The 72,089-nt window shown below is 33.2% G+C and overlaps 7 protein-coding genes across 9 annotated transcripts in view; 6 read left to right on the top strand and 1 right to left on the bottom strand.

Moving 5' to 3' along the window:
* The window catches only part of LOC125862735 (BEACH domain-containing protein C2), a 41,917-nt gene extending 41,329 nt beyond the window's left edge, over positions 1 to 588 (bottom strand). For both annotated transcript variants that reach the window (XM_049542881.1, XM_049542873.1), the window contains exon 1: positions 1 to 588. This exon is cut by the window's left edge and continues 1,641 nt beyond it. In XM_049542881.1, coding sequence (XP_049398838.1) covers positions 1 to 307 — 307 coding nt within the window. In that variant the 5' untranslated portion in view covers positions 308 to 588.
* A 9,776-nt stretch (positions 589 to 10,364) lies between these two features.
* On the top strand, positions 10,365 to 13,022 carry LOC125862895 (cucumber peeling cupredoxin-like). The gene is made up of 2 exons (XM_049543020.1): positions 10,365 to 10,650; positions 12,367 to 13,022. Exons 1-2 carry the CDS (start codon positions 10,440 to 10,442, stop codon positions 12,801 to 12,803), a joined length of 648 nt encoding a protein of 215 aa, XP_049398977.1. The 5' UTR covers positions 10,365 to 10,439; the 3' UTR covers positions 12,804 to 13,022.
* Positions 13,023 to 13,374: 352 nt separating this feature from the next.
* Positions 13,375 to 28,156, top strand: LOC125862828 (calcium-dependent lipid-binding protein-like). Of its 2 annotated transcripts, none has more exons than XM_049542956.1 (13): positions 13,375 to 13,509; positions 13,612 to 13,747; positions 13,900 to 14,035; positions 14,867 to 14,968; positions 15,734 to 15,784; positions 21,646 to 21,766; positions 22,956 to 23,077; positions 23,185 to 23,283; positions 25,918 to 25,998; positions 26,088 to 26,173; positions 26,779 to 27,004; positions 27,129 to 27,296; positions 27,616 to 28,156. In XM_049542956.1, exons 3-13 carry the CDS (start codon positions 13,931 to 13,933, stop codon positions 27,976 to 27,978), a joined length of 1,524 nt encoding a protein of 507 aa, XP_049398913.1. In that variant the 5' UTR covers positions 13,375 to 13,509; positions 13,612 to 13,747; positions 13,900 to 13,930; the 3' UTR covers positions 27,979 to 28,156. The 2 variants fall into 2 exon arrangements, with proteins under 2 accessions (XP_049398913.1, XP_049398903.1); XM_049542946.1 differs by having other exon boundaries at positions 13,454 to 13,513.
* Positions 28,157 to 39,244: 11,088 nt separating this feature from the next.
* On the top strand, positions 39,245 to 41,984 carry LOC125862806 (receptor-like serine/threonine-protein kinase At2g45590). Its single transcript, XM_049542929.1, has one exon. The coding sequence runs from the start codon at positions 39,826 to 39,828 to the stop codon at positions 41,881 to 41,883; it is 2,058 nt and encodes a 685-aa protein (XP_049398886.1). The 5' UTR covers positions 39,245 to 39,825; the 3' UTR covers positions 41,884 to 41,984.
* Positions 41,985 to 46,660: 4,676 nt separating this feature from the next.
* Positions 46,661 to 48,693, top strand: LOC125862860 (probable carboxylesterase 8). The gene is made up of 2 exons (XM_049542988.1): positions 46,661 to 47,239; positions 48,208 to 48,693. Exons 1-2 carry the CDS (start codon positions 46,693 to 46,695, stop codon positions 48,678 to 48,680), a joined length of 1,020 nt encoding a protein of 339 aa, XP_049398945.1. The 5' UTR covers positions 46,661 to 46,692; the 3' UTR covers positions 48,681 to 48,693.
* Positions 48,694 to 50,297: 1,604 nt separating this feature from the next.
* Positions 50,298 to 60,259, top strand: LOC125862763 (UTP:RNA uridylyltransferase 1). The gene is made up of 6 exons (XM_049542898.1): positions 50,298 to 51,724; positions 55,224 to 55,592; positions 57,249 to 57,472; positions 57,639 to 57,702; positions 59,529 to 59,725; positions 59,819 to 60,259. Exons 1-6 carry the CDS (start codon positions 50,447 to 50,449, stop codon positions 60,027 to 60,029), a joined length of 2,343 nt encoding a protein of 780 aa, XP_049398855.1. The 5' UTR covers positions 50,298 to 50,446; the 3' UTR covers positions 60,030 to 60,259.
* A 6,629-nt stretch (positions 60,260 to 66,888) lies between these two features.
* Positions 66,889 to 68,666, top strand: LOC125862867 (glyoxylate/hydroxypyruvate reductase HPR3). Its single transcript, XM_049542993.1, is given in 3 exon segments — positions 66,889 to 67,328; positions 67,330 to 67,410; positions 68,027 to 68,666. Coding segments are annotated over 3 exon segments (978 nt in total). The 5' UTR covers positions 66,889 to 66,950; the 3' UTR covers positions 68,546 to 68,666.
* The last annotated feature ends 3,423 nt before the right edge of the window (positions 68,667 to 72,089 follow it).

Genomic DNA, 72,089 nt, shown 5'->3' on the forward strand with positions numbered 1-72,089 from the left:
AAATTTCGCTTTCATGGTGCACCTCAATGTCTACATAATCATCCCCAGATGGGATTTTCCCTAAGGAAAATTCAAACTTGTCCTCAATCCCACCTGAAGACCCTCTTAAATTATCAGATCCCGGAGGTAGATTTAAGCCCCCAATAATCTTATCTTGATCTTTCAATGAAACAATGTCAAATAGCTCAGCATCTACCATAGGAGCTGAAGAAGAATCAACCCCTTTCGAGTCTACATTACTATGTACATTATCTACATTATCACCACCCAGTTCAGTCTGGGTATTTTTGGGTTTCTCCTCTTCCATTCTGCAAACCCAAATGCTTAAAAATACAATCTTGGAAATGGAATCATAACTACAACGATTGAATAACTTGAAACATGCACATTTTTTCCCAAAAAAGGCAAAAGATCAAACAAAATGGTAATCGAGATTTTACCTTTTGAGATTGATCCAATATCTGGGATTGAAAGATCAAGAAAATGAAGAATCAAGCGATGGGTGGTGGAATGGAAGCGAAATAGGAGGAAAGTTGAGCCAGCCAAGGTTTCGATTAGTCAAATAAAGAGCCCATTTGCTTTCAACAGCCCATTTGTCTAATTTTCAATATTTTCTTTCTTTTTCCTTTTTTCTATTTTTGGGTTTGGTTACCTAATTACACATTATTTATTTCTTCAATCTTCTTTTTAATGGTCAAAATTTTATTAGCTCATTGAATTTTTCTCATGTACATTTTATATATCAAGTAAATTGAATTAATGACTTAAATCTTTACTAATCAGATTTTTTATTAAATTTAATTAATGTTATTATCTGATAAAAGTAAAAGTAGATAGAAATAATATATATGGACGTGTGATATTTACTAAAACATAATAATTCTTCTTTTTCACAAGGTAAAATATTTTTGTTATTTGTAAGAGTAATTAATTATTATGTTGAATTTCATAGGTTAGATATTTATTATTTATTTTATCTTATCTACGTACCCTTTATTGTGGTTATAATCATGGCAGTATGTACTAACCTATTGATTAAATTAAAATATACAATTTATATAGTTCAAAACTTGATCCACTTATTTGATAGGTGATGCTGTCGTTGTCAAATTATTTAAATACTATTTGTAAGACTATAACTACAGTTGAATGGTAGGTTAACTTGAAAAAGTTAAAATGTAATTATGTTGAAGTCATAAGTTTTAAAAATATACATTCAGATTAATTATCTTGAATATCTATCGTTTTTGTTATTTTGATGAATTGTTAATAGGGGATTTAATATACACATTTTATTACATTTGAGTGCGTAAAGTATAAATTTTAATCTAAATATCTACATAAAAAAATATATTTTAATATTAAGAAAGTGAAATTTTTGTATTTGTATATTAATATGGAGTTAATTTATGTTTTGAAGTATAATAATAAACACGAAAATAAATATTTAATAAAGAGTAAGTATGAAAAAATATGCATATTTGTATTTAAGATATTTGATTTGTATAAGATAGATTAATTATTTTTTTATGTTTTTAGAGTCGAGTCTTCTCTTTGTATTGGGTAAGGAAATAATTATTTTTTATTTGTTTTATAAGTAAAAATTTTATTACTATCAAATGTGATAATTATTACTTACCGAGAAAAAAAAACCGTGGGCAATGGACACGGGAGGACCTTGGTGTATGGGTAAGGGTGCCATGGCATTCACTGACCTCGGTTAAAATTTTATATATATATGTGTATAAGTATAATATATTGAATATATACTTCACTTGTCACCCTATGAACATTATGTTAAATGGTGCATCTGGTAAAGGGCATAGCTCTAAATGTGAGGACGAGAGGAGTTGCTCGAATGGTAAGCATCCCTCACTTTCTACCTGAAGGTTGTGAGTTCGACTCACCAAGGAAGCAAAAGGCGTGAGAGCAAGTCAAGTAACTTTTGGAGTTGGTTTTAAGGCAAGTGGCTTCCAAACTTTGTAAAACTCTTAGACTACGCATGACTACTTTCCTAATTGTGTTGGGGAGTAATGGGGATTGAGGATGGGTTTTATTTGTTGATTGAAATTGTTGTAAATGAAATATGGGGAATAAAACGAGTTAAATGTGTTATATGTGACTTGAATTTGTTGAATAAGTCATGTGATAACTGATATTGAGGGGATAGAAAAACATGAGTAGGCTGTGATTGATACAGACATTGATGTTGAGACAGATGATGTGTAATATTATGATGTAGTCGTGATATGGTTGTGATTGAGACATGTGATGTGTAATACTATGATGTGGCCGTAATATGGTTGTGATTGAGACATGTGATGTGTAATACTATGATGTGGCCGTAATATGATTGTGATTGAGACAGGTGATGTGTAATACTATGATGTGGTCGTGATATGGTTGTGATTGAGACAGATGATGTGTAATATTATGATGTGATCGTGATATGATTGTGATTGATGACATGTGCATATTCATTATTCATCTCGTGTGTGAACTATCTGTTGCATGAGTTCTGAGATATGGTTGTGATTGAGACAGATGATGTGTAATACTATGATGTGATCGTGATATGATTGTGATGACATGTGTATATTCATTATTCATCCCATGTGTGAACTATCTGTTGCATGAGTTCTGAGACACTGATATGAGGATGGATGGATATGAGACACAGTTGAGACTAGCTCCGGCTAGAGATATATGAGATGGACTAGCTCCTTACACATCACATGTCTCAATCACAACCATATCACGACCACATCATAGTATTACACATCACATGTCTCAATCACAACCATATCATGACCACATCATAATATTACACATCAACTGTCTCAACATCAATGTCTGTATCAATCATAGCCTACTCATGTTTTTCTATCCCCTCAATATCAGTTATCACATGACTTATTCAACAAATTCAAGTCACATATAACACATTTAGCTCGTTTTATTCCCCATCTTTCATTTACAACAATTTCAATCAACAAATAAAACCCATCCTCAATCCCCATTACTCCCCAACACAATTAGGAAAGTAGTCATGCGTAGTCTAAGAGTTTTACAAAGTTTGGAAGCCACTTGCCTTAAAATGAACTCCAAAAGTTACTTGACTTGAGCCTTTCCTTTCCGAGTATAATCCGAATAACGATAATCTATTCAAACAATTATTCACAATCAAAATTCGAGTCCAATGACACCAAAATCAAGAAATTTAGGGAAAAAGGGCAAAACGGTCCAAAAGTCTCATACCGGAAAACGATACCCAAATCTGGAAATTTTTGATGTAAAATGATCCTTAAAGTATTTGGAAGCTAATGGTGAAAACCAATTTGAAAACGGAGTTGAAATCAATTCACAAACTCAATTTGAAGGAAAATCCACGTTCTTGAAGAAGCCTAAAATATTCGGATCCGAAACCCCGACTCGAAAATGAAATATCTCTTGAAAAACATCTTACCCATGCTTAGATAAGTTCAAATATGAAATTTCATCAAAAACGGAGTTAAGATCGACCTTGAAATTCTCAATTTATCAAACTTTAACTTTACCGGGAAAGTCCAAATTGTACGCGGTTAATATGATGAAAATAATCGATGAATCAATAATTTTATGTTAAAATCAGTTTACCCATAACATAAGGATCGTAAATATACCTTTTTCATCAAAAAGGGAGTCCAAATCGATAAAACCCCAATTTTTCCCAAGAGATTTACGGATAGGAAAAAAAACCAGATAAAGAAATTATGAGAAAATGTCGAATTGAAGATTGAATACTAACCCTCATATTAATTCAAGAAGAAACCCGTAAGAATCACTCCATTCCGATCTCTAGAACTCCCGATATGCTCAAAATACCAAATGAACACAGTCTGAGATTTTTATAACAGTACATGGCTGTTATGCACCAGAAAAACAGCAGTTAATCTTTCACTAAAAAGGCCGTAATTTCCTCATACGATAGTGAAATGACCCGATTCTTTTTTGTAAATGTCTTAAATAATGATACGGACCTGCTCGTTCAATCGGAGCTCAATTTCATGCTCGTTTGCCCAGTCAAATATCATTTCTACTCGGTAAACAATTATTTCTTATTTGCGATAAAAGTCCAATCTCGGGTTAGCGAAAATGCACCAAAATTTGCAGATAAGTCCTATAATTCATGCTCAAAATTTCAGAACCTTCGGAATAATTTTTCGACCTTTAAAACTAATAATGAACCCTTTAGTTGCCACAATTTGCTGAAATAGTGTCAAAGCATCCAAGAAGCTTAAAAGCTCACCCAAAACTCATTTGGCACTTCCCGAACACAAACCAAATATGCTACTAGCTTGAAAATGACATTTCGGACTCAATGAAATCGTCGGAATTTGAATTCGAGGTCTCCTTGACCCGGTATCCGATAAGGCGTCAAGAAACTAACTTTAGGCTCAAAAACTCGAAACGCACTCGGGGCCTCTAAAAATTCAACCAAGACTCATTCTAGACTTAGAATCACCCCCTGAATCCAACGGTGCCCTCGGAATTCCATTTCGAGCACCGGAACCTCGTTTGTTGACCAAAGTCAACTCTTGATCAAAATTTCACAATTTTTGCAACTTAGGACCTCAAATCTTCGTTTTAACTCCAAATTCGACTCCGTAAATTCTCATAGACCCGTTTCGACATTCTAAAACTGCTGGAATCGACGGAAATCCGATTCGAGTCTCGAAACTCCAAATGACTCGAAATAGCACTTTTAACCAAACTTTAACTCTTAAAAACTCAACTTTCCAAAAACTCAACTTTTCATCAATTTTCCTTCAAACCAACTTCGAAAATACAACAATTAGGACTCGGGGCAACTATCGGGAGGGGTAAAACGGTCATTTTATGAAAATTTCCAAAAATGACCTTTAGGGTCATTACATTATTCACCACTAAAAATCATGTTCGTCCTCGAACATAAAGTAGAAGAAGGCAAAAATACTCGACGCTATCAACCCCGAGGTGAAATTTCCGAACTCAATAATTACTACTCCAAACGAACCCATTCTTAAACCTTATCCCAAAAATCCATAAAAAGGATTCCCAAATCAATCTTGACAACTTAACCCTCAAAGGGTTATTTCAAACCACCGACTAACTCAAAGACTGAATCTGAATCTAAGATCTCAAAACCACAACATATTTACCATGACAAACCCCTAATCATGTAACCACGAGAGAAATTTCGGAATCAATAACCACAGAAAAATCAAGGATGAACCTAAATCAGTCACCAAGCTCTCACAACACACGAACCATCACCGACTCTAGAAAAAATCCCATTCTCATTACCACATTTCCACAAGTCTGAGTCATACTAATCTGATGCATATCCATCGAGCACCCATCTTGGAATAATCACGCTTATCTAACCCACAGATAGAAATGATCAAGTATCCAACTGATGATCGACCCATCCAAGCATATAAAACCTCTAAGGATGCCACCAAAACACTGAAGTAGGATCCGTAATTGTAGACAACTCCAGCAACGGAAGAACTAGGCCCACGGGCCACCTAAGCATCGAACCACACCTAGCTGAACCATGCATACAGGGGCAAGATAAATACCAAAATAGCCAAAAACTGTAGCCACATACGGTAGCCTCTCTATACCTTTCCAAAAGCAAGATGACACTTGTAGAACTTCCGAAAACCTTCCACCACCCCAATACCACATCGAACCCACTATCTCTGAATCGGCCCACCCACACAAGTATTCTATTCTGCCAAGAGAGCATGAATCGGTCCATCCGATTCACCACTAGGCATCCACCCACAAAAGTAAAAACACGTCTGAACATAGACAGAGAATCATAATCCAAAACCATGTCTGAAATGAGGTAGGTGGTCACATAAGAATATACAAAACCGAAATTGAACAACCCAAGATATCCCTTCCACGATGTCCATAACACACCTTCCCATTCGTCTGACTTCACAATCAGCCAGTCCGGCCTCATAACAATCATAGACATACTCAATTTATCCATTTTCTCATACTCTTTACAATAATCCATTAAAGCCAACAATATCAATACTACCAGAACATCATAGTCACACCGGCCAGTTACTTTACCCTCAGATGGCTACTAGTATCCAGTCATTCTTAGAAACACATCGTTGCTTTCAAAATTTTGAATTATAGTCCTTCCTCCTTCCATTGAAGCATTCTATGATCGATATGGGTCTCACCCAATCGTTAATAATCCAAGTTCTAAATGTCATGGTACCTTTTCATTGAGATAGAACTATTGAATCACGACCAATATCGATTACACGCGATCCTTTACTTACCCAGCTTCAACTATTATTCAAACCATCATATATCTCATGCCGAAACTTGAAGCAGTTATTGGTCACTCCAATAATTCCGTATACTATGAACACACAACCTCTATTTGCCATCAAGGATCTATGTAACGCGTTACAACAGTCTGGATAATTCCATAAATAGAGTTATCAACCCAGTTCAAAATCCTCAATAACCATGTAGAGCTATAAGTCCTTCCGGTTGGACACTCGTAAGCCACCCACCATAAGCTGAACAATTCAAAAACTGCAAAATTCCTCATACATCAACGTTTACCACCAACACCAATATCAAGTGTTCAGAAAGTAGCTGATAACACATCATACATTTGTGCTGAACCAGTCCACCTTGCATTGTCATATCTAACATAAAAGCATAAATTTACACAATCCTCAACTTCACCAAGGGAGCAAAAGGCGTGAGAGCTCTAGGGATGGTGAAAAAATTTTTTGGCAACACTATTTTTTTTTATCCTTTGCTTGTGTGAAGGGCTTTCAGCTCTTCCTCTTTTTTTATCTCTTTTTTTTTTGTCTTTGCTTCAGTTTCTCGCCCCCTCAATTAGTTCCTTTATTTGTTACTCCTTATTTAATTGATACGAATGTTGCGTGATATTCTATATTAATTACAGATCAATTTTAAATTTTGAACGTCACATAAATATTAATAAAAGTATGTTTAAATATTTTTTAATTTTTTTTTTAAAAAAAAGTTCTTAAAATGATGAATATTATTACGTTAAAGCTTTTGAATTTAAAGGTTCTTTCAATATTTAACGTCACGCTAAGTGGATATAACTGGATTGAAGCTATAATTTTATTTTTATTTTCTCAACTATGTGGTATTAGATGATGATATAAAGTTGAATTTTTAAGGTGAAAATCTCTTGTTTTCTCAAGGTTATAGAGAATAACGTCTCTTATTCCTTAAAAAAAATATCAAAAAATAAATTATTTAGGTGTATATCTTTAATATTAGAATATTTAAAAGAAAAAAAAATACTAAATACGTATATTTGATCAATTTATTTATTGAAATAAAAAAACTAAATAAACCAAATCATAACCTAAAATTGAAGAAACTGATCCATTTACCTATTTAGATGATATGGCACCCCTAACCTTCGAATTTTGGATCCGTCTCTAAATGGACAACTTCATGCTTGCATGCACCAGGACTATATTTGCTATTTTATACAATTATTACTATGTCAAGTCTAATAAGAACCAGTCATGTGTTGTAACTTAAGCTCTCTAAATTTCCTTTTAATTTATTGTGTACTACGTCTTTGATATGTACTTCTTGAACCATTTTTCTCAATAAAGTATTGACCTCAATTTTTTTATAGATTCTAATATTCTTTTCATGTCACGAAGCAAAGATCTACAATTGCACATATATATTAGCCTAAATAAGTTCTTATATTCATCTTATAGCTCTTCTTCTGATCCCTAGTTGTATTAGTAGTTTTTCCATACAAGTTTAGCATACAAGCACATAGCAAGAAAAAGATAATTGATTGATTGACCCTCATTGCAACAAAAGGCATTTTTTGTTTGCTAATATCATCCACTTGATCATATTTTTTTTTAAATATGTGTATGTTTAATAGCCTAATACAAAATGAAACATCATTTAAAAGCTCACAATGGTTCCACATGATCTTTTATACTTTTTTTAATAGAGAAGCACTCTATTTGCAACATTACATCCTCATAATATCCAAATCATTCAAAATTTGTACATCTCAAAATCTCTCTGAGTTATAAAATAGTTAGGCATGCATTATACACATAATTTATCATTTATGTTACATATATCTCACCATACTTTGACAATAATAGTCTTGTTTTAGATAGAAATATATTGAATAATCATTCCCTTAGTAGCCTTTTGTCACGTCCTTAGTCTTTTACTAAGCGTACGTGCGACACCTGACAATTTGTTCACGTTTTTGTACCATTTGCTCACGATCTTGTACCATTTGCTCACAATCTTGCTATGCTAATTCAGCCTAAAACTCTAAAAATCGCTAAGAGAATAGAAGAAAGACCACGAGAGGATTCTTAGGAAGAATTATGTAGAGAACTTGTATTAATTTTTGCTTGGTGAATTTACTAACGGATGCCCCTTTATTTATACTACTAACTTAGGGGTTAAAGTGTAAATAATAATTGTTACATAAGTCCATAGATATTTGCAAAATAGTCTTCTCTCTAAAATCTTCTACAATGTTAGAAAATTTCAAGGACCTTCCATGCAAATCCTAAAACTCTAGGAACTTCTATGGACAAGCCTTTCTCATATGTAAGTCATTCACATGGACAGCTTTGTGACATGTGGCGCTTATATGGCATGATAACATGGCGGGTCATCACACTTTGATAAACAAAATTCATCCTAGAATGTTTTTGGTATTTATCGTAGCTTTCCCTTAATTTGTTCCTTTTCTGAGCTAAACTCCTCTATCATGTTTCTATATGCCATTAAGAGAAATCACTTTGCACAATTCACAATCATAAAATCGATTCTGCAAAAATATATATATCTATATTCACTTTTATTCAGCACAAACAGTAACTGAGTTACCGTGAGAGCCGATGCACTATTGGTCCATAGACACCTTCCGTACAAAAACACAATTTATTGGACCACTTTCTCGAATAAAATAAAGATTTGAGGCCAACGAATTTGGACAAATAATAGAACATACGAATTCAATTGAATTTTTTTGGCATTAAAAAAAGGAAAGATTACATAAATGCACAACTTAAGATATCATAATCTCTAAAATTCCTTATCATTTTAAAAAAAATACAAAAATTCCCTCTCGAATACATTTTTTTTTTTTTTGATAACCGAGAAATCCGTCTGTGACCCGCCCTTTGGACCAATCACAGCCTTCTAAACTCGGTGGATAATGGGCTCGCCCCTCTACCCTTCTCCACTTAAATACCGGGCTTCGCTTTGCATGGTGTGGGGCTTGAACCTGCGACCTAACCTATCAGATACATCTATATCCCCTCTCGGATACATTTCTCCCATTAAGTAATGTATTAGACAACCAATAAATATATCCCTAAGCAATGAAAGATTCAGAATTTTCGTAATTGGAAAAACTTTCGGGATAAGATGTAATTAACCCCCAAATGTATGGAATTTGTGTAAGTTTCTCTTATAAAAAACTTTGTTTTCCAAGAAACAATTTGTGCTAACATATATGACGAAAAACAAAATAATATGTCATGAGATCAATGGTGTGCATCGGTTGATCGGTTCGATTCAATTTTATGTATTATCGGTTCGATTTATTGATTTTCGATTTTTAATTACATCAAATCATTAATTTTTTTTATTGATTTATTAGTTTTTGGTCGTTAACGGTTCGATTTTTGATTTACCCAATAAAAAAATGTTCATAAAATAAATATATGACTTCTCACTTCTCTAACAATTTAACGCGATACAATGAGACAAGAAAATCGGCTGTAAATGCTTTGATATAGTGAAACAAGAAAAAAAAAATGAAAAATTGCATAAAAAATATCAGATGTAGTAGGAAGACTACAATTACATGTTACAACCAAAAGTCTGAAATAGAAGTATATGAAGTATAAAGTGTGTAGATAGTAATGTAAAGTATGGATACAATGTTAAGTCATGTTAAATTAGAAGTAATATTTAATATTTATGAAGGGTACAATAGTAAATCACTATCGTCTTAATAGGTTATCAGCTTACTCAATAGTAAAAACCAAACTCAATATTTTATTTTATTTTACAAAATCATTAAAAGTTCGTCAACCTAATAACACTTTTTTTCAATTTAATTTATTAATCGATTTGATGTTTGCATAAAGTGTCAAAGAAAAGAAGAGAGTAGCATCACTTAGCATTTCCCTTTTGAGCACCACACTAGCTGTGGTCCAGTACCAGTACCATGTGGTCGCATAATAATAATAATAAAAGAATTACGTGTCTGACCGTCTCATCATGTTATTCTCTATACCTTACCTATGTCACGATTACAAACAACTTCACATTTATTTTTCAGATCGTCAAACGTTAGTAGTAACAACTCTGCCCATTGTTCCCACATGACCATGGCGGTGGTTGACTCCATGGTCTTTCTATTCCTGTTACCGGTGGCTCTGTTCTTTAACTCGGTAGCTTCACAGTCAACCGGATATACAAACCATACTGTTGGTGGTTCAGCTGGTTGGTTCTTTGACATCAACACTCAAAAGGCTTCTGCTGATTACTCTGCTTGGGCTGCTAAACAGACCTTTAATCTTGGTGACACTTTGGGTGAGTTCTTTTTTTGATATTTTTGAGCACCCTTTTGGGTGTTTCTTGATCGATGGGTTTAGTCATATCTAGAGTTGATTTCTCCATTAATAGTTATTATCTCATAAAGTCACTATCTTTGTTGAAGAAAACTGAAATCAAGAAACTCTAATTAACTGAGTTTTTGAGCAATTTTAGGGAGAAAAAGGGTGATTTTTGTTTTTTATTTTGGATAAAGATTTCTCCTTTTTGGATTGTTGAATCTGCTTGTGCATTTTGGGGGAGATAGACTTGTTTAACGAACTTATAATGACAGCTATTAGTAAAACAGTGACTGATCTGTATTAATGTCAAAGAATGTACATATTTATGTTCCGTTTGTATCATTGTCCAGTGGTACATTGCATTCGATGTCTCAAGTTCTTGGATCCATCTTTGTATCTAAGGCAAGTTGTATAGATCTTAGTGAAGACTGAAGAGTCTTGAGAGATTAGAAGTTTCTTAATTTGTGTGGTTCGTGCCAATTAATTTGAGGTGTTTGATAAGTTCTTGTAGTTTTTTATTAGGTCTTACGTTCCGTGATCCTGAAATCCTAATGGCTTCTAAGCTGAAGAATGCTAAGCATATCTGCTGCTACATCTCTTCACATATCTCATGTTATAGGCTTCTCTGTTTGGTAGAGTAGAGTAGATCAGTGGTACACAATCTTTGTTGTTGATAGATCTTGTACTTTATTCCTTGCATTTTTTGATCTCTCAGATCTTGAAAATTAGTACATAAATTTAAGACCACTGGCCTGGGAAGTTACAAGGCATAATACATAAACATGATCCTTAACTTGATGTCAGTTGGCAACTATGACCTTTAACTTTAGCTATGCATAAGTAGACACTTAAACTTGTATAAGTTGAACAAATAGACACATTCGTCCTACATGGCACCCTACATATGCCATGTAAGACATGTGTGTCTACTTGTTCAATTTTATACAAGTTTAAGGGCCTACTTGTGCATGCTCAAAGTTGAAGGGCATAGTTGTCCGTTGAAGCCAAGTTAATAGTCATGTTTATGTATTATGCCAAGTTACAATCTGCGTTGGATCATAGGTTCTGATGGAAGGAGGATGCAGATTTAAGTCGGAGAAAGATATCTTTGTGGAGTAAAATGATGGTTGAGATGTTTTGCTAGATTGCTCTTTCTTTCTGCATGTGGTAATAACATAAACAGATTTGGGTATTGTAGAGACTATAGAGAGTTCAATGTTCCCTTGACCACAAATTGTTGCATTGCCCAATTCTACTGATGGGTATAGTTAAATGAACAAGAATTTTCAGAATATCACATTGAACTAACTGATATTCTTAACTAGCAAAATGAAACTAACTAAATTTTATTAGTATCCCGCCAACGTTCTGCCACCATAATCCCTCAAACAAATGCTGATTAAAGAAAGTTCGAAGATTATATGCAACTTGAGAAAAATGGACTCCCGGCTTGCTTTTGTTGCTAGAATCTTCATTTGATATTTTAAGATGAAGTTAATTGTAATGGGGTGATTTCTTATTTCAGTCACGTCATCTGATTCACTATCTCCAAATATGCTGTGAAAGATTAGATTCAAAGTGAGATGAAATATAAGACGTAGTAGTGAGTTGAAATGAAATGGAGTTTGGTACATAGTTAATGATTTGCTCACAGTTACTGCTATTCTGATTTGTTTTGTATTTATGTGTTCAGTGTTTAATACAAACACCAACCAGACAGTTATTCAAACATACAATGCAACCACATATAGGAACTGCACCGCAGATTATGCTTCAGATGATGACACATTTCAGTATCAAGGAGGCAGCAATGAATTTGGTAAAGCGATGACAATCACTGTTTCATTGACCCTCGAGGGCCAACAATACTATTTCTCTGATGCTGATGATGGGAGTCAGTGCCTGAATGGCATGGCATTCGATATCAAAGTGAGGCATGGTACAGGACTTCCTCCGAGCCTCAACCAACCACCTCCTCCACCCTATGTGGAACCACCATCCACAGTCGAAGATGCTGAGTCACCGCCTATCACCGTGGTAACCAGCAGCCCTAACGGTGGTGTGAGGAGCAGTGCTAGACTCTTCTTGGCGGTTTTTGTACTTGTGATGTTGGTGTTGCATTTGGTCTAAGGTGGAAAACTATACTTCCTAGTTCCAAGACAGATTTGAAAGTTGGAGCTATCCATATATTTATTGCTTAGAAATGAGAGAAAGAAAGGAGTTAATTCAAATTATTACAGGTTTTTGTATTGTAGTAACATATTTATCTATCACATTTTTCATTCAATTGTCCTGTATTTACCACAGGCTGTTACATGGAGAAATCTATTGAGATAATTTTTTATCCAATTTTTGATTGATTGAGAGATGCTTGTTAGCCCCAAACAAGGATCCAAAATTCCAAGTGGTAGGGATATCATACATACCACTAGTAGGCACTAAAGTTTCAAAAGACAATTGAATCTTTCAATCATTGAGGAACATCACCTATGATAAGTATCAAGCATTCAATTTGGTGACCCCAAAATATAGGGGGTATGCCTACAAAACCCAAAAGTTTTATTCTCTTAATATTCAAAAATTAAGATAGAATTAATTTAATTTCTTTTATAAATATCGTAAAGTTTTAAAATAAAAATCTTCATTATAATTGATAGATAAAATATATTTTAATATTTTTGTGAGGCACGTAAAAGAGAAAGTGAATATAAATAAAATTGATGGAGAAAGTAAAACGGACAAAGAAGAAGAAAATGAGAAGTCAAGACAAATCTAAAAATTGATTGCAGAGAGAGACAAAGCAAAGAAAGAGGAAAGAATGCCCTGAGGAATACGGGTAGGTAGTAAATGTAGTGCTTAAAACGTTAAATCTTCATTTTCATTAAAGTACACAATGAATTGAGTTTGATACTAATCTTTTTCTTCTTTAAACTGAAAGATTTTGTGGAGGAAAGGGATGCCAAGCAACACCATTTTAGTGGAGACCCACTTCTGAGTGAAACAAACAGTGATCGTTTTCTTGTCGGAGAAGCAAAAAGTTTCAGTTTTGGTGCATACCAAGATATTTTCTTGGGGTGGGGTTTGCTTGCTTTGGAATAACTTTTTGATTCTTGAAAACTTTGTTATTAACTTTATCTTCTTTCTTTGGGGTTTCTGTTAGTTTTTCTGTTTGGGGAGTTGGGATTTTTTTTCTTTCTTCTGATAACTGCGGTGTCAATGTTATTAGGGAAATTGGGTTGAAGTTATCTGAAGTAAAAATGGGGTTGATTACTGGGATTCTGATGGGGATGATCTGCGGGATAGGGTTAATGGCAGTTTGGAAGCATATGACGAGGTACAGGAGCAACAAAAGAATTGCTAAGGTATTCTCACCATTCTCCAGATTTAAATGTTTTTCAAGTTTGTCATAACTACAATTATCCGTCAATCCTAACATTTTAACAAACTAGTTTGGGTTGGCTATTTGAATCCTCAGTATCTACTCTACTCTGGCTGGATCCATTTCATTCCAATACTCAATAGTTTGTCTTTTAAGTCAATTTTTTAGGGTTCTGTAACTCTAAATTTTCTGGCAAATAATGGACTTATGGTAAGTATCAACTCGAGAATGGAAATTTTTCCTTTGAGGTTCTCTTTGACAATTTACTTATTATTATTATCAAGATGAAGGTTTTTGTTTTCAGGTTGTTTCTCTTTGCCCTGTAGTGTACTTCATTGCGATAAACGAGTGAGGTAGTTAGTATTAGTTACAACTCTTAGTTTTTACCAGAAGAGCAATTTTGGAAAGCACACTGAAAATGGTGATAATTTTGTGTCTGTTAGGCGACTAAGTTGTAGTTTCTACTAATGATATGTTTGTTAGTGTGTTACTTTAGAAGATGTATAGCTATATGCTTAATAGTGGAATGTTTGTTAGTTTCTGCTATTGATGTGGATAAGGTGTTTCATGGTTGCTTCCTAAGCGGTAGTATTTGGCTGCTTGATGCTCGACTTTGCTCAGATGAGGTAGTAGCTGATATTGCTCCCTGTGGTACTGCTATAAGTAGTATAAAAACTGGGCAATGTTGTTGCTAGTGCCAAGATTTACATCCTCATCATCATGCTTGCAAACAACATTCAAATTTCTGATATGCATTTGTACTTTCTGAAGGACTGGTATTCATTTCCTTGTTATATTTTACATCTTTTTACAGGCAGTAGATGTGAAAGTAATGGGCTGCCTCTGCAGGGATGATCTAAAGAAAGTTTGTGGCGATAACTTTCCTGAATGGATATCATTCCCGGTTTATGAACAGGTTGAATGGCTTTACTTGTTTCAGTTTCGCCCTTTATTTCATTGAATCTTGTTCTTATGACACTTAGTTCATTATTTTTCCCTTTTATTGCATTGACTCTTGTACTTGTGTCACTTAGCTCATTTACTCAAGCTGAATTGTTCACTGAATTGTGAATAATCTTCTTAACATCTCCGGAAGAAAAGCTCAAAGAATTAATGCCCTCATATATATATTTTCAAACAGAAAAATCTTCCTGTCTTTGAAGAGATGCATATTGTTCAACTGGCCTTGTTAGCTTATCGTTATGATAGGAACAAACATTCACTTAATTCCTTCTTCTTAAAGCTAAAAGGCAACTTTCTTCACTGTGATCTAGTTACAACTAATGTTTTTTTCTCAAGGAATGAAGACACTGAAGATCAGTTTTACTTACAACAACAACATACCCAATTTAATCCTACAAGTGGAGTGTATGACTCATATAGGAGATGTGTTATATTTAGACTGTTTTTTAAAGTATATTACCCTCAAATATGGAGTAACAATACAATCTAACAAAGAAATGGGTAATTTACAGAAACAATTATGACTATATTTACAAGAAAGGGATAAAAAATGTGTTGATAAACAGTAATCTCCATATCTTATCAATGTCAGTTGTGAATCTTAGTGGTTATGCATTTCTGGTGTTTTCGCAAACTTTTTCTCCACGCAATTGAAAGAAATAAACTGATACAGTAATCACGTCGTTGATAATTTGTCTCATTTTATATGTCATGGCAGGTCAAATGGTTGAACAAACAGTTGAGCAAATTGTGGCCATTCATTGCCGAAGTAAGCTTTTTACCCGTCTTTAGCTATCCTGAGCAATTTTCTGCTTTGTAAACTAGTTTTGGTGTAACTTAGTATAATTGAACTTTGTTTTTTTGTTTTGGTAACTGATAAATCCCTGAGGGTTGGTGGTGTACGGTTCGAAACTTGGTGGAAAATGGAACCAATCCCCTCTACCATTCTCTACTTAAATACCAGATTTCTTTTGGTGGCAGAGTTCGAACTCGTGACGTGCACCTAACCCATATATCACTTGCTAGGGTCTTGCTACTAGACCAAAGCCCTCGGGGTTTTATAATCAATCTTTGCTTTCTGAGTGTGTTTAAAATCTTGCGGATATTTGGTTCACAACCAATTACACAAGAGATTATAATACATGAATAATTATCACTGTATCACGAAATTTGTATATATGTTGTGGAATTAAAAACATGGATTTGAACTAGATTATTTTGTCAATACTGCTTAATTTAAGCATCATTCGTTAGTCACTTTGAAAAATTATGCTCGGATAGTAATCTTACTCAATAAAGGATATCGGAGTAAATAACATTGCAATTTTTATGTGGCAAATGTAACTAAATTATGTGATTTAGTTTTCTTTTTAATATATCAAAACTTAAATTGTGTAACACCAAAACCAAGAATTAGCTCTCATACTCAGTACTAGGGGTGTTCATGGTTTGGATAAAAACCGATCCAAACCGAAAAACCAAACCAAACCGATTAAATGAACATATTTAATTTGGGTTTTGGTTTGGTTTGGTTTTAGATTGTTAAGAACCGATAGTATTTGGTTTGGTTATGGTTTTGTTCGAAAAAAATCGAAGAAATAACCGAACCGAACCAACAAGTTATATACATAAATTTTATTATTATACATACATAATATATTATATTCATAAACAATTTTAAAGATTTTCTATATGTTTCATCAAAAATTATTTATAATTTACTTATGAAAGAGCAAATGTCCAAGGTGAGAACATTTTTCTTATTGGTTCCATGTATATGAGTGTCTATGAAAATTCATTGTGAGACTGAAAATGTCATTGTCTCTTCCTTCTATGCCAAAATAGTGAATTTTGAAGTTTTATTCAGTAAATTCAATGATCCAAAGTTTTGTAATGCTAGTCATTCTAACTATTTTTTCGTTTGAATGGATTGTTGTCACTTTTTTCACGTTTTGAATGAATTGTTTCTTTTATTTTTATGTATGGTTAATAACCGAATAACCGAACCAAAACCGAAAGCAACCAAATCGATAAATGTATATTATATTTGGTTTGGTTTGGTTTGGTTTTGATAATTTTAAAATCGATTAAATTGGTTTGGTTTTGATTTTAACCAATAACCGACTCAAACCAACCCGTGAACACCCCTAATCAGTACCAATGTAGAAATATTAATATTTAAACTCAAAATTATTAGAAGTTCTTACTTTACAATTTGATCATGAGTTTTATTCCTACTATGAAAAGCTGAAAAGTAAACCCAAGAAAAATATGTTGACTCTATAAAATAAGGGTGCTTTACTTTAAGAGTAATTTTGTCATTTTAGGTGGTCTTATCGGTTTTTGCTATTAATACATTCTTCTACCCATATAAAATATTAAATAACTTAATAAATTATGTATGCATTAATTTGTGCAAGAAATGCAAATGGTAATGTTGTATCAGAAAAGTAGAATTTTACGGCAAAATAATTTTCTCCTATACGAGAAACCAAAACCCCGAAATTTCTTTTTTCTTTCTAATAAATATTATTCAATGTTCTAAAAGGTTGGACACGATATGTGGGGCCTAAGATCCTAGATTTTTAAAATTTTCTATTTTATATATAATAAAAGATAATAAAACAATGGATTATGAAAATACATTAGAAGTTTTAGGAATCTAAATTGATTTAAATGTTTTTGGAAATTTTAACATAAGTATCTAAGCATACTACTAAAAGTAAAAGAAAATATTTTTTATTACTGAGAAATCCTTGAGAGCCTGTACATGGTTTGAAACTCAGTGTACCTCTGCCTATCTCCACTTAAATATTCCCTCCATACTATTTTATATAATAGTGTGTTTGATTGAACACAAAAGTAAGAGTTTTGAGACTTGTAGTTTAAAACAAACTATAAAAACATTTTTGTGGATAGAAATCATTCCATTTAAGTGTAAAACAAGAAGTTTAAAGTTAAATTGTTTCTAAATATAAAATTCTGTCTGTTTTTCTGGCAAACTAAAAAGGAAGTACGTCACATTAAATGAGATAAAAGGAGTACCAAGCTTCTAGTTCGTCAGAGGGTTGAACTCGTGACATGCGCCTGACACACATATCACGTGTTGCACTCTTGCCATTGAGATGAAGCCCCAGGGCATACAAAAGTATAAAATATCACAGATACAAATTAAGTACAATGTCTTACCAACCTGAACATCATACTGGAAAATCATCGCAATTTACGAAAGAGATGTTATCAAGCTATACATGTACCTCCTAGTAAATAAATCATGAAAGTTCTTTGATACTACTTTTCAAAGATTATTCCTTTTAAAGTTAAATTTTAGCTTAAGGTGCTCAAATATCATATAAATTAAAAAATGACTGAAGTACAATTGGCATTCTGCTGTTCCAACAAGTAATTGCATCAAGAAACAATTATTAGTACTACGGGAAGTTAATGCAAGTTGATAGGTCCTTCAATCATCGAGTACACAAGAGTAATGCTTGAAGAGTACTAGTCAGATATATTTACTCGTCAACACTTGGTAGTTGGTAGTCAAACAAACAGGTTCCATCACCTGTCAACACAAAAGGATAACATTGTCATCAGACGGAAGAGAACTTTTTTGATATTTGGTGAGAAAAAAAGATAGGGTGGGGTGATCTTGCCTTTGAACGTCAATTACTATAATTAGAGTCATTACTAATGCATATGATATTTTACCTATCTTATAGTGTATTATCATGAGCTTCTACTTACAGATTTGTCCCCACCAATTAAAGATAACTTATAATATGATATTTGGAATGCTCAAAGAGTAACATTTTTTCCTGATTAAGGAATAAGTTAGATAATCAGGAAAAAACATAGAAGGCAGAACTCTGAACTAAGCCCAAAGGCTAGGTTCCTTCCCAGTCCAATATTCGAAGCATGTTAGCATTTAATTTTAACTGGAAAGAGAAAACCCAGTTTAAAGAAAGAGACTTGCTTCTCGAGACCAAGAACAAGTGATGACGTGAATACCAACTATCTATTGTGATTTGTGATAAAAGATACCGATGAGGTTTACCGGTAATAGGTTCTCAATCAGAGAATATACGAAATCTGGACTCCAATTTAGGACCCGTTTGGCCTTAGATTTCCCAAATAAAATTTGGGATTTTTTTTGACAAATAGTGTTTGACCATACAATTTGCTAATATTTGGCAATTTTTTTTGGCAAATAACCCAAATGCCCAAATACTAGAAAAAACTAGTATTTGGGACAGATCTCATTATTTGGGAGCTTTTAAAAATTGAAATTCTGCACTAAATTTTTATCTTTTACATAAACACCCTCTATAGTAGTTGCTTGCGCTGTATTCCATAATTTTTTACGTGAACACCAAATGAGTGATGGAATATTCAGTGAATATGAAAGTGATGATATGGCGTTGTTGCGGCTCAGGGTAACAAAGTCATGTGCTTTGTCTACTTAATGATGCATGTTGCACTCACTCCAAACTACCACATTGCTCCAGTGTCATGGACACTACTTGTTATTTGTTGCAACGACAATCCAACTTACTTGTTGTAAAGTCATGAATCTTGCTATGTCGACGTTTCTATCTTGCTATGTAATACAAACTTATGATTAATTTTGATAGTTTTTAAAACTTATGGGTATAGATTATATTTCTTAAAAAAGTAAAATATGTTTCTCAAATACTATAGCCAAACACATGGTGTTTCACCTAAATCTTCACCCAAATAATATTTACCAAAAATGTTTGGGAATCTATGACCAAATGCTAGTTTAGGGCCCGTTTGGCCATGCGATATGAAATCATGAGATGAAATTGAAATTTTGCTTGGACAAGCGATATGAAATTTTTGTGTTTTATATTTTCTCATAAACATAAGAATCCAATAAGTTGTAAAACTATTAAAATAGCCCCAATTGTTTATTCATTCTTACCAAATAAACAAAAAATTATAAAATTGCATAATAAATTGTTACAAAGCTATTGGTTCTCTACTTAAGTAACTGTTTCATCCAACTTTAATTCAATTAAAAAAATTGAACATGAATTGTAGTGTACTAGTTTTTAATATATTCCCCTACATAGTACAAACAATCTCTTCAAGTTGAACTTGCATTTCTCGATCATATGACCGAGAAGACGAACCAACATTGTTACTTTGAGTCATTTGTTGGTCAATATCATTCACAACTATATTTTCATGCTCATAGACCATAAATATTTCATCACTTCTTTGGTATTCTCGCAAATAATTATGCAACACTGCACAAGTTATGACAATTTTCACTTGTGTGTCAATATCAATGGTTCATAGCTTGTTTCACTTGTGTGCAATTACACATTTTTAGTGCATTAATATCGTACTAAAATCAAACATATTGGAAGTAGTGATTATCAAACATACATCACCAATTTTGTCCTTTTTCATATTAAATTGCTTTAAACATTTTCATATGTAGCCGAAAGAGAAGGTTTTTTTATTATGAAAAAACAAAAAAAGTATTACTCCCTCCATTCTTATTTATATTCACCAAATCAATTCCTACTTTATCATTTATATTCATCAAATTTAAAGTAATAATAAATTTCATGTTGCTGAGAATAATAAATTTTAAAAAGTAATGATGTGATTATATATTTTATATATATATGAAATAAATGGTTAGTAAATATAAATGTGGGTTGTTTTAACAAAATATAAACTTATGGATCAATTTTTGTATTTAAAAATCCCAAATCATGATATGGAATTCTCATATCATGATTTTTGGAGAATATGGGATTCCATCTCATGATATGGAATCAACATGAAATCGCATGTCCAAATGTTGATTCCATATCGTGATATGGTATCGCATGGCCAAACGCCTACTTAGAGTTGCAAATGCTCAAATTTCATATTTAAGATTGAAAAAGAGTAAACAAGGAGTCAAATATTAGCTTAGGAATTTTGATGGTGAAGGCTTATTAAGAAATCATTTTGAGCAGTTTTGTTACTCCCTTTATTTCGCTTTATGTCTTATTTTGACGAGGCACGAAATTTAAGAACACAAAAAAGTTGTTTGAATCTTGTAATCTTAAACTAAAGAGGTGTATAACATACCAAAATTACCTTTTGAATCTTCTAGTCTTAAACATGCCACCAAAATTCGTTCTGCCTAATTCATAACGAATTAAGGGTTCTTGCATGTACATGGACTTCTTACCAACATATAAATGCCTTTGAAGATTCTCCAATGCTCGGAAGCTTCTTTCTGAGTAACGATTCTGCCTTGAAGTTAAAATTCATTAGGAAGATAGATTTAGATCACAATGGAGACTGATGATCTCCTCCCCCCCTCGAAATTTGATATGGCAGAACTTTTGCTTTCTATATAGCTCTTAACCCCACTGCTCTGTGCAATGGAATTTAGTTTATACTGTTATATATCTCATCTTGCATGACAGTTATTTCGCACGGAGAATAGTACGATAATGGTCATACTTTTTTAATGGTTACACTTGCATATCAAAAGGAAAAATATCTCTTATCTCATTTGTTGTGTGTGAACCATGTTTCTTTTCCAACTTCTGTATTGTGTTAGCCAAGACCCGATCTCTTGAATATGTCACTATGCAGGCAGGAGAGGCTATTATAAAAGAATCTGTTGAACCTCTTTTAGAAGATTATCGACCTCCTGGAATTACTTCATTGAAGTTCAGCAAATTATCATTGGGAACTGTGGCACCTAAAATAGAAGGTAGCAACATCTAAATATCATCCATGTTAAAGTAATTTATAATTCATTCCAATCAAGTCAATTATTTTAAGTTGTATAACTGTTGATCAGCAAAAAGAGTACTGAATTAGAACTCATGCTATCCAGCTTTCTTTTAATCAAGCTGCCTTTGGAAAGAAAAGGCAGTCTGCTTAGTAGGAGTTTCCACACTGCTTCTGGTTCTCCTCATTGTGCTAATTTTCTACTCTTGAGATTCTTCTGAATCTTCATATCTATCAACTTGAATTAAGTTATGGTTTTGAATCTTCTGTAGTTCATCAATGATTCAATATTCATGCCAAAAGGTTTTTGTTGAATTAAGCCATATGGGATTGAGATTTCATGTGATAGTCACCATGGTCATTTGAGCTTTCTTGCTGGTGTCAGTTTTGTGGTTGTTTAAAAAGTCAAAAATGCAGTATGCACTCGTGTTCCGTTCGTTGTCTGAAAAGTCAGTGGAATAGTGATTTCTTATTAGTCCTACAATATTGTGAATGCCTATTTATCAAAAGAAATACTCTGAATGCCTGAAAGGATAAAAACAATCCACTGGGTGCACTGAAGATATAGTTAGTTGCATTTTTCCTAATATTGGTGCTATTGGGTTAACGTCTTCGCAAAGTTTGATCTGTTTTTAGGGTATGCTGCTCTGTTTATATTGAAAACTGAAGTGAAAAGAAGTGGGACCAATTTCCCCCTTTTTTTTTTTGTAACTCAACTTCTATATCAAATGGCTAAGAAAATCTTCCTTCGGGGTGGCCTAGTGGTTTGAGCTTGGGACTTCTATATTGGAGGTCTCAAGTTCGAAAACCCTTGCCAACGAAAGCAAAGGGTTTCCCTTCTGGGTCGAGCTCGTCACACCAGGCTTGCCTAGTGTGGGTTACCTCTCCTATGTGGTTTGCGAGCTATTGCATAGGAGCGGGGGTTTTACCCTGTGCGCACCCAAAGGGTAGCGGCTGCGGGTTTCCCTTGTTATCAAAAAAAAAAAAAATCTTCCTGGTACTACTTGCTTCATGTTGCAATTGATGGCAACAAAAAATCTGCCAAGAGCTTATCTTGTCATGGTTATTGTCACCTTCCTAGCAAGATTGCCGTGGTCGTTATATGTCTGATATTCTTTAAGAGAGTGTCCATGGTGTCACACAGCATGTTTGTTACTTAATCAATGCAGGTATTCGTGTACAGAGCCTTAAAAAAGGTCAAATCACTATGGATATAGACCTCCGATGGGGTGGTGATCCCAATATTGTCCTAGGTGTGGAAGCTGCAATGGTTGCTTCTATACCCATTCAGGTGTGTGCTAAATACTTTCACTAGTCTATTTTGCTTGGACAATTCAATGTTGACTACCTGGTTATATAGAAAGAGAGTTGCACTGACCATTGTCAAATTGGTTGCAGTTGAAAAATCTTCAAGTTTTCACTGTTATTCGTGTTATCTTCCAACTAACTGAGGAAATCCCTTGCATCTCCGCTGTTGTTGTAGCATTACTCTCTGAGGTATAGCTGAGTTCTATATGTCAATTTGCTTTCCTTTATTCTTTTGTTTCATTTCTCCTTTATGTTGTGGCCTTCTCCAATATTTTAGCTACTTTTGCTTCTTGTTATTCGTGTTATCTTCTAACTAACCGAGGAATTCCCTTGCATCCCGGCTGTTATTGTAGTGTTACTTTCTGAAGTATGGCTAAGTTCTATATGTCAGTTTGCTTTCCTATATTCTTTTGTTTCATTTCTCCTTTGTGTTGTGGCCTTCTCCAATATTTTAGCTTCCTTGGCCTCTTGTTTACTCTAGGCGGGTGGATCCTGGCATGACCCAGGAAATGCCAAACCATCTAAAGATATCCTCCCATAATCTTGTGGCTAATTTGCAATGTATCAAAATAAGGTCCATGTTTTCATCTCGCCTCCTGACAAAGGAAATATCAACTCAAGCAAACAATATTTCGTATCCTAAGATTCTTCATCGTAAAAATTACCCTTCTAGTAGCTAACCACGCGAAGAAGCACACCTTCCTCTGCACCTTAGGAATCCATGCCGAATCATGTGACAAACCATCCTTTTTCCTTACCAGAAGTTTCTCATAGAAGGACTATAATCTTAACTGATAACTAATTGTTATTCCCCAACTCCCAACTCAAAACATCGGGTTTAGTTCACATTACTTTTGAAGTAAACCTAGCAATCTTTAAAGCTCGGACATCTCCCAATCCTGGAAGTTCCTCCTAAACCTCAAATACCAAGAAGTCCCATCCCCTTGTATCCCTCTAACTTGCTGAATAGATACTTTCCTTTGGCAAGAAACTCAGTACANGTGTAAACAGGAATGTATAGAGGAGGTAGAGCAACTAGTAGATATGTTAGGATCTTTGTAATTAGCCTTCCTAGCCCCTCTATGTACGAATTTTTGGAGGTCACCAGCATAGCCTTAATGCTGAGGAATACAACATTACTAATTTCAAAAAAAAAAAAAAAGTTTCTCATAGAAGGACTAATCTTTACTGATAACTAATTGTTATTCCCCAACTCCCAACTCAAAACATCGGGTTTGGTTCACATTACTTTTGAAGTAAACCTAGCAATCTTTAAAGCTCGGACATCTCCCAATCCTGGAAGTTCCTCCTAAACCTCAAATACCAAGAAGTCCCATCCCCTTGTATCCCTCTAACTTGCTGAATAGATACTTTCCTTTGGCAAGAAACTCAGTACAAACCGGGAATTCATCCTTAAGCACGGAACTTTGCACCACTTTTGCCCCCCAAAACTAACTCTACTTTCATGCCCAACCTGGAAAGCAATGTTATCTTAAAAACATTCCACCCCTTCATTGTGTTCCTCCATACACCACACCGAAAGGCATAGTGATCAACTTTATTCTCCACCCCCTTCCATTTCATTATATTTATCCACAATCACCCCTCTCCAAAAAGCTTCTCCTCATTAAAAGCTTCCATTTCACGATATTCATATATATATGGAACAATGTGTATTTGTTGATTGAGACAAATGATATGGAGTAAGAGTTGTGATATTTGTCATGGAAAATTGTTTTTCGTTCACTAGGAGAGAAGTAATTTTTCTCTTTTTGATGGAAAAAATCAACACACACGACATACCCAGTGTGACTGAAACTGAATACTGGAAATGAGGAAATCATTTTCTGAAGAAAAAAAATGTCTTCTATCACCTATCTATTTCGTGCTACTGAAGCACCCAACTCCTTGGAATGACTACCATGTTCTCACGGTCACTTTTAAATTTCCATGCCCAAAGTGCTCAATTCAAACTATTTGGTAAAAATAATATAGGGCTAACGTTACTGGTCCTTCCACTCTAGGTAAATATAGTACTCTTACGTTTTGCGCATAATCTCCTTTAAAATTTAGTTCTCAAGTGAACTCTTAAAAGCATTATTTTTCTTTAGAATTTGATTATTTATATTTAAATTGAAATATAAGGAAATATTTTTGCAAATATGCTCTCATGAGTTGGCCTCCATTTCTAAGTACTCCCCCCGTCCCAATTTATGTGGTACTTTTCGGATTTCAAGATTCAAAAAAATCAATTTTTGACTGTAAATTTTTTATATATGTTTTAATTATTTTGAATTGCCAATTATTATGACTTGTAGTACTTTTTACGTAGTTTACACATATATAAATTTTATTTCAATAAATTTGAAGATTCCATGCGCAAATTTCCTGTCAAACTTGAACTGTTTGACTCTCGAAAAACGAAAAGTGCCACATGAATTGGGACAAAGGGAGTATTGAACTGGATGCTAAATACTTGGCGTCTAAAGTTTAGACATGGACTGTGAGAAGAGAATGTCTTGCTTCCAGGGTCACATGAACATGCAAAAACTTCAGTGGTATCAGCATTTAAGTAGTCATGCATGATAAATCATCTGGGCGCTGACTTATCTTGGTTTACTTCTATATTCTTGTTCAGTATAGTTTAAATCCCCCCTTTTATTTATTTTTTATGTTACTCCCATCATATCTGATCATAGAATGGTTTTCTTTTGTTCATCGTTATCTGACGATGCCTATTCTGCCCTAAATTAGATTATTGATCTGAAGATGCTTATGTCCTGATAGATGTTAGAATGAATGATTCCGTTTTTGTTCGATCAGCCAAAACCTAGAATTGACTATGTCTTGAAGGCGGTCGGTGGAAGTTTAACAGCTCTTCCTGGACTTTCAGATATGATTGATGTGAGTGTCAACATCTTCTCTAACAGTACTCTTTCTTGTTTCTAGTGTTCCCATTTTTGAATGACAATGCTGTTTTTTCTCATTGGAAGGACACTGTAAACACAATAGTGACGGATATGCTAGAATGGCCGCACAGAATTGTTGTTCCGATTGGAGGCATACCTGTGGATACTAGGTATCTTCATTTCTACGAATATTCTAGTGACCAAGCACTTCACTTATCAGTTCCTTATCTTCTTAATCCTTGTAATGTGCTAATGGGAAAAGTAGATTTTGGGTTGCTTCAGTTTGCTACTTATATACTTGCGAAAAAAACAGAAAACAAGATTGTGCATCTACTAAAGGAATGACCTGCTTGAAATCAATTCATACTGCTGTTCCTTTCCTGTCTCAATGTGAATTCAGGTGTTTCAGTTCAGAGTTCAGATACGTGTGAGGAAACAAAGATCAAGTGGCTTTTGGTAATTGAACACCAAAGTACTGTGGTTTGTGATCCAGTAAAACATGCATAGCTTAAATTTTGAGACTGTTTTAGGTAAAAGGTCTTGCAGTGGCTTATGATCGTAGACAATTGTTTCACATGTTGCAATGTATTTATTTGCTTCTTCATTTTGGCCTACTGCTGTTATTTTTAATCTCTATTTCAAGCGCTTCAGCAAATTTGTTGTTGGATGGGGAATATGGACACGAGGTGACATGTCTGCAGATATAGTAGTAGTTCTTTATCTTCTCTTCATGCTTATTTTTCATCATTTGTAACCAGTATTTCCCTCCATGCAGTGATTTGGAACTTAAGCCACAAGGGAAGCTCACAGTAACTATTGTCAAGGCTAATGGCTTGAAGAACCACGAAATGATAGGAAAATCCGATCCATATGCTGTTGTACACATACGCCCACTTTTCAAGGTTAAGACAAAAACTATTGACAACAACCTAAATCCTGTCTGGGATCAGACGTTTGAATTAATTGCAGAAGACAAGGAGACCCAATCCCTATTCGTCGAGGTTTGATTTCAACAATCACATTAGTTCCTGTGCTCTGCTCTGTCTTGAATATCTACGGATGCTGTACATCCTGCTGTTTTTAGTGGATATGTGCGATAGTTGAGCTTCACGTCATTTTGAGCAGGTCTTTGATAAAGACAATATCGGGCAAGACGAGCGAATGGGTGTCGCAAAATTGCCTCTGCATGAGCTTGTAGCTGACGCTGCCAAAGAAATTGAATTAAGATTACTGCCAAAACTTGATATGCTCAAAGTCAAAGATAAGAAGGATCGGGGAACTATCACAATAAAGGTACATCAGTGATTCAGATTCATTTGTTGAGGTTTCATTGTTGCTATGCCACTATCAATCAATCAACCAAACCTGAATCCTAAACTAGTTGGGGCAGATTACATGCAATCCGATAAATCAGTAGTTTACAGCATGCATCATAGTTCAATTAGTTTTCAGTTTACTGCAAACTTAATCCTTTTCGAGGTTTGGAACCGACTATGCTATGCTTAACATTCTTTAACTGTGTATGAAATTTTCTTAACTTATTATCTCTCTTTTAACAACCAGGGTTATAGGATGGTGTGTTTGCTTGTAAAGCTTATTCATTGTGGTGCAGGTGTTGTATCATGAGTTCAACAAGGAAGAGCAGTTAGCTGCTCTGGAGGCAGAGAAGGCGATCCTAGAAGAAAGGAAGAAGCTGAAAGCAGAAGGGGTCATCGGCAGCACAATGGATGCAGTTGGTTCAGGTGTCGGTATGGTGGGAAGTGGGATTGGAGCAGGCGTGGGGCTCGTTGGAACGGGACTAGGTGCCGGTGTAGGCATAGTTGGAAGTGGCTTTGGAGCTGTTGGCAGTGGCTTAAGCAAAGCTGGAAAATTTATGGGAAGGACATTCACTGGTAGTTCAAAGAAGAATGGTTCCTCTACTCCAGTAAACTCTGTTCAAGAAAATGGTGATGCAAAGCCACTCAAAAGTGAATAGACCTCTGCCTTTTTTTCATTTTTTGAGAGACTGTTTGAATAATGAAAAATTAAGTTGGTGTTGATAGAATGGTGATAGATTATGCCAATTTGTGAAATATTTTATGGTGTTGGATTTTATGTACATCTCAAGTTGATGTAATTATTTTCATGAAAGTTAAGTCAAGGTGATATATTTATTTGTTTTCTTTGCTAGCATTGAACTAGGTATGTCAGAAAATTGTCAGCCAAAGGTTTCAGCTTTCTCGTGAACTCATTATTCTCGCCGTGACCTTACTATAAATGAAGTGCTTTCGTGAGGTTGAGGAGGATAGAATATATGCAGATTTTGTTCCACTTTGTCCTACGTAAGAGACTGTTTTCTCGATAGATCTTCGATTCACGTATTTTCAAAAAGTATGAAAATCACAGTAGTGAAGAAGCAATCTCCCATGAAAGCTTAAAAATCCAACTAAAATTCATTTTATAGGAAGAAAGCTTGTTGAGAATTCAATTGACTAATAAAAGTGTGCTCTCTCTAATAGCTTTAGAGTAGGCAAAAATCCTGAGATCAAATCTCATCGTCACCTATATCAAAAAAGAATTTTCATGTGATTTATGAGATGGTCAAACACTACAAAGTTGATACAGTTATTTATACAAGAACAAATAAATAAAGAAAATACATAGAAAAATGGTGTACCTTTTTATAAAAAGACTTATTATGCGTCTCGAAAAAACCAAGTGGATTGTCTACATCAGACAAAGCGTGCTTAATGCTGATTACTCTATGATTTAAAAACGAGAATTACAATTTATAAGTTCGATTCATTTTAAATATTAATTTAATCTAATTTAACATAAAAATAAATTTATAATTTCTTCGTACTACCTTTCTTTTACTTATTGATTTTGAAATGTCTCTCTATTGAATATAATCTTTCTACTTTTATTTTTGGTAGGATTGCACTCTTACCATTCTCTTTAGATTTCATTAAATATATTATTATCATTGTAGCTTAAAAATTGACAATTATTTTGAAACGGAAAGAGTAAAATATTAAATATGGTAGAGTGACATGATTGAGAATAATAATGTAAAAAAGGACCAAGACACCAATGGGCTATGGGGTAGTGTCAGTTCACTATAAAGTCAAAGACCACATTCATAGCTTTAGCTACCTTCCAACCACAAACACAAATATAGTATACAAAACAACAAACGACTTGCTTATGATTCCTTCCTATAATACTATAAGCTTTTTCTTGTAGGCCATATTGCACATTAATTGATGTTATTTCAAAATATTTTATGTTAAATTTAAAAAATATAAAAAATAAAGTTGTGCTTGAAATTTGGACATGAAAATTTCAAGAAGTTTCTAAAAATTATTTTTGGGAAAATGCATAAGTACCCTCAAGTCTATGCTCGAAATTCCAGAGACACACCTAACCTTTACTAAGGTCCTATTACCCCTAAGGTCCTATTACCCCCGAACTTAATTTATCTATAATATTCTACCCCTTTTCGATCTACGTGGCACTATTCTTGAAAAAAATGCCAACATGCATTGGGCCCACAAGAAGTGCCACATAGGCCAAAAAGGAGTAAAATATTACATATAAAATAAGTTCGGAAGGGTAATAGGACCTTAGTAAAGATTATGTGTGTCTCAGGGATTTCGGCTATAGGACCTTAGTAAATATTACATTTTCATATTTCCATATGGTTGAAAGTGAAATAATGTAAAGAAAAATACGTAAATATATCATGTTTGTAATAAATATTTTAATTACTAGCATATTTCGATAATGTAAAATATTTAATATGTCAACTTGCAAGATAATATGTCTAAATTAAAAAATAACACTAAAATATGAATGCAACATGTATTTGACCTTTATAAAAAAGTAGTACAGTAGCTAAATAAAGTACAACCTCCTTTTCATGCTTTGGTAAACTCTGCTAGTACCTTTTTCCCTTTTGTTCTACACTATCTAATTAAAAAGCATTAAACAAACAAAAGAGAAAAAAAAAAAGGAAAAGAAAAGAATCTTAATGCTAGTAAATTACTCCCTCCGTCCCTTTTTAGTTGTCCACTTTAGAAATGACACACAGATTAAGGCAACAATGATTAGCACAGTGAAGTTACAATTTTACCCTTATGACAACTTTTCACTTCAAAATTACAACCACTTATTTGAATTCAAGTGAAATAAATTGGAGGGAAACAACATACATTTTTACAATTTTCAAGAAGTGTAAATAAGGGTATAATAGGAAAAAATTTGTTGTTCTTTCTTGATTTGTCAAAATGGACAACTAAATAGGGACAACTAAAAAAGGAAATATGGACAAGTAAATAGGGACGGAGGGAGTAATAATTTCTGGTATTTAATAATCTGATAGGGTACTTTAATTTTTAAAGAAGGAACAAATGATGTTTACACTTTGCTTACACAGCTAACCTGAATTTGGTTTTCAACTTGCTTTCTAGAGTGTGGCTCCTTCAGTTTTTGCTTTCCCTTTTTAATCGGTGGCAACGCCAGAATTTTTGTCAAATGTGTTCATACTTTAGGGACAAGTAAAAAATAAAATTTAACTTAAAAAGTGGAACTTAACTGAACTTATATTCTATTTTTTAACTTTTAAAACGGAACTTAAGTTTTAAAAAATATAATGCTTAATTATGGGCTCAAACCCAAGCCTCCGAGGCGAATTTGAATAACTTTAACTATTTGACCATCTTTCTTTACTATGTTAAGGGTGTCCAACAGATAGTATATATCCAAAATTATCGATATTTAGCATATATATACTCACAAAAATTTTCGACAAAGATTGTTCATCTGACCACTCTTAGCTAGGTGTAGCTCCGCCTTGCCTTTTTTGCCCTCTAATTAATTTCTTTTGGTTCTTTTATGTGGGCTACAGAGAAAATAACCTATAATTAAACTAACTAAGAGTCCTTTGGATTGACTTAAAAAAGTAACTTTTTAGTAAAAAATAAAGTCAAATTGAAATGACTTTTAAGTCAAAAAATAAAAAAGTAGGGGGAAACCTACTTTTGATTTTTGACTTATTTTAAGTCATTTTAAACTTATTTTATGTCATTTTTTACTTTGCCAAACAATTCCTAACTTATTTTTAATTCATTATTGACTTATTTTAAGTTATTTTTTATATTTATCAAATACTTTCAAAAATCAAAAAATTGACTTTAAATTTGACCAACTTTTAAATCAATCTAAACACCCTTTAAAAATTAACTTATAAATGTCTTTGTTTTGTTGTTGTGTTAAAAAGGTAAGAATGAAATATGCTTATTTGAATATACATTATATATATAGTCGCCATATAAATATTCTACAATTTTATATGATTACAGGTCATTGATGCATCAATTAGACAGCTCGAAAATCATAAATAGTTTCATAAGAAGGAATCAACAAGACAACTATATCTATTTGTTATTATGAGTTAATATCTCAGATAGTCACTCAACTTTGAATAGTTCACTTAAAAAGTCACTCAACTTTGAGTTATTCACTTGGAAAGTCATTTAACTTTGTTTTTTAACCCAAAAGTCACTCAGCTATTGATATTCACTTAAAAAGTCACTCAACTATTGATGTTTCACTTAGAAAGTCATCCAATAAATTTAAATAATTTATTCAATAAACTTTATTAAAATCTAATTTTTATTTTAAACTATTTTTTTTAACAAATAATAAAATGTCTATTTTAATTATCTTATTGACTCACTCCAACTATTTAACTTACAATTTTTTTAAAAAAAAACGTACATCAACATAGATGAAATTGTATAAAGAAAGTTACAAGAAAGAACTGAACTGCTAAGAAGTGAAGAGAAGAAAAGAGAAGAGAAGAGAGGAAGAAGAAGAAAATTTTAGCGTAAACAGAATCTTGTTATTCTCATTCTTTTTCAATGCCTTAAAAGAGGCTTATGAGTACAGTTTAAATAGACTTCACAAACGGACTTAATTCTAACTAACTATATCAGTTAACTAACTAACTTTCAAGAAGTTAGTTAACCCTGTAACTAACTTTTAACTACTCACATTATTCTTGAGTCTTTAAGTTATTCCTTCAATACTCCCCCTCAAATTAGGTACTTTAAAAATGTTTCGAATACCTAACTTGGAACTCAAAACTTCATGCTACATTCTGGACAGACTCTTGGTTAACACATCTGCAGGTTGTTCATTTGTAGGAATGTAATTAGTAGAAATCACTGCTTGCATAATCTTTTCTCTAATGAAATGACAGTCTATCTCAATGTGTTTAGTTCTCTCATGATAGATTGGGTTTGCAGCTATTTGTATGACAATCTTACTGTCACTATACACTTTAACTGAAAGAGTAACTTCTACACCTAGTTCCTTCATTAATCCAATTATCTATACCAACTCAACCACTGTTGAAGCCAAGCTTCTGTATTTAACTTCTGTTGAACTCTTGGAGGCAGTAGTTTGCTTCTTAGACTTCCAGATGATAGGAGAGTCTCCAAGCTTAACTACATATCCTGTCACTGACTTCCTAGAGTTAGGACATGCCGCCTAATCTGCATCACAATAAGTTGATATCTCAATATTCTCATTGCTAGATAGCAAGACTCCCTGCCCTGGTTCTTTTTTCAGATATTTAACTATTCTAATGGCTGCTTCCATATGAGACTTTTTAAGAGCTTGTAACTATTGACTCAGAATCTGTACAAAAAAAGAGATATCAGGTATGGTCATAGTGATGTATAGAAGTTTACCTATGAGTTTCTGATAGGACCCTTGACCAGCCATAAGTTCTGCTTGAGTTTTGAATACATGATCATCATATTCCTTTGATGTTAACTTTATATTTGCATCCATAGGAGTCATAGCAGGCTTTGCAGCCCTTAGACCAACTTCAGAAATTAACTTTAATGCATACTTTATTTGATGCATTATAATACCTTCATTTGATCTAGCAAACTCAATACCAAGAAAATATTTTAACTCTCTTAAGTCCTTCATCTTGAATGTTTGTTGTAAATACCCTTTGGTCTCATTGATCAGTTTTAGGCTATCACCTGTGATGAGCATATCATCCACATATACAAGAATAATTGTGATGCCTTATGTACTTCTTTTAATAAACAATGAGTGATCATATTGACTCAATTGAAATTTGAACTTAAGAAGTGCCTCAGTTAACTTAACATTCCATTNTAACTCTAATGCATACTTTATTTGATGCATTATAATACCTTAATTTGATCTAGCAAACTCAATACCAAGAAAATATTTTAACTCTCCTAAGTCCTTCATCTTGAATGCTTGTTGTAAATACCCTTTGGTCTCATTGATCAGTTTTAGACTATCACCTGTGATGAGCATATCATCCACATATACAAGAATAATTGTGATGCCTTATGTACTTCTTTTAATAAACAATGAGTGATCATATTGACTCAATTGAAATTTGAACTTAAGAAGTGCCTCAGTTAACTTAACATTCCATTGCCTAGGAGCTTGTTTCAACCCATACAAGAATTTCTTAAGTCTGCACACTGTCTCCCCCTGACTCTGAAAACCTTATGGTAAATCCTTGTAAATCTCATCAAATAGATCACCCTGTAAAAAGGCATTAAACATATCTATTTGAAGGATATACCATTGTCTTGCTGCTACAATATCAAGCACTGACCTAATCGTTTTTATTTTCACTACTTGAGAGAAAATTTCTTGGTAATCAATCTTTTCTTTCTGATTGTACCCCTTGGCTACCAATCTAGCTTTAAACCTTTCCACTTCACCATTAGTTTTGTACTTTATTTTGAAAATCCACCTGCACCCAATGGGTTTCTTACCCTCAGGCAAAGACACTACCTCCCAAGTGTTGTTTTGTTGTAATGCACTAACCTCTTTCTTCATAGCTTTCACCCACGTAGGATCTGCAATGGCCTGATAATAACTTCTAGGTTCTGTGGATGCAGAAATAACTGCAACATATATAGGCTTGGTATTTTGGTGCCAAATGAGCATAGGCAACATACTTGGACATAGGATAGTCTACTGTTTCGTTCACACTTAATGACACAAAATCTCTTAGCCAGACATAAGGGTTTTTATCCCTTGCATATCTCCTAGTAACCCTATAAGGTGCCACAAGAACTTCCACTTGTATAGCCTCTTCTGGATGTGTGATTACCTTTATGGGTTGTATCTCCATGTGTCACAATAACTTTGTCCATATCATTCATATTCAACTCACTAGCACATGGAACAAACAGTTTGTTACCTGACCTACTAGTATTGTTTTTGAAAGGAAAGACATCCTTCTTAAATATAACATCCATGCTAACAACTAACTTCCTTGTTTCTAGATCATAAAGTATACCCTTTCTGAGTCATTGAATATCACATATGTACTGTCATTTTATACCTTGGATTTAGCTTATCCAACTCTTATACTACCTTAGCATAGCAGGGACACCCAATGACTCTTAAATGTAAGATACAAGGCTTCTTGTGGTAGAACACCTCATAGGGAGACCTGTTTTGTAAGACTGAACTAGGTAGCTTGTTGATTATATGTACTGCATCTAACACACACAGACCCCACAAGCTAATAGGTATCTCAGCTTGGAACCTTAAATCCCTTGTTACTTCTAGTAGATGTCTGTGTTTTCTCTCAGCTACCCCATTCTGCTGAGGAGTATATGCACAACTAGTCTGATGAAATATGCCAAAACTATTGAACAATTCTTTGCACACTGAGTTGATAAACTCAGTTCCATTATTTGACCTTATGACCTTAACACACCTACCAAACTGAGTTTTAGCATACATAATGAATTGTTTAATGACCAGACACATATCAGACGTCAACTTTAACAAGTATACCCAAGTTAACCTTGAAAAATCATCCATTATAGTGAGAAAAAACACGTTACCATCAAATGTAGGCACTTTGTAAGGACCCCAAACATCCATGTGTACAAGATCAAAACATGCTGAAGTTTGTATACTACTTGTAGGAAATGAGTTTCTAACTTGTTTTGCATAAGGACAAACAGTACAATTATTCAATAAATTGGCTATATTATCAGTCTTTACAAATATAAGCTGGTAAAAGGTCATACTATCAATTTTTACATATATAAGCTAGTTCAAGGACCTTGTAGATGCATCTCCAAGCCTTTTGTGCTACAGTTCCACATTTGTAGCCTCCTCATGAGCATGATTTTCTTTTACAGCAAGAACACAATCACTGTTTTGAAACTGCTGCAACTTTGTACTTCCAGTAAAAATATACAGTCCATTCTCTTCTCTACCAATCTCTCTCACCCTTCTTAGAGAGATCCTGAAAGAGGCAAAAATTAGGAAAGAAACTCACGGAGTATCCTAACTCTTTTGTGAGCTTTGACACATACATTAAATTGAACTTGAACTGTGGTATATGCAATACATTAGTCAAAGATGTCCTTGTAGTAACAATACTAGATCCAACGTGAGTAACTTTAGCAACAACTCCATTAGGTAAATAAACTCCTCGAGACACTATAACAGGTTTATCTAACAAGTTGACATCTACTACCATATGATTGGTAGCTCCAGTGTCTATTATCCATTTCTGTATGTTGTTAACTGAATAAGCAAATTGATTAATACCTGCTAGATTGGCTGAAGAGACTGAATTTGCAAAAGTGATGTTGTCACTTATATTCTTCAATAGGTTCACAATTTGATTATATTACTCCTTGGTAAATAAATACAATTCCATTTCAGACTCTCTGTTCTGTGAAGAAGACTCTGTCTTGTATGTCATTCTTTTTTCTTGTAGTATGCCTTACTTCCTTCAAATACATTCTCAAATGTATCTCCCATCATTTCACACTGCTCAGATTCTTGAAAATGATCATCATCGCATTATGGGCCCTTGCACTTGAGTGATAACTACTATTTCCTGCATGTACTCCTTTCTTTCTGAACGTGTTATAATCTGATGGATATCCCACTAACTTGTAACACACTTCTTTGGTGTGTCCTTTCATTCTACACAACTCACACTGTACGTTGTAATTCTTTTTATATCTGGTAGCACTATTCCTTGTAAACATAGCCATATCAAAATTACTGCCACTTGATGCAGAATTTGCACTTAAAATTCCAGAATTTGCACCTATAGACCTTTGTCCTTCATTACTAATTATCATTCCATAAGCCTGATTGATTGATGACATATGACTCATAAGCAAGATCTGACTTCTTGCTTGGTTATAGGAGTCATTAAGCCCCATGAGGAATTGAAACAATTTTAACTTCTGCAAATGAACTACAAACCCTTTGGATTGTTCACAGTTACAATCGGGACTTGGAACAAGAGCTTCAAACTCTTCCCACAGATTTTTCAGTCTAGAGAAATATGTAGCAACTGTAGCAGTACCTTGACTTAATAAAGCAATTTCCTTGTGCAGATTAAAAGTTCTTGAACCATCAACCTTGTTAAACCTCCCATAAAGACCATCATATACTTCTTGAGCATGTGAGACATACATTATACCTCCTAGCAGATTTTTTTCTACTGAATTCATCAACTAAGACAATACCATAACATTCACTGTTTCCCAGTGATTTCTCATATGTTCTGAAAATACTTCTTTCTTACCGGAACCATCAACTATCCCCAATTTATTCCTTCCAAGTAAAGCTACTCTCATTGATTTGTACCAAATTGAGTAATTTTCAACCCATGTTAACTCAAATGAAATTATTTGCGTGCCACTTACATCAGCCGGAGAAAGAAACAAAGGATGATTATAGTCAATTCCTGTCTTCTGACCAGATTCAATTATTTGTGGCTGTGTAGACTGTTCTCCATCCACCGCCATTGAAACTATAAATGATTTTCAATTTCTTCCACCTGAATCGAATGATTCTTGATCTGTCGATCTGACTTGTGGATCAATCTTTTCAACCAGTGTAACTAGTTGTTTAAGCTTTGATACCATGAAAATGTATGAAGAAAGTTACAAGAAAGAACTGAACTGCTAAGAAGAGAAGAGAAGATTGGAAGAAGAAGCGGATTTTAGAGTAAACAAAATCTTGTTATTCTCATTCTTTTTCAATGTCTTAAAAGAGGCTTATGAGTACAGTTTAAATAGACTTCACAAACAGACTTAATTCTAACTTACTATATCAGTTAACTAACTAACTTTTAACTACTCACACTATTCTTGAGTCTTTAAGTTATTCCTTCAATAGAATTGAACGGAAGTAATTAAGGAGTAATTAAAAAAAACGCACAGTAGCACATATCAATCTTTTATTATTTTTTAAGAAAATAGTTTTAAAAAAATTGTATTCAACAAAATTTAATAAAATAATTGAAATGAGCATCTTTCTATAAAAAAAAAACAATTTAAAACAAAAATTGTATTTAACAAAATTTAATGAAAAAATTATTTAAATTAGTTGGGTGACTTTCTAAGTAAAATATCAATAGTTGAGTGACTTTCTAAGTGAAATGACAATAGTTGAGTGACTTTTGAGTTATAAAACAAAGTTGAGTGACTTTCTAAGTAAACTATTCAAAATTAAGTGAACTATTCAAAGTTGGGTGATCATCTGAGATATTATCTCTTGTTATTGTAAAAGTGAAAGTATTATTTTTTATCGATTATTATTGATATTAGAAATTGTAGTAATATTTTGACCTCCATAAATAACATGAATGATATATGGTTGACATTAGTAATCGTAATATTTTGACCTCCATAAATAACATGGTTGATATTAGTAATACATTGACCTCCATAAATAACATGGATGAAATGAATGCATGTATTTTATAAACCAAAAACAACGAAATAAAACGGTACAAACAATTCTAATACTCTTCTCGTTTTATATTAGTGGATCATTTTATTAAAAATAATTGTTTCGTATTAATTGTCTATCTTACTAAATCAAAAAAACATTAATTAATTTTTTTTCTATTTACCCTTACAATTAATTTTTTTAAAAGTGTTTACATTTGTTTTGTAAAATTCTCAAAAAGTTTTTAAAGGGGTGAATTACTAATAAAATTATCTTCTTATTTATAATTTCTTAATATATGTGTAAAAAATAAAAATGAACAACTAATATTAAACGGGGAAGTAATAAAAAGAAAAAGAGAAACGACAAGATGTAGCTTAGCTGTTTGGACCATTTCTATTGTTTGTATCTCTTCTTGTTTTCTTGGTTAAAGGTCACGTTTAATTATGGGTATCTCATCTTCATTAATAAGCTGTCATTATAAGACAAAGTTTTCTTTATTTTTTACGACCCCAAATAGACTTTAGAACATGCAAATAATAGAAAATTACAGTACCTATTGACTAATATTGTTAGTTGACAATCAATTTAGTGGGGATTTTTTCTCCTCTCAATTATAGACTATGCTTTCGTGGATTTTATACTTTAAAAATTACATCACCTCAAGTAATTTCAAATATATTTTTGGTAAGATGTATTTTGTGATATATTTTTGGAACGTATTAAGTAACTTTTTGAAAAATTTAAACCTAATTAAATGATGACACATCAAATAGAACAAAATGAGTAAATATTACCTTTTTCATTTCAATACGATCGTCTAATTTTAATTTTTCTAAAGGTTATTGTTGGTAAGATAAAAAACACTTCAAGTTCATTGAGTGACACAACAAGTCAAAGGGTTTAAAATAATGTGGTTAAACAACTATAAATGTCTAGATGAAACCTAACGAAAGGATCGAGTTGATAGATTAGGAACATGTAAAAGGGTCATTCAGATCATTTTCAATAGACGAGGTAGTAATAAATTCAACCATTACTATAAAAGCTATTGAACATCAATGGTATCGAAATGCGCCTCTTTTTAAGGGTGATTAAAGTGCAACAAAATACATTAAAGTTGAATATAATTTGCGAAGTATTTGACTTACCAATAATCTCTCATTCCTGTCATCGAGAGACTTTAATAACTTTAGTATGCCAAAAAGGAGAGTTGCTCCCAACATAAGAACCTATGGTTCCATTTTGTTGTTGGAGGTACACATCCTCTTCTTCTTGGCGTGAAACGATATAAGAGAAATAAATGTCCGATGTAATTTTATTTTTTGGTTTATAGAGAAGTGAGAAAAAGTGTAAAGGAGATTGAGGAACCCTGAGACTTACGTCAGGGTTCCCGTGACTTTAGTTTTTGACTCAGCCAAAAAGTAAAACAGATCTATTGTTTTTTGGTGTAGCATACGTAGTAGACACAGAGATGAGAAGATAAAGACTGCACACAGTCACACAGTACTCACATTACACTCTCTTGTTTGTTCCTTCTTCTCCCATTAGTCCTTTTCCTTAAAACAAATCTTTCTCCATCAACAAACAAATCAGTCCCAATTTCTTGTTTTTGTTCCTTCTTCCTCTCAACCTTTCCCAACTCCTTTTCATTCTTTGTAATAACATAACTAATCTCTCTGCAACTATGGATCTCTAACTTAATTCCAAGATCCCCCCCTTTTCTGCTAATTAAAATATGCATCTTTACTACGCTTCCTGATCAAGAAAATGCACACACCATTCCCCATTCTTGTTATTTCATAATATGTCTGCAAAATTGTATCTTTAACTCTTTCAACTGTCAGCCACAATACTGTTTATCACCTTTCTTCTTCTTTTTCTTCCATTATAACACATCCAAGATTACCGCTTTCATCCCTCAAGAGATGCATACAGTAGATTCCACAACCCCACCAGTCACATAGTGTATGTACTCCACACTCACACCAGTCCTTTTTCTGCAAATATGCATGGTTAACTCTTCCAAGACTACATTTTTACTCAAGAAATGCCTCCAGAAAATCCATTTTCACCTCCCCTAACACCCCTTCCTGTTTTTCCCACCACCTACCTCATACCCCCACCCCCACCACCCTCCTCCAACCATCACCATTCTCATTCTCCTCTCATCCCACCATTCATAGCTGCTGCTTTTGCCTTAACTTTCTTCATTGTTGCTGCTATCATTTACCGGAAAGTGTCACGCAACAGGACTGTTCCTGCAGATCTGAAGTCACCTCCACCACCTCACAAGTTTACCTACTCTGTCCTCCGCCGTGCTACGGGGTCATTTACAGCTGCTAATCGTCTTGGACAAGGTGGATTTGGGTCTGTTTACAAAGGTGTTCTTCCATCTGGACAGGAGGTAGCCGTGAAGCTCATGGATGCTTCCGGCTCCCTCCAGGGCGAGAGAGAGTTTCACAATGAACTCACTCTCGCCTCGAGGATAGACACTACGTCTTGCCATTACGTAGTGCCTATCCTCGGATTCTCCTCCGATGAACATAGTTATAAACACCACTGTTCTAGTCGGCGGAGGAGAAGATTAGTTCTTGTTTATGAGTATATGCATAATGGGAGTCTGCAAGATGCTTTGTTAGATCGAAAGTCTCCTGAGTTAATGCAATGGAGAAAGAGATTTGATATTATAAGTTCCATTGCAAAGGGTGTTGAGTATCTTCATTACTCGTGTGATCCTCCTATAGTACATGGGGATATCAAGCCCTCTAATATATTGTTGGATTACCATTTTGATGCAAAAATAGCTGACTTTGGCCTAGCACAGTCTTTGATTAAAGATGATCAAGTTGTTGAGTCTTTCATTGAAGATGAGGAGAAAGTTGAAAATGGGGCAAAAGGAGAAGTTTTTGAGAATGTGGAGGAAAATGGGTCGATTCTTGAAGGAAATGAGAGTGTGGTCACAGATGAGGTTGTGATCAATGTGGATCAGTTGCCGGAGAGTTGTTGTGTGAGAGTGTTGGATGGGGATGTGGGAGGGGTGTCACCTGAGGTGGGAGTTCCATCAGAGGGGATCGAAAAGACTAGTGTTTCTGAGGGTTTTTTCGACGGGGTTAGTGTGGATAGTGGAGTTTTGAAAGGGATTGGGAGGGGAACTAGTCAATCAGGTAGAGATTGGTGGTGGAAACAGGACAATGTGAATGGTGGATCAGATTCTGGTAGGATTAAGGACTATGTGATGGAATGGATTGGTAGTGAGATCAGAAAAGAGAGGCCTAAGAAGGATTGGATCGCAACCACGAGTGCAGCAGAAGACATTGCCAAAGGGGGGCAACAGAAGCAAAGAAAGAAGCTTGAATGGTGGGCATCTTTGGATGAGGAGAGAACGAAGAGAGAAAAGAAGAATAGGAAGCCAAGAGAATGGTGGAAGGAAGAGTTCTGTGAGGAGTTAGCCAAGAAAAAGAAGAAAAGGGATCTCAAAAGTGGAGAAATGTGGTGGCAAAGGGATGAAGAGGTAGCGCCAGAAAGAAAGAGGAGGAAAAGCAAGGGAAGTAGGAGCAGCATTGATTGGTGGGTTGATAGTTTCAGTGGCGAGTTTCGGATTGGAAGACGAAATAGTCAAGATTTTGCCAGTGGAGATATTCCCAAGAGTGGAGGTGTGAGTAGTACCCCTAGTATGAGAGGAACAGTTTGTTACATCGCTCCAGAGTATGGCGGTGGAGGGCAGCTCTCAGAGAAATGCGACGTGTACAGTTTTGGTGTTTTGTTATTGGTTTTGGTCTCAGGGAGAAGGCCACTCCAAGTTACAGCTTCTCCTATGTCAGAATTTGAGAGGGCTAATCTGGTTTCATGGGCTAGGCAGCTTGCTCATTCAGGAAAGCTTTTGGATCTTGTTGATCCCAATATTCAGCTACTTGATAGAGAACAAGCATTGCTTTGCATCACTATTGCACTACTCTGTTTACAGAGATCACCTAACAAGCGCCCAACAATGAAAGAGATTGTTGGGATGCTTTGTGGGGACTCTGAGCCACCCCATTTGCCGTTTGAGTTTTCCCCTTCACCACCCTCCAATTTCCCTTTCAAGTCACGGAAAAAGGCCCGGTGAGTTCACGAGTGCTCAATTTACCATTTCACTGTTCAATGTAATCTTCATGTATTATTGTGTAGAAATTGTTAAAAGAAAAGCAAAATGTCATAATTTTCCTATCAGCTTTTTCTTTTGCATAATCATCTCTATATTTCCTGCACTTTGCAATTCTTTTGTGTTATGATGATGGAGTACATTAGTTATCTTTGGCTTTTGCTCCCACAATTAGCTGAATTGAAGGAATCCCAGGCTAAAAGTATCTGATATGACTCTTTGCTTCCACTTTCTAAAAGGTGAGTCCACCAGTAATTATAAAATTCAGTGCCCTTGAACTAGTATTAAGGAGCTTGCTTTATTGCTTTCATAACTTACTTTTTTGGGTCCCAGAAGATACTTGACTCCTCCTTGTCTGTTGCCTTAAAAAAGTAGGATGAGTTTGTTTATAGTTTACTTATATTTCATTACAGATTAAACCCCCTCTCATCCCATTGTCCTAGGGGTACTTACAAAGGAACCCATGGAATGCGTTAAACCTTTATTAGTTGCTATGTTTTCTTCAGTGGCATTTTTTCTTTTCATACCTACTTTGATTTGTTGTACTCGAGCTGAGGGTCTTCTCAAAGCAGCCTCTCTACCCCCATTGAGGTAGGGGGTAAGGTTTGTGTACACTCTACCCTCCCTAAACCCCACTTGTCGGATTTCACTAGGTATGTTGTTGTATTCACTAATAATGTATTATCTAAGTAATTCTGTGACCATATACAATGTACTAGTAAAATATGTACTTATAACTGTTCATACTGCAAAATAAATGATATGCTTGGCAACAAGATTATATTGTGTTTCGTGAGAAAACAAAAGCAACAAGACGAGAGGTTAACAATGGCAAATGCCTGTTTGATGTTACAATAGTTGATATAATATATGACTGATGTTCTATTTTATGTGTTTACAGCTCTTATTGTTCATAGGAGTTCAGAGAACATGGATGGATACCTATATAATATAGCTGTTTAACATATAAGATCATCAACGTTTAAGAAACAAAAATGATAGACACCAAATTGGTTTCACATTTTTCACGTTCATAGGGGACTAACGTCAGTTCTCAATTACTGGAAATAGTTAGTGAAAGTTAAACAGTAATACAGTATTGTCAAAGATGAGGAGAAACTGAGTTCTACTCAGTACCCCGGAATTTGGTTATCCTTACAACCTACATTGTCATAATTTGTCTCTTGATATGTTTAATGAAATACATAAGCATCCTTTAGATGATAAGAGTCATGGAGATCATTTATATTGGATATGCTCTAATAGCCCGCGTATCATCATGATTCATGAGTATACTATCACCTTGTGCAGATAACTCACAGTTCATTTCATTTCTCTGGTTAAATGTTGCAGAATTCTTTTGTGTGAGCCCTTGGATAATTTTTCATTTATCATGTAACTTCGGTTTGATTTAAGATTGAATTAGTTCTTCATCGCTCTTGAAGTTGACATATGATAAACTTGAAAGGCACAGATGTAGACTTTGTAATGTTAGTTCTATCTGTATTTTTGTTTTCATCACATAATGTTTGTATGTTCATCAACAATTTGGATAAGAATTAAGATATTTGTGTTACTGTCTTTGTAGAGGTCACTGAAAGTTGTCTTGTTGTCAAAGAGGAGCAACTCATTTGATTCCAACACATGAACTGGTCTCATAACATGTCCCTCAAAAAAGCCTTTGACCCACAATGCTTTATGATAAACCAAACCAGACAAAACATATTGGTTGTCTTAGCAAATCATCACGATTTTGAAATTATCCTCTCCACATGATAGCCCTCTGGGATTCATCATTTAAAACGTTGTGTTATCTAGATATTTATGTGCATTGGATCTTTTTGATATTAGGTTACCGAAAATACGTATAAATAAATTATATAGTCAATCTCAACTAATTTGGAAACGAGTTATAATTGATTGATTGATTTACTAATGGTCAAGTGGTCACTGTTTGAATTATCTCACGTTCAAATCTCAGTGGTCTCAAAACCCAAGTTGTCAAGCAATGCCAGGCGTTAAAGGATTGTGGAGAGAAAATCATTTATTGGGGGTGGATTTTTTCTTTTCTCTGCCTCATACTTTGAAATGGAAGGTGGTCAATTTTATTTGGTTGTATAGTTTTGGCATGACTTGTACGTAACTAGATTTTTAGGTGTGTTCGAGTCATCTTATATGCATTTCAAGTTTCAACTAACAATAATAATAACAAATTCAGTGCAATTATTTGACTCTACAAGTATATAAATCTCAACTAATTCACTAATGATATAATATCTTTTAATTAATTTTAATTATGTATAAATAGTTCCATCATCTCTTGCCCCAAGCTACTTTCGCCCCGGTATTGACGCATTAAAACCCTAAATATTTTCTGTGTCGCGTCAATCCTCATAAGAAAAAGATTAGTGGAGTATATCTTTTTAATTCAAAGAAAAAGACTATTTTAAAGTCAATGTTCAAGATCCTACAGTAATGTAAAGATTTTTTTATATTATCGAGTCACTATCTAGACACATACTTTGTAAAATGGTTCAGGAGCAACAAGCAGCCTCTATAGTTTTCGTTACCGAGATATTTTTTTTTCATTGCTCCCAGGAATGTTTTGGGGAATCCGCTCCCATGCTGCAAACAGTCAAATCTGAACTGAATCATGTCACTCTTCTTTCTTTCCTAGCGAGCAGGAAGCTTAAGTTTGAGACGAAAATGATTTAATTTGACCACTGTACATTGCTAACATATAAAAAAAAATTGGAATAATCTAAATTTTTTACCTTTTGACTCTGGTATATGTATATGTAAATCCTAGATGTGAAAATATATGAAATTCATATTTTTAGTATAACTTCTATAGAATGAAATTTATAATTTTAAAAATAAGATATGTTTCTTATTATAATAGGTAAAAATAATTTTAGTAATATAAAAATTATTTATTATAACTGTGTTTATAAGCTTTTTAAACTCAAAGGGACGATTAAATATCTCCATCAATTTCTGCTCTCTCTAAACCACATCTACCATAAGTGGTTGCTATTATTTCGAAGTCATTGAACTTTAATTAGGTTCATATGTTATTTTCTTCTGATAGTGAACTACAATTTTTTTGGTGAAGTTGTATTCATAAAAGCAAAGTTAGGGAGGTGATTTAAACTTATTAAATACTCGCTCTGTTACTTATTATTTATCTACTTTTGAAGTGATACACCTATTAAAAAACAATAATTGATATAGTGAATTTACAATTTTACTCCTATTAATTATGAAGTGGATGAATTAAAAACTTAAGATTTTCAAAATGTTATACATTTTTCAAAGTAATAAATTGAGGGTATAATAGAAAAAAAAGTTATAATTAGAGATAACTAAAAAATAAAAAATGAACAAATAATTAAAAACAGAAGGAATATTGTGGGGGTGGGGTGGGGACTTGGAAGTTAAGAATTAAATAGTGCACTAAAAAGTCAACAAAAAAATAAAGGAGAGAGACCTAAATTAATTTAATTTTTATCCATTTTTAACAAAAAAAATTGCACGTTTTAATTTGAATACTCATCCATATCAGCCGCCCTAAGTAAGTTTCTCAAATCTACTTCAGATGAGATAATCGAAATGTGCATGAACTAACCTAACTTCATAAATAAAAATATTATCCACCCTATAAGACACTTATGTACAATGCAATTTTAATGTGAGTCAATAAATCTTATAAATAATTTTACACGTCTTTAGATAAAACTTAATTCAAATCATACTTAATAGGAGTATATTTTTCAAGAAAGTTATATAGGGTACCATTTAACTAAACATGATTTGTTAAGTATCCATCAAAAATTTGAGTGAGTAAAACATTTGCACTCTATAATTGGAACTTTTTTCTCAAAATGGTAAGATTAAGAATCTCATTTTGATTTATTCAAAATTTTAACATGCGAAGACACAATATTTTTGATAAGATAATATCCAAGTCTTTTTAGGAGACATCAATTCATTGAGATTTATGATATATGATTGAAAATGAGATTTATGAAATTTTGAAGTGGTATTTTGACATGTATTTTATTTGATAATATTTTTTAAAAAATAATTATGAGTGGAAGCCTTGAAAACAAAAGGTTTGGTCTTGATTTAGTTTTCGAGAACTTAAAGACGTAAAAAAAGAGATTAAATTTTAAAAATCTAATCAATTTTAGTGATAAATTAAATAATAATTAAAGTATGATTCAAAATTTATGGTTAATGAATGAAGTATTGAAAATATCCCTAAACTCAATACGAATTATTAGTTTCATTTTCGAACTATTAACTGTCTTAAAAACACTCTCTTAATTGACTAACTAAACTTAAATATACCCTCGAGTCTTGCAATATGAATGAATTACATCCTTAAATTCTCATTAAGTTTAGGGGTGGGGGGTTCAACACTTCTTTCGTTTTTTTTTATATTAAGAGTACATATTTCTACAAGAGTATGAGATCACTTGTTATATATCATGTGATGGATCGATAATGTATCTAAATTTAATTAATCAAATAAAGAAATATTTTTAAGAGGATCAACAAGTCAGAAATGAAACTAATAAATTGGGTCAAAATTTAGAGATATTTTTGATGCTTCACTCTTACTTAATGTTTCCAACCATTTAATACATTCATTTACCTAACTCAGCTGCTCATCTTAATTACCCCTTCTCTTTCCCCCTTTATAGCTGAAAGAGAGAATAAAAAAAAAATACAATCTCAGTTTTAATCTCTAATACTATATATACTACCATGGCAGAGCAAAATATTATAGCAGAATCCACCATGGAAGATGCCTACAAGTTCCTCAAAATTACTCGAAATCCAGATGGATCTCTCACTAGAAACCCCCCAGTTCCTAATGTCCCTTCAACCCCAGAAATTGACCCCAATTCGTCAAATCAGCTAATTTCACTTTCAAAAGACTTACCTCTTAATCCGGCCGCCAACACCTTCATACGCCTTTATCGGCCTGTTTCTCCGCCGCCTAACGCCAAATTGCCGCTCATCATATACTTCCATGGTGGTGGATTTTTGCTATTGAGTGTGAGTTCTGTTATTTTTCATGAATCGTGTAATGCCATGTCAGCTCAGATCCCAGCGTTGATTGCTTCCGTTGAGTATCGCCTCGCCCCGGAGCATCGCCTTCCCGCCGCCTATGAGGACGCCGTCGATGCTATCAAATGGGCGAAAGATGAAGCTATTAACGGTGGTGATCCATGGTTGAAAGAGTTCGCTGATTTCTCTAAAGTTTTCTTAATGGGTAGTAGTTCCGGAGGAAATATCGTGTACCATGCAGGTATGAGTGTCAAATAATCGGATTGAAGTAATTTAAATGGATCAAAAAAAATTGAGATCTAATAATTCACCTAAAACTTAACGTATCTGAATAAGCCTTAATCATTAAGATCTAGAACTGTCATCCGACCCCCCTCGGCGAAAAATATTACTATTTATACATGATTAAAATTATTTTTTAGATATGTATAATAGATGTCGAACCCCTTTCCACTAGTTCGTGTGTTTACTTTTCAGATTTTGAACCCCTTGTTAAATTTTTTGGCTCCGCCACTGCTATTACCATCATCCCACCAACATCCTTGCTAACTATTATTGCTACCACACTTATCTCCTTCATCATTAGGATTATATCTGTTGTTTCCACCACCCCTATCTTTGTAGCTATCGTTATCTCCACCACCATTATCAACCAATATCATCAATATAGTTAATTTCTACTACTATCAAACCCTGCCATGGCAACTAGCACCGTCAATTATCATTATACATTCTTCGGTCACCACTACTACTTCCATCACTTTTATTAGTCATCATCAATACTATGGTTAATCATTGCTGCCAACTACCACAAACACATCACTAACCACCACTCATTCTTCGGTTACCATCTTCAACATCGTCAATTACTAACATCAAGTCATCAACCAATTTCATTATTACAACAACCAACACTACTACCAATCGCCACCATTATGATAGTTGCCACAACACCAATTACCTTCATCGTCACAACTATCATCATCATCATTACTAGCCACTAACAATAACTATTATCATCACCACCATCACTATATATAAATTATCTCCACTGTCACTATTTAATCAAATAATGATTATTATTTTTTAATTTTATTTAAATTGTATATTTATTATGTACATTCAGATTCATACACTTAAATTTTAATAGAAACAAATAAGGCGTTAGAGTCACATTTTATGAATTAATTTTATTACTTGTAAATGCAGGTCTACGTGCACTCGATATCAATCTCGACCCAATCAAGATCGTAGGGTTGATAATGAATCAGCCCTACTTTGGTGGGGTCAAGAGGTCGGAGTCGGAGCTCAAGTTTGTCAATGACAAGATTTTGCCTTTGCATGTGAATGATCTGATGTGGTTGCTTGCATTGCCTGAAGGTGTGGATCGCGATCACGAGTATTCTAATCCGTTGATTAATGAGGCGAAAGTAAAAGAGAAGATCGAACGGTTGCCAAGGTGTTTGATCAGAGGGTACGGAGGAGATCCACTTATTGATGGGCAAAAGGAATTTGCTAAAATGATAGAGTCACATGGGGTGCACGTGACTCCTCAGTTTCTTGAAACAGGATATCATGCTGTGGAGATATTTGATAAAAAATGTGCACAAGATTTGTATGATTCTATTAAGGAATTTGTCAAATCTATTTGTGATGAAAATGTGGGCAAATCAGCCATGTGATAATCACTTAAAATTTGAGTATATGTGTTTTGTCTCCTTTTTTTCCTAATAAGAAAGTCGGCTTGGTATAATATTTACATGGAATGAATTTGAAAATTATATGATCGATCTCAAATTATTAAGAATTGAAGTGTACTTATTGGTGTTGTTATATAAGAAAGTCACTTCAAGAACAATTCATTTCCCATGTTTATATATTAGAATATGTGTCGTAAAATGGATCTCCATATATATATATATATATATATATATTTTGTGGTAACATACATGTACACACATTATATTGTGTGTAAGATATATATGTATATTTTGTTGTAACATATAAATACACACATTATACAAGGTGTTGTAAATTAGATTTTATATACTCCAATATATTTGATGCTCAAGTATATCCATGCAAATAGATATCCATATAATATTCTTGATGTCCAAGTATGTATATATATATATATACCTCTCTTCTTGTAACAAAGTAAGAAGCAAGATAAGAGTAAGTGAAAAGAAAAGCATAAAAAAACCCTATAAATATTAGTACTGTTACTTTGTGTCTCTCTCTTTCTCTTTTTTTTTTCTTGTCATTTTAATTATATTACACATACTTTATTTTATAACCATATATAGTTTAAGGCTATCTTTTATTTTTCCAAAGATGTATACTGTATAGTACACATATATTTTGCACACTGGTGTTTCCTGCATTTGTCATGTGTCTATTTCCCCCCCCCAAAACTTTCAAACATCGCAATATGTGAATTTGATTGGTTATGTAAATGCTCTAAAGATACAATAATCATATATAACTCTCGGTATTTAGGGTTATAATTCGGATAATATCAAAGATTGTCGTAAAGTAATAAATACTTTTTTAATTATAATTTTAATTTTGAGATTGTATGAAGTCATCTTTAATAAAAAGCAAAAATAAATTTTTTGATATAAATACTAATTAGTCGAATTTTAAAGTAGATACTCGACACCAAAGGAGAAACTTAAGGAAAAAAAACTCATGAGTCATGATTGTAATATTCAGTTGTTAACACATCAAATTATTTCTCATTTCGTTCAAGAGTCTATTTTTGTTTCTTTCTTTTCTTCTTCTTTAAGTTTTATAGTCATAGTCTCATAGAACTCACTTTGAAACTAGAATATCTGACGAAAAGTGTATATGATATCTTTTCAAAAAACATGATCACATGCATACAAAGAAAAGGTTAACCAATGATAAATTAATTATTATTTATTTAATTAAAAAACTTAAATTTTCCATGACAAAAATGTAACTTATTTTGTACTAATAAGAAATTTATTTTGAGTTAATTACATGATCAATTAACTTTTTTTTTTTTTTGGTAAAACATACCCTATGTTTTGTCTTTTTAGTATTCTTAGAAAATAAATAATGATAACTATTTTTCTAAATTTGATACGGAAAGAAAATAAGTATTCTTTTTAATAGCATTTTTTTTCCATATGTTATTTTAATTTTCCCACATCATTTAGGTTTCGGTAAACATCCTGGTATTTTATACTTACTTTACTTATGTTATAGAAGACTCTTTTTAGTTTGCAGATATTTATATAAGGTTATATCAATAATTAAAAAGTTAACCATCTTTTTATTTTGTTTTTTCGAGAAATCCAATGAACAGACGGAATAGGTAAAGATTTGTAGTATTTCTTAGATCGAGAAAAAAACTGTAATTAGACTTCTCTGCTAAGTTTCTGCTGTGTTTGGATTCTCCGGCAAACATTAGTATCTAACCATGACCGGCGGTGGAGGCGACGCCGCATCGCCGCCGCTATCCTCACAGTCAACGCCATCCAACGGTGGGGAATACCTTCTTCAATTGCTTCAGAATCATCCACATCAACTTCACTCTCAGCCGCAACCGCTGCCTTCGCCGCTGCAGCCGGAGTTGCAGACTCTGCCGCATGATCCAGCAGTTGCAGCAGTAGGTCCTAGTATGCCCTACCCGCCATTGTTCCATACTCCTACAAACCCTTCTGTTTTGCCCTATTCTCACTCTCCTCCTCTGTTTGTACCTCATAATTTCTTCATTCGAGGGTTTCTCCAAAACCCTAATTCTAGCCATACCATTAACCCCAATTTCTCATCTCCGCCTGCCCCAACTGGGTTCAGTCAATTTCAGCATGCGAGTCCACTTGGATTTGGATCAGTCGGAGAAAACATGGGCAATTTGGGGATTTTCGGTGCCAATGCTAAGGTGAGTAATTCAAATAATGAGGTTGATCATAATCTGATTTTTGGATCTTTACGTAGAGATATTCAAGGTAATGTGAGTATGCTGAATGACCGCTTCAGTGATGATTTAGCTTGTAAAGTTGGTAACTTTGAACAGAAAAACCAAGAATCAAGATTAGCGAATGTTAGGATGTTGAATGGTGTGGAGGGTAAGCTTGAGAATGTCATTGGTTCAGGTCGGAAACAGTTGGGCAATTTAAGGGGTCTTGAGCAACAGAATAGAGGTGGAGGTGGAGGTGGAGGTGTAGGTGAGAGTGAGAGTGGTGGTTTGGGGCGGGGAAGACAGTTTCATAGTGGGACTGTAAGAGGGGCTGTGCCACCACCAGGTTTTTCAAGCAAGCCAAGGAGCAGGGATTTTGAGCATAATGTCGATAATGAGAAGAACAATTTTGTTGAGTTGAACCATAGGGGTATTGGCTTGAATCATAAGTATGAAAGGGAAAGTAAACATCTTACCAGGAATGGTAAGAATTATGCTATCGGTTCAGATGATCAAAGGGTTTTTCGTCAGCTGGATTCACCTGTCCCACCAGCAGGAAGTAAACTTCACTCTGTTTTGGCTTCTGATGTTGAGGATTCCACGTTGGAATTACATGGTGAGGATGTTGAGAGTGGGGAAGAAACTGTCTCTGGGATGAGGAATGTTCTAGGTAGGAGTTCTGCTCAAGGCCAAAGCGATCTGGATGAATTGGGAGAACATGTTATCAGTTCTCTTGGACTTGAGGATGAACCAGATGAAAGAAGTGATAAAAAGAAACATCATGCCTCTCGTGATAAGGTATTCACTGCCCACATATGTTCAGATTATATGGGCTTGATTTGGTGTGATGAATGTATAATATTAGTTAGCTTTAATGCGTGTCTTTGTGCTCTTGTGTATGTTAAAAAGTTCCATTGCCCAAATTAAGATTTAAGGTTACTTTTTCAGTGTTTGTACTTTGTAAAAGGAACTTGTTTGTTTAACCTTTTCTCGTTTATGCTACAATGTCTCAACTATTTGGTGATATCAATTCTTGTAATCATAATAAAGCTTATTTTCCAATGCAATTTCTCGGAATTGTATTAACTAATCCTCATTTTTTGGGGGTCCTAGAGATACTAATCAACATGTTATCTGGCTTTGACAGCATATATTTGTGAGACAGATAAACCCTTGACTGTGAGCAACTGTATGCACCGACTAGCTGAATTTCTAACTCATTGCATTTGAAGGTGTATGTTAAATGCTACTAAAACAACCTCTTTATTTTCTGGTTTCACTACTTTGGATCAAAGTACTTTGAGAGTGAATCAGATTTGACTTAGAAATTCAGATTGATTTTGGATGACATTTTCCTTGTGACATGGATCAGTGTGTCAAACTAACTTGACTTAAATTAGAGTTTGAGGGTGATTCGTACACCAGTTGCATGGAGCTTAAATTTGAAATGAAGCACATTTGTTTGAATTATGTATTTTTTTACTTTGCGGGTAACATTGAGGGGTATTTTCAGTGTATAAGAATACATGCTTTAGTGAGGACAATTTTTTTTTGAAACTGGTAACTTTAGTCTATAAATCCACATGTATACCACAACAGAAATGTAGCTCCCCTTCAAAAGTGTTACAACTTACAGGGAAAGGCAGTCTTAATCTAAACTGCTGCCTATAAACAATCTAGCACAACAAAGATGTCTTCTGTCCTAGCTAATATATCTTCTTTACACCAAAAATAAAGAAGAGCTAAGCAATTCATTTTGATCTTCTGTAAGCTGTTCTTTACATTCTCAAAACTCCTGTTCTCTCTTTCCAAATTGTCCACCAAATGCATGCTGGGACAAGTTTCCATCTCTTCTCCTTATCTGAAGCATTGCCATCTCTATTCCAGCTGCTTAGAACTCCTTTAATGCTCCCTGGTTTCACCCATCTTATCCCCTTTAGACAAATGAACATTCTCCATAACTGTTCTGTCCATGTACAGTGCAAAAAAAGATGGTTAATTGTCTCTACATGCTCTCCACATAAAGTACATCTGGAGGCCAACTGATAGCCTCTTTTGTTTAAATTTCATGAGTCAAAACTGTTTCTTTTGTCAACAACCACATGAAGCAGTTTATTTTGTAGGGTGCCTTTGGTTTCCAGATCATCTTCCATGGTCAATCTGTCTCCTGTCCTGCATTCTTGTCGAGTTCCTTATAAATAGAATTTACTGAGAATTGACCTTTGGTGTCATTCTTCCAAATCAGCAAGTCCTTTTCAGTGAAGTTGCTGAATGAGGCTACTGAATCTTGAAAATCTGCCACTTTGTCCATCTCCCAGTCATGAAGGTTCCTCCTTAGGAACAAATTCCATCCTTGTCCAGTGGATAGCTAGAAATTGATCAATTATATAAAAAGGATGTTTGCGTTTTCACCCTCTACTTCTTTTCCAAGCGGATTAAACATCATAATTTATTTATTTTATTTTTTTAAAAAAGTCCAACTGTCAAAGTATACTTTCCTTATTTGTAATCATTACTCTGTTCTGAGAGGAAGACCTACTTGATTGAAAGACAAAAGCTCGAGTTGATGAAAAGTTTGTGGTCCTAGTACATACCCTTCTCTGGTAGATTGGACTGTCTGGATGTGTCTGGGTACATTCTCTAAGAACTTTGTAACCGTATTCTAATTCTCTAGCATATTGTGTTTTATTGGTGTCTCTGGTGCAATGTTCCAAAAAGTTGAGCAATGTATGGTTGGGGTGAAGAGGAGCGGAGGTAAAATTGAGGAGTATGTGTCATTTGACTCATTTCCCTTGTTTGTTAATGAAGGCAAACAAGTAAGGTGTTAACAAGGTTGACTCATCTATCAATATCTATGCTATATTAAAAGTGGGAACCTCAAAAGTTAAAAAGTTGAAGGGCATACCCTTTTCATTAAATACCCCAATTATTAAACTAATATATAGTAATTAGCTTATTTTGATTTTTAATGAGGGTTAATTAGAGAATTTGTGATCGTCACGTCTCCGGAACAGTTTGGTCAAATGAATATCAGTTACTCATCTATGCTTCAATCCCAAATATTTATGCCTTGTCTAGAACTCAGCTAATCATTTTTGAAGGACCTTTGGAATGGGATAATCATCAGGATCAAGTAAAAACTCTGGTTTTCTCGTCATGGTGATAAATCATTACCTTGCGTGCTCATTTTTTCTTCCCTCAACAAACATACAGAAGCCACAACAACCATTGTCGAATTCCACAATTAAATAAGCCTTGTCTATTATATCAGGCACCTTAATGTCGAAAAGAGAAGTAGTTAAAAACTATGTTACTCGGACTCTCCAAAAATGATGCTGCACCCGTGTCGGATTCTTAAAAAATGCATTACTTTTGAAGGATCCGACACACACCGTGATATTTTAGAAGAGTCCAAGCAACATAGGTTTGAAACATGTTACACAAGCCTATTTATTAATATAGGCAAGCAAGTGTTGACTCATTTCCCTTGTTTGTTAATAAAAGTAAAAGTGAGGAGTATGTGTCATTTGACTCATTTCCCTTGTTTGTTAATTAAGGCAAAAAAGGAGCTGTGGAAAGTTTCCCTTCATGCCAAGATCTTTCAATAAACTTAACTTGGATGCAAAGAAAGAAGTATAATGATTTTACTTTCTTCCAACTGCCCCAAACAATTGGAAGTTAATCACTATATCTCTTTGTTTTTTAGAATGGTTACAAGTAAATCACTAATATCTCACGAGGTTCAAAATAAATCAGTTAGGAGTCGTATAAAAATAATGCTAAATAGAGTGTATTAGTAATAGTAATGCTTGCATTAATAATGCTTGATCAGTTATGTTTGCGTTAGTTATACATAAATTATTTCTTATGCATTGTTTGGTTTGGTGTATTAAAAATAACATGCATTGTATTAAAATATTTGTTTACAAAAATATCCTCCACAATTATGGTGAAAAAGATGTAGAAGGAGTTTTGAGGGGTAATTGGGTCTTTAACCATGTTAATGCATGCATTAAATCTCTTTGCATTATTAATACCTAGAAATCCATGGTATTAGTAAAACACTCCTCAATACACAATAGAGTGTATAATTAATGCAAACATTTGTTATACATAGCACGGAAAAGTTTACCAAACAAGATACTACTAATACGTAAAGCTAATGTATGCATTATTTTTGCTAATACACTCTACCAAACGCCCCCTTAATCTCTCTATCCTTTCTCCCGACTTTTCTCCTATCCTTCTTGAAACCAAACATACTGTTACTGACTCACTTTTGTGCTACTTTCATCAGGACTACCGATCAGACAAGAGAGGAGCATATATACTTGGCCAGAGGATGAGGATGTTGAAAAGACAGATTGCATGTCGGAGTGACATTAATAGGATGAATGGTGCTTTCCTAGCAACATTTGAGTCCTTAATTCCTCCGGAGGAAGAAAGGACAAAGCAGAAACAGTTATTAGCACTGCTGGATGGAATTGTTAGCAAGGAATGGCCTGATGCTCGGCTCTATGTTTATGGATCATGTGCCAATTCTTTTGGATTCTCGAAAAGCGATATTGATATTTGCCTTGCAATTGAGGATGCAAATATTGACAAATCAGAGGTATTGTTGAAGTTGGCTGACATGTTGCAGTCAGGCAATCTCCAGAATGTGCAGGTATTTTGAAAAATTTAGCTACTCATCTTTTAATACAATAATATTCATTTATGTACCATGTATATCCAGAGTATACATTATGACGTGTCTGACACTGGCCAAGCTGGCCTCTAAAGAGGGTCTTGGAGCGCACTAGGGTTGGTCTCAGCCAAAGGAGAGCGGGGACCAATCCAGGACTGGCCAGGAGGGGTCCGGTCCAAGGCCGTTTTTAATCTAATAAGTAATTTATGTCCTTGCATATTTCCTGTAGAAATAAAAGGAATTGGCACGACTATTTAAAAAAAATCCCCTAAGCCCTATAGACCTTGGAAACAATACAACAACAACAATGACATACCCACTATAATCCCACTAGTGGGGTTTAGGGAGGGTAGGATCAAGGATGTACGCAGACCTTACCTCTACCTTTGTGAGGTAGAGGGGTTGTTTCCGATAGATCTTGGAGACAATAAAGGAAATAATTGATACATATGTATACTCACACATATCTATTAAAGGAATACCACAAATTCTCGAATAACTTATAGATGAAAACTTCTAGTTTGATAGAATGACTATTTTAGCTTAAAAGATAAAATACAAGAACAGAGCAGAAATCATATGGAGGAGTCTTATAGCTGATTGCAACTACTTTATGATTTGAGAGTGATTGAACTTATAGGTCGAAAATTAATAAATAATGAGTTGTTTAGATCTTTGCTTGAATTAATACTTTCTTGATTCTATTAACTAAAATTAGTGCTTTGTCTGTTTTTCTTTTTGACGAGTCTAAAACTAAATTTTATTACCCTTTAATATCCCATGAAAGGCACTTTTGACTTCATAACATTTACTTTCATTAATATTATGAATGTCAATTTACGAAAACGTGGATTTCACATTTTCCGCCTAATTGTGAGCAAATTTCAAATTTATCTAACAGGATCAAAATCAATAATATGTGGAGGTCAATTTAAAAGATTAAATATTAATATCAGATCCAACCTGTTTTTTGGGCCCCAAGTCGTTTCGTTTGAAGTCTATGTAATTCAAGTTAACGCACGGGAGGTCCCCTGTGGCGTAGGCAGAAAATTCGTGAAGGGTGTCCAAAGTAAAGCCAACATAGAAAAAAAAATGTGGCCATGGGGAATTGAACCTCAGTGGCAAACACACTTTTGCACATTATTTCCACTAAGCTACCACTCTATATACAACAAAGTATTTCGTTTTTTAGTTAATTAACCGCTTTAAAGCAGACCACATTAAACAAAATAAACAGAATGTAGATGCGGTGATTCGAACTTGGGTATTGTGTACGTATTGGGCACGATTTTGCCACTGAACTACGACTCGTTCTTGTTGTTGAGGGTGTCCAAAATGCTTAATAAATCAATATAAAGTAAGATTTGGCCTATACATAATGTAATTTTCCAGCGAAGGGTGCCCAATTGGACACCCTGGAGCAACAGTAGCTCCGCCCCTGGCGGTCCCTGGCCCTCCCCTTAGTGAGCTGGATTAAGTCTACTTGTCATGTTCGATCCAGAGTGGATCTAGAATCTTATATGCTTCTGATTTTTTATAAGGTCCTTAAGTTATGTGGCAAATTGTTTTTCCTATGGTGCTTCCTTCAGATTTGATTCTGTTCTAGTATGGTCTCTAACTCAAGTTTCCTTGCAGGCGCTTACACGTGCCAGGGTGCCGATAGTCAAGCTTATGGATCCAGAAACTGGGATATCTTGCGATATATGTGTGAATAATGTTTTGGCTGTTGTTAACACGAAGCTTCTTCGAGATTATGCACAAATAGATGTACGATTAAGACAGTTGGCATTTATTGTTAAACACTGGGCTAAGTCTAGAGGGGTGAACCAAACTTACCAGGGGACATTATCTAGCTATGCGTAAGCCTACATTTCGCTATTTCCTTTTCACTTCTCTTTTTCCTATTCAATTCACGCCTTACCAGGTGACATTCTCTAGCTATGCATAAGCATACATTTTCATGCTATTTCTTTTTTGCTTCTCCTTCTCTTATTCGGTAGGCTGACTTTTATTTTCTGCTTCCAGGTATGTGTTAATGTGCATTCACTTTCTACAGCAGCGAAGACCTGCCATCCTTCCATGTTTACAGGTGTGTTTTCTTTAGCTCTGATGTTATGATGTATGCATTGTTGTATGTGAAACTTGTAAGGTGTCACACTACCTGAACCGTTGATTGGTAAATCATCACTGCAAGGAGTGTGCAAAATGTCTGCTGGTTGGTTGAGTGTGGACGGCTTTTTTCATCACTTGTAATTTATTCCTCTAGTCAATGACTGTGAATTCTTAGTTGTTTGATTGAGCTCGAATTGCTTTGGTCAGTCTGTTCTAGTCACATGTACTTTTTTTTCATCACGTGCCTCTTCAGTTAAGCATGTATCGTTTTCTGTGAGGAACCAAACTGTTGGTTTCAACATGGTGATTTTAGATTGTGGAAGAACAAAAATTAAAAAGTTCATCATACCTATAGTCGTAGTCCTTTTTTTTTTTCTCTGTTGGGGGTTTCAGTTGTTCAGTGTCTCTTGCTCTAGGTGGAGAGTAAGCTTGAAATTTATCTTCTTTGGGATCTTTAATAATATTTTTCTTCTTAACCAGATGATAGTTTGGGAAAAATCCTGAATTACAGTTGCATTTAATTTCATATTTAGACTTTGGTGTGGCTGTTGACGACACATCTTTGCAGAGGCGGACCCACATGCACCTGGCAACTTCTAGATTTTTTTTTATATATATATATATAGATAGTCTATAAAACGATAGTATATTTAATTGTGCACCCTTATAATCAAAAGCTGTCTGGGAGCACTGGTCGAAGTCTCCACTTTAAAGTGCCACAATGTGGGTTCGAATCTCGCGAAAGTTAGTATTTTTTGGCCTTTAAAATCAGATTTTTCTTAAAAATTAACTTTTTAAAAATCGTCTTTATTAACCACTCGTTTTTGCCACCTCATCTGGCCCCACCCTTAACCTTACCCTTGAGTCACTCTTAGTGGTGCCCCCTATCTTCAAATCCTGGGTTTGCCTCTGCATCTTCGGATTAATAATCAAATCTTCGTCTTAGAGCTAGAGCTATGTAGAGTGTGAAAGACAGTCTATTTTTTTTTTTTAATTAAATAACGATTCAATCATATCATTTTTCTACGGAGAATTGTTTCACCTTAGGTGCTTGCCACCTTCTGCCCTTTGTTTTTTTCTCCTTTGTTAGTTTGGTAGAGTGGAGGGATAGTTTCCATGTAGAGATTTTGATATTGCTAATGAACTAGTTGCCTGTTGGATTGTGAAACTGCATTTTCTATTTTCCCTTCTCTTCAATCTTCAGTGTATGATTGTTCAGCGTGGATGCTCATTAAATGCGGACATGCATGTGATAGTATCTGAACCTGTATCAGCATTCTGTACTAGTTAATTTAATCTCACATAAATGATGTAAATCTTGCAATTTGGTCTCGTTCTGTACTTCATTATAAAACATCGGATGGAAAGTAAGAACAAATATAAGTGATTTGTGCACATGGGTTGAACGAAAAGAAAGAGGTTCCCCAATATGCTTTAGAAACTTGCCGTTCTCGTTTTTTTCCCTGTCTAATAATCAAGTATAGTTTGTTACTAACATCGGTTAATCAATTCCTCATCGAAAAAAGGAAATCAATTTCTTAATGTGGCACAACACTGTTTTGGAATATTTACCCCTTGCATGTGCTATTCCTCGGCCTTGCGAACTGATTTGGACAGTGTCACCTGGCGTTTGATGTATACGAAAATACTTTTCTGCTGCTGTAGTCATGAGGAAACAATTTTTTCCTTTTTAGGTTGAGGTGGTATTCAGGAAATATATAGTTGAAAGGGCATTTCTACGTTCTACTTTGTATGAAGATAGTTATCCTTTCTTCACATTCTTTTTCCCTGTCCTCTTATCAGGGTATGGAAGCAACCTACTCTGTTACTGTTGGCAACATTGAATGTGCTTACTTTGATAAAGTGGAAAAGCTTTATGGTTTTGGATCTCACAATGGTGAAAGTCTTGCTCGGTTGGTGTGGGCATTCTTCAGCTACTGGGCATATTATCATGATTATGCAAATGATGTTATTTCCGTTCGTTCAGGAAGTACAGTGAGGTAAGGCATTGTAACTACTACTGATGTTCTTGTTGATTATATGTTTTTTACCAGTTCTCTTAGCGAATTTTCTCCATATTTGATTATGTACAGCAAGCGAGCCAAAGACTGGACTAGGAGGATTGGGAATGACAGGCATCTGATATGCATAGAGGATCCATTTGAGGTTTCTCATGATCTTGGTCGGGTGGTAGACAAGTTCAGCATAAGAGTATTGAGGGAAGAATTCGAACGAGCTGCTGAAATAATACAGTATGACCCGAATCCGTGTGTGAAACTGTTTGAACCCTATATACCTAGCTGATTTGGCCTTTTGTTCAAGAAAAACAACCAATAATTATAGGAATGTCTGTCGTGCTGTAAATTTGTTATATGTCCTTTCTGGTTTTGGCTTTCACCTCTTAAGTGTATTCAGGCGGTTTTGATCTTCATCTAGCATCTAGGTGTTTTTGATGTAAAGAGCCATCTCCTTGAATTCTATGGTTTGTATTCTATTTATTTTGCATATTGTCAAGGCATTGTTGGTCTTTATGGGTTAAAAAGCTATCGTTGGACTTGGTTGGGTGATATCAACACACAGAAACGTATTAGTGAAAAGACAGTACTAGAAAAGGAAAAATAGTAAAAATGGCTGCTTTGAAGCTAAATTTATTCAGATTTGAGCCACGTATGACATAGCGCGTGTGTGAACCATTTGGGGGGGGGGGGTTCAATATCCATATGTAAGTCCGAATAAATTTGAATTTGTGTTCGAAAATCTCATATTATGAGGTAAAGCACAAAGGTGAATCAAACCTATGGGGACTCAAACCCGAGTTGGTTAAGGATGAAGAAGTATTTATTACTCCATCACAATCCTTATTACCGAAGAAAAACCTTATTGTCCCAATATGTGTAGCATTGTTAAATTTTTTAAGTCAAATGACTTTGCTTGTTGTCTCAATTTTTTACTTATCTATTAAATAGTTAAATAAAATTGTAAATTATTTTGATTTATAGTAAATGTTAGATACTCATATCATAAATATTAGAATAGATAAGGTATTTTTTTTTTCAATTTATAGTGTTTTATTAGTTCTTCATTTTTGTATTCTATATGATTTTTGATACTCCTTTAACATCTTGATTATTCAAACTCATGCTATAAAATCATTAAAAGGTGTAGCCCTCCTCTTCAAGAGAGCATGAGCAAAGTGAAAACTAGTCTTGAGATTCCTTCACACGAAGGAGAATATTTTTCATGAAAATTATTTTTCTAAAAAACATTTTCTTAGATTCAAGTTGATTTTTACTTATATTTTAGGTGCGGAAAATACAATAAACATAAGAGTAGGAAGGGGTGGGAATGGGGCCACGAGATGACAGGATTAGAATAGTTAAGGAGTAGGGGTTGGAGGCATTGGATAGGTGCGGAGAAGATAATAAACATAGAATATCACTTATAAAATTTGTTTTTCTTATTTCTATTAAAGAAGTCATATTCCTTATTTTTAAAGAACATGTTTCTCTATATAAAATATTTTTCAAAACTTTTATCCAATCAAATATTAGAAAATAAGAAAATATTTCCTTCCATACCAAATACACTCTTAATCAGAATTCTCGAGTTTTGAGCCTGAGAATGAGAAATAAAAAACTAGTCCAAGAATTTGGTTACACGCGCAGCCTGGCCTGGGAACGTACCGGTGGTTTTTATTCAAAATTCTATTGTTAATTAGCTTTAATTGTATTAATCGTACTTTGCCAATTATACGAGTAATATATTTAAGAGAACTATTAAATCACTCCACTTGGAATTTAATTTATGGCTGCTTTTACTTCCAAAATCAACCAACCAATTGCTTCCAACTTACAAGCAATATTTTAAATATTATTATTCTTATTATGTATTATACTTATTGGGATACTATATAGTATATTCATTTTATTTCATTATTATTAAAATTAATATTCAGCTGGTGGAGAACAAAAGAACGTGAGTGAAAATGAACAAAAAAGCTAACGTTGCCAATTTAGACCAGCTACTTTCCTCTCAATCTTGTCTATTCATAATTACAAATTATAATTATTTGGATTAACTTTAAACCTTATCATATATTGCAAAGAGCGATAATTTTTTTTTTGACATTTAACTAACATTAGATAAGATGGATGATGAAATCAAGAATTAAACTTTATCGATGTAAAACTAATGATAGTAACGATTTTAGTATCTTTCGTTACCATTGATTTCTCTTTTCTAGTATCTTTCGTTTAATTTTTTCCGTACATTTTCACTTTTTTATTTGTTAAAGAAATTGGATTGATATACGGTTATGTTAAAACTTGAAGCTATATTAATTGGTTTTTTTGAATACTAATATACTAGATAATGTTTAGTGTTTATTAGGTGTAGCCATTATCACTTTATTAGCATGTAATCAACTTATAATTAACCTTCCTTTTTATTTTTATTTTTTGGAATTATTGGTACATGTCTATTCTTTCAACTTGAATTGATCGATTATGGGTCCAAATTTCGATAAAGGGAAAAAAATATTAGGTGATTTGTTTCTATTTGTTTTATTTTCGATAGATAGAGTTATCTAGTATTGTTGGTGATAGAAAGTAACAAGTATAATATATGCTATAGAAATAATCAAAATGCGCAGAAGCTAATTCGGATTTTTTTTTTTAAAAAAAGATCAATTATTCCATGATTTGGTGCATGTTTACTGGCTTTGGAAGGCTAGCTACGCAACCCCCTACAAAAGTTCAAAAATAAATCAGCTTTAAAAAAAAAGAAAGACATAAACATCAAGAAAATTATTTTTTAAAAAAAAGAAAGAGAGAAAAAAACAGACCCTAAGTTTGGGATATGTTCAAAATGGTTTTTTAAATATATGATTGAGCAATTTTGATTCTTTAAATTTGTCACGGTTATCATATGTTTGATCTAAATGAAATAATTTAACCTTATCTGATCGCCAGATTTAACAATACATATTATAAGGAAAGATTTAACACATAAACTTATATTTATAGTCGTTGTTTTTACGATTTCTCTGATTTTCGCTGAGCGAAATGCAAATTTTGTAAGAAGGAATTATCTATTTTTTATGTTTGGTGCAATTTTTGGATTGTACTTTTAAAGAATTGACAAGACTTTATGGTGTTTCTGATTTTTTGTTCTCTCCCATAACATAAAATATCCACATTTTTAAAAATATTGAAGCAAAACATAAGTGCTCATTTTTATAAATTTAGAAGACCAATGTATTTAAGGCATCATTTTAAACTTAGCCATAAACATAAGGAATCAAATTTGTCATTTTATCTTCATCATTACAAAAATTATTTTTATTTTGCTTTTAAAAAAAAAATTAATTGTTTTTTGTTGAATTGTGTGTTCCTATTAAATTTTTTTCATGAGACTTTAATTCCTTATTGACAGCCGTACAATATATATATGTTTGACAGAGAAAATAAATAAATCATAGGAACATATAATGCAGTTTCCAAAAATCATAACGTGGAGATTCTTCCCATGTGAATTTGTGAGTAAATTGTGCCAAGGTCTTAGGAACAAGTATCAATTGATTGATTTTAATCTACAGCTCAATGGTCAAAACAAATAATTTAAAATTGAATCGGAATATTTAGTATAATTTCTTATATATGTAAAAAAAAAAGTTCGACCAAGAATAATTTTTGGACGAAAAAATATTTCAAAGATCAATTCAATATTGTATATGGTTATGTCACTGCTTTTAAATATTCTTATGTCATAATATTTCAGTTACTATAAAAGTATAAATATTCTTATGTCATAATATTTCGATGACTATAATGTATATATTATAAGAAGAAAATGAAAAACTAAAATTAATTAAATTTAATTATATTTTTTTAAAAAAAGAAGGTAAAGTGGCTGTGTGCACCACCTTTCATTGTAAACATCTTCTGGCACAAGCATGCCACTGTCTCCCTTTTTTAATGATTTATTATATTTATATTATTATTATTTCTGTTATGTAATAAATAATTTAATAATCATAATAATAAGGGAAAACGATCAAATATGCCCCTAAACTATTCGAAAAGGTCTAGATATATCTCCGTTTAAAGTTTGGCTCACTCATGCTCTCGTCGTCCAACTTTTCGTCGAGATATGCCCTTATGAGCGTTAAATGCCAAATGGAATTGTCATGTCATTTTTACATTACCACGTGACATTTATATTAAAGGGAAAAGGGTCAAATATACCTCTAAACTATTCGAAAAGGTCTAGATATACCCCCTTTTAAATAAACTACCCGACCTGTTTTCAACAATTTTTAATTTTTTTTTCGGTAAATCCCAAAAATGAGTAATTGACTAATAAAAAATAGGAAAAATATGAAAATAAAAATATAAAATTAATGCCAAAAATTCGCAAATAAATATAGTAACCTTAAGTTCAACAATTTCAACAATTTTTTTAAATTTTTATTTTTTTTCCAATAAATCACGAAAATGAGTAATTGATTAATAAAAAATATGAAAAATATGAAAATGACTTTATGCTGAATTTTTATGCCTAAAGCAAAATCCGAATGGAGGCCTTAAATTCGAATATATATTTTTTATGAAGTTTATTATAGCCAATTATTTAATCTTTCTTGAGACATAGTACTCATAATTTGTCAAACTTCTATTACTTCCTTGCTCTTTTATGAAAAAAATTATATTTCTACAAATTATACGCGATAATTTTAAAAAAATATATGTATAACCTATTGTATTTTTAAAAAATGAGGCCCTTCAAATTTTGGGGCCTAAGGCAGTTGCCTTTTTTTCAAAGCTGTAGAGCCGCCACTGGTTAGGGCATGAGTGAGCCAAACTTTAAACGGGATATATCTAGATCTTTTCGAATGTTTAGGGGCATATTTGACCCTTTCCCCTAATAATAATAATAAATAATAATAATAATAATAATAATATTCGTGTGTCAGTGATTTGTTATCTCAAAGCTCACTATTTGTTCACCCAATGCCACTAAATGCAGCTTCAGATATAAAATATTTTTTTCTAAATATAAAAAATGGTGTATTTGTTTATAATAAAATATTTTGTAGTGGCAAACTTTTAATAGGAGTAATAATATCTACATTCATCAAAGAATAAAAATGATTTTATTTTGAGGATGAAAAGCAAAAGAGTTGACTTTTTGCCAGAGAAATTTCAACAACAGCTAATGATTCCAATGAATCCTTTTTCATTATTGGTGTTTGAATTTATGAGTGTTTAACGGTGAGATTTTGGTGATATTTATACTAAATCATATAGTAATTAATTTGAGAAAAAAAACTCCAAATACTGCATTATTTTCAAACTAATCCTATTTTTTTTTTATGCATATGGACCACTAATAATTCACAATTTGTATAGTGTATACTCACCGTTCAACCTCAATCTCTATTTTTTCTTTTAATAGAGAAAATTTTAAATTTTGAATCAGTCTTGAATAATGTTAGTAAGTAAGAGATTCCATTAAATTTATACGCAGTTTTCATGTTGATTGTTAGCTATAAGCCTATATGATTAAGCATTAACGATGAGAATCTTTTTAAATTTTGAATTTATTTGTATTCTATTGTTGCGACTTATTTAATTAAATTGTGAAATAATAGCGGACTGTATTCTAATATGCCTATATGATTAAGCATTAACGATGAGAATCTTTTTAAATTTTGAATTTGTTTGTATTCTATTATTGCGACTTATTTAATTAAATTATGAACTAATAGCGGACTGATTTTGGATCTTTTCTCAATTAATTATGCGGCAATCAAATACTCCTCCTTTTATGTTACTCATCCATGTAGGTCTAACACATTTTTTAACAAATTTTTTAATTAATGATGTATTTTACTAAACTAATTTTGTTAATTATATTTTGAAATTATAAATTTGACTAGTACTATTTTATATAGTTATTGAATATTAAGACCAATAGAGAAAAAAATAATTAAACTCTCTTGATTTGTTAAAATAGACAAGTAAAAAAGAAATATCTACTATTGATACAAAATCAAATAAAATGAAACGAAGAGAGTATATATATTAATCACGTATTATTTAGTAGTCAAGTGACATGATTATTTTATTTTTTCTTAAAAAGTAAATTTAAAATTTATAGTTTAAAATAGGTCATAGATATTTGTTTGGCTATAAATCATTTCATTAAAGTTAAAATTATTATTTTAATTAAATTATTAATAAATATTTAATATATCATTTTTTTTGAAGGACTAAAAAAATCAGTTATACAAATTGAGACAAAAGAAATATGTAATAATATCTAGATAACTTATTGAGTTATTGTACTTCATTCGAAAAAGATGTCAAATATTTACATAGGCGAAGATAGAATTTTAAGTTTATGAGTTCTGAATTTTGTAACGATAATTTCAAGTGTTAATCACTTGGTTCTAAACATAATATTTAGGTAGGGAAGCTAAAAGTTCGGGTATGGATTCAGTAATTTTTATTTAAATAATGTATTTGTAATACTCTTAAACTATGTGAAAGGAACAAAAATGTCTCCCGTTTATAGTTTGGCTCAAAAATGCCTTAACCGTAAAAACTTTGGTCCAAAAATTCCCCTATAGTTACCAAATGAGTCAAAAATGTCATTTTTCGAATAGATATATTATTATTTTTCTTTTTAAACACATCTTCTTCCTAATTAAAATATAATTGAAGAGCCATGTTCTTGTTTTCTTTCTTTTAAAATCACTTTAACAAATAAAAATGTAAGATTTTTTTTTTCTTAATCTCATTTTATCAATTAAAATAGAATGACTTCATTTACCCTTTCGACAGATATATAAGATCATAATATATCCATCATTAATTTATATTTATATAACGATAAAAAATAATTATTATAAAATAAGAAATATATTCATTTTTTATTTTATGAATTGAAGTAGGATAAACGTTTGCTAATTTTAAAAAATATTATTACAAAAAAAATGTGTTAAAAAGAATATAACAATATTATTTGAAAAATGAATATTTTTGACCTATTAAATAACAATAGAGATATTTTTTTGATCAAACTACAAACGGAGGACCTTTTATTCCTTTTGCATAGTTTAAGAGTATTTTTTGAATGTTTTTTTAATCTTATTTTTATATACTCTATCTCACTCTAATTTTCGCCAAAACATTCCAAAGGCTTATCCTCTTACTCGAATCAATGACAGAAGCTAAAAGTGAGTTGCCGGAGGTAATAGTGGTGGGGCGGCCAACGATTTTTAAATTCTACGATGAAGAGTTATCGAAAAAATTTAGAATGTTGAAATCATGGGAATCTTCACTTTCATTGGAGAATTATATTTGTAAACATGCTCAATCTGTAAAAGCAATGATTTGCTCTCCTAAATATGTCGGCAGCCAGATTTCTTCCTCCGTGTTCCGCCTCTTACCGTCACTCCGACTTATCGTCACCACCAGTACTGGGCTTGACCATATTGATCTGGTTGAGTGTCGCCGCCGCGGAATCTCCATTGCTAGCGCCTCAACTCTTTTCTCTGAAGATGTTGCTGATTTTGCTGTTGGATTGTTGATTGATGTTTGTTAGAAGGATTTCTGCTGCAGATCGGTTTGTTAAGAATGGACTTTGGCCTCTTCAGGGCCAATTCCCACTCGGCTCAAAGGTACGAATGCCATGGTTTTTCTGATCTGATTTTACTAGCTTGTTTTTCATTAGAAATCAGATTATGATTTGTGAAACTATATATACTTGTCCTCTTTTAATGTTTTAGAGTTCAATTTACTCATGATATCTCAGCCTCAGAATTTAGGGACCTTTCCTCATCCTAATAGTGTCACATTTGAAGAAAAGTTTGGAGATTTATAAATTGAACATCTCTATTTTCAAAGTTAAACACAATGTAGTCGTTTAGAAATTTTTGTTTATAGAGAGATTTTATCTCAACAATTTTATTAGTTTTTAATATGTATGCCAGTTGGTCAAATTCATATAATAATATTTTTATTTTTAGTATAAGTTTTTGTTATTTGATTTATTGATATCATAATTTGCAATTGTAAGCTTCCGCATGACTCCTTTTCCAACCCAGCACTATGCTGTAGGATTGCAAGCTCAGCTATCAATCAATTGTCCTTGGGTTCATGACAACCCTTAGTTGGCTACTAGGACTACAACACACTACCTTATTAAATAAAAAATTGACATTTATGTACAATGTAATTTTCTGTGTTGGTAGCAAAGTTTTTGTGGATTTTGCATTGTATTCTTGAGGATGGCAGGTGGGAAGCAGGAAAGTTGGAATTGTTGGGCTAGGAAGCATAGGTCTAAAAGTTGCACAAAGGCTTGAAGCATTTAGGTGCACTATATCATACCAATCAAGGAACAAAAAGCCTGTTTCTTACCCTTTCTATCCTGACGTTTATGAACTAGCAACCAACTGTGATGTCCTAGTCATTTGTTGTGCATTGACAGAGCAAACCCACCACTTGATCAATAAGGAGATTCTACTGGCACTGGGAAAGAGAGGAGTAGTGATTAATATTGCACGAGGAGCCATAATCAATGAGATGGAGTTGGTACAATGTTTAGAGCAAGGAGAGATTGCAGGTGCTGGGTTGGATGTTTTCGAAAATGAACCTAATGTTCCTAAAGAGCTCCTTTCATTGGATAACGTTGTGCTCACACGACATATTGCTTTTTTTACTGAGGATTCTATGAGAGCTATATATGAACTCGTGTGCGGAAATCTTGAAGCTTTGTTCTTTAACAAACCTTTGATCACTCCTCTTTTGGATTAGCTAAAAGCTCAATATATTTATCAAGGTTGAAAATCATTGTTATATTTTGATATTTATCCACTTCTCATTCTGGATTTTGTCCCGTTTGAGAAGAATTATCGGAATTTATTCTGTTTGATTTTAGTATTTGAGTTTCATTTTCAGCCTGTGGTTTCTCTGGTGTGGTGTTAAAAGGGTTTCTTCGGAGGATTTTTTGGTTGATTATGATTACATGTAGCCTCTTCTCCTTTCCTCAATTTCTCTTTTACTATTGTGTACTCTCCTATTTTTATTTTTTTATGTGTAGTAATATTTGTCGCCTTATTTACTTTGTATCATTCAGCTATTTGGTTATTATATTTTTCTTGCAGTATAATCTTACTTCGATAACATTTTTTTTTTATTTGAGAATTTATCGGAAATAATGATCTTTCGAGGTAAAATCTGCATACGTGCAACATCAACGGTCCAACTTGTGAAGTTGTTTTTAAGTTGTATTATCGTTCCATGCACATCTTCCTACTGCCACAAGTTACAAATTTTGTCCAAAAACTTTTTTTTTTTTTTTTAATTAAAAATCACTGCCACAACAGTGATTTTAAGTCGAATTTTTTTTTCCTTACACATCGTTGCAGGGGCAGCGTTTTTCATGCCTATTGTTAATTATTAATAATATAAAAATGCCTATTCATGCCTATTGTTAACCAAAATTGCTGCTATATAGCAGCGATTTTGAAGAAAAAAAGTATTTATTTTTTTTGAGAAAATCGCTGTCTTAGTAGCGATTTTTATTTTTGTTAATGGACGTCGTCAACTTTTGTCAGAAGAAAATCACTCCGTCTTTTTGATGTGCCGTTTTAATTTTTTTGAAAGAAAAAAGTTACCCTTTTGACTCCGGTACAACATGTCAGTTTTTTTTAATTCTAATGTGTAATTCTAGTGGCTTTTAAGAAAGTTACAAACAAGTATCGTCATCTTTGTTTTATATATATATATATATAGCATGTCAAAACTCAAAAACTTCATCAAAATTGACATTATTAGTTTTAAGGTTATGTACAGCTTTACTTGTCTAGTTGTCTGTTTTTCTGAATTATTGCATATATTTATTAATATAAAAGAAAAAGTGTCATTGTCATTGCCATAACCATCTTGAAACTTTATTTAGCTAGACGTTCTTGTCATAAAAAAAATGTTTTTGGCATGTGAAAGCTTTTCTTGTGAATTGCTCCAAGTCTTGATTTTACTTTCTTCCTAATGTTTCCCCATTTAACAACTACTTTAAATTGTTGTAATGTTAATTATATAAAATAACAAAGTAATAAAATCCTTAAATTTAACATAAATAATTTATCTTGGCAATTACATGAAAGAAATTTGATAGACATAATTTATAATGTTTTGATCTATTATTAAAAATATAAGAGTTTGAGATTTATAAACGCATATAAACAATTTTCATTGATTTGCTTAAGAAAACCCTTTGCAGTGATGCCTGTTTTTAAGTATATGGATATTTGTTATTGCCTTTCCCCTCTTTTTCTTCTCTCTATATATAAAAAATTCAAATGGATTTTAGAAATTTGACTGATTTCATTAAATCATACTTACGTTATGCAAGACTCCCGGTCCGGGGGGGGGGGGGGGGCTNGGGGGGATCTAGTGTTATGTTTTATTTTATACGACATTTTAAATTTCAAAGAATAAATAATGTAAAGTCAATTTCACATTTTCAACTTAGATAAAACCGTGTTTTCTTGGAATTTATTGTTAACTAGTTTCAATTTTCTAGATTTGAAAATACTTTTTAAACTTTGTTATTTCTTATCAAGTTCTTCAAAGTTTTTTTTTTTAATTATCTTAAAAATACAAGATAAACAATATAAAAGAGGGGAGTTTTGTAATATGGTTCAACATTTTTCTCTTTTCTTTCTTTTCAATTTTTATTTCTTAATTCATTATATATCATTTTTTGGTGAAAAAATAATTATTATATATCAATTTTTTTATTGGAATTTAATTAATTTATCCTTAATATTTTTTTTTACAGTTTGCAAAATTGCATAATGAGGAAGGTAAAAGAAGAGAAATTGAAAGTTTGTCCAGAATGCAATACAGATTTAGGTGCTGCCCCTTCACAAAAAATCAGGTATATCCTCTAATTTCGATTTTTTATTGTTTTAGAAATATTTTGAATTATTACATACTAGGTAATTGACCTGTGCTTCGCGCGGGCATAAATATTCTCTCTAAACTTTTGAACAACCTTTCCAAGGACCAGCTATTATAAGAAAGAAAAAAAAATTTAGTAAGTTTTAAGAATATTTTAACATAAATTAAATGATTTGACAGTATCACATATCTCAAGAATTGTAAATATATAATGAATGATTAAAAATATCTTGATATATAATCATTTTTTATCTTTTATAGAATTTATCATAATATATGTTTGATGATATAATTGTCTTATTAAAATTGAGTGATCTTTTATGTAGCGATGAAGCATCACTTTTTCTATTTTTTTGTACATGAAAAATATAGAATCTGATAATTTTATGGTTAGAATAACTTCTTGTTAAAAAAATATGTGACAGTTTTTGAGAATCAAGATTAGTTATAAATAAGTTAAGATTGTTAAAAAATGTACATTACAACAACATAAATAATTTTTTTTATAGACAATATACTTGTCTGAGGTCAAACATTCAGCACGTTATTGCTAGTTTGTTACTCTAACAAAATCTAAAGCAGGAGAAAAATAAATTTGAAACAACAGCAAAATAATATTATTGACCCTTTCATTCTTCATTAAAATGCTGCTTTGAAGGCCCTTCTAAATACTTCATCAATGCGACTTTACGACTTTTTCAGAAATATGTACGTATAATTGTTTGATTATGAAAGTACAAGTAGATCAAAATGTTGGATTCTAGACTCATGTTAAAGAAATATTCTCGAACATGAAAAAACTAAAGATGGGCCTAACCTAGATAACTCAAATGCTCAGCAACGACATGGGACATGAAGGACAAAAAATTTATGTTAATAGACATATATTTTGTAGCTTAAGATATTACTTTTATTTATAGTATGTTTTGTTTCATATTTTTCAAATTAAGTGTGCCAAAAATATTCATAACTCACACCAAAAATATTTAGAAGAGTCGAATGAGAAGGAAAAAAGAAAAACAATAAACGGACGAAAGCTTTGTCCAAGTGAGATCATATACATACCAAACAAAAAATAGTCAATAGAAATTTAAGGAGACAGCAAAATAGCGAGAAAAAACATACACTAAATGGAGTAAACTATGAGATATCCAATGACGATAACAAATCATTCTAACCAGAAAACCTCCTATGTTTTGAAATAACATACCTCAAAAAATTGACTAACATTTCAATGAACTTTCAATCCTTAAAGTACTCATAATACTCACTTATAAAATTTAGTAAAAATAGATAACTTACAATATAAAAGCCAAAAAATATGGGCATGTCAAAACTCAAAAACTTCATCAAAATTGACATTATTAGTTTAAGGTTATGTACAGCTTTACTT

Source organism: Solanum stenotomum, chromosome 1 (assembly GCF_019186545.1).
Source record: "Solanum stenotomum isolate F172 chromosome 1, ASM1918654v1, whole genome shotgun sequence".
Lineage (NCBI taxonomy): Eukaryota > Viridiplantae > Streptophyta > Magnoliopsida > Solanales > Solanaceae > Solanum > Solanum stenotomum.

What these genes read in the sequence shown, in the direction of transcription:
- LOC125862895 (XM_049543020.1), top strand. Translation starts at nt 10,440, where the DNA reads ATGACCATGGCGGTGGTTGACTCCATGGTCTTTCTATTCCTGTTACCG. An exon ending in TAATCTTGGTGACACTTTGG is followed by an intron (nt 10,651 to 12,366) that starts GTGAGTTCTTTT and finishes TTATGTGTTCAG; the next exon opens with TGTTTAATACAAACACCAAC.
- LOC125862828 (XM_049542956.1), top strand. Translation starts at nt 13,931, where the DNA reads ATGGGGTTGATTACTGGGATTCTGATGGGGATGATCTGCGGGATAGGG. An exon ending in TTGTAGCATTACTCTCTGAG is followed by an intron (nt 23,284 to 25,917) that starts GTATAGCTGAGT and finishes TTGTTCGATCAG; the next exon opens with CCAAAACCTAGAATTGACTA. An exon ending in GACTTTCAGATATGATTGAT is followed by an intron (nt 25,999 to 26,087) that starts GTGAGTGTCAAC and finishes TCTCATTGGAAG; the next exon opens with GACACTGTAAACACAATAGT.
- LOC125862806 (XM_049542929.1), top strand. Translation starts at nt 39,826, where the DNA reads ATGCCTCCAGAAAATCCATTTTCACCTCCCCTAACACCCCTTCCTGTT.
- LOC125862860 (XM_049542988.1), top strand. Translation starts at nt 46,693, where the DNA reads ATGGCAGAGCAAAATATTATAGCAGAATCCACCATGGAAGATGCCTAC. An exon ending in AAATATCGTGTACCATGCAG is followed by an intron (nt 47,240 to 48,207) that starts GTATGAGTGTCA and finishes TTGTAAATGCAG; the next exon opens with GTCTACGTGCACTCGATATC.
- LOC125862763 (XM_049542898.1), top strand. Translation starts at nt 50,447, where the DNA reads ATGACCGGCGGTGGAGGCGACGCCGCATCGCCGCCGCTATCCTCACAG. An exon ending in ATCATGCCTCTCGTGATAAG is followed by an intron (nt 51,725 to 55,223) that starts GTATTCACTGCC and finishes TACTTTCATCAG; the next exon opens with GACTACCGATCAGACAAGAG. An exon ending in CCATCCTTCCATGTTTACAG is followed by an intron (nt 57,703 to 59,528) that starts GTGTGTTTTCTT and finishes TCCTCTTATCAG; the next exon opens with GGTATGGAAGCAACCTACTC.